At 36.8% G+C, this 72089-nt stretch overlaps 1 protein-coding gene across 7 annotated transcripts; it reads left to right on the top strand.

Annotated features, from left to right (window-relative positions):
* Positions 1 to 19231: 19231 nt before the first annotated feature.
* Positions 19232 to 71096, top strand: TMEM161B (transmembrane protein 161B). 7 transcript variants are annotated; one of them, XR_008441207.1, is made up of 16 exons: positions 19232 to 20175; positions 27726 to 27829; positions 32310 to 32390; positions 36795 to 36892; positions 38572 to 38728; positions 43854 to 44005; positions 44519 to 44579; positions 46322 to 46462; positions 49489 to 49602; positions 50663 to 50837; positions 52910 to 53006; positions 53970 to 54275; positions 65655 to 65794; positions 67084 to 67299; positions 68864 to 68955; positions 70733 to 71096. XR_008441207.1 is itself a non-coding variant. In XM_054002869.1 (13 exons), the coding sequence occupies exons 1-12, from the start codon at positions 20173 to 20175 to the stop codon at positions 54245 to 54247; spliced, it is 1461 nt and encodes a 486-aa protein (XP_053858844.1). In that variant the 5' UTR covers positions 19232 to 20172; the 3' UTR covers positions 54248 to 54275; positions 55328 to 57202. The 7 variants fall into 7 exon arrangements, 5 of the variants coding, with proteins under 5 accessions (XP_053858844.1, XP_053858843.1, XP_053858845.1 ...); XR_008441206.1 differs by lacking the exon at positions 70733 to 71096 and adding an exon at positions 69417 to 69542; XM_054002869.1 differs by lacking the exons at positions 65655 to 65794; positions 67084 to 67299; positions 68864 to 68955; positions 70733 to 71096 and adding an exon at positions 55328 to 57202.
* Positions 71097 to 72089: the final 993 nt, after the last annotated feature.

Genomic DNA, 72089 nt, shown 5'->3' with positions numbered 1-72089 from the left:
GAAGGTACCACCAGAATATTAAAGTCTGAGTCTGGATGTCTTTTACTTGGTCTTTTTTATTATTTACCTATTGCAACATATTCTGGAAATGCAGTTCTTCTATTAGATTTCTTCTCTAGATTTCTTGCTTGTTTTCAGTACCATGGAATCTAACAGACAAATAAGTTAATTTTTTTTTTTTATTTAAGCACATATAGTTCAGAAATAGGCTGTTTACAGTCTGTCAAAATTTTCCAATGGAAATCAACAGGGAAAAACTATGAGTAGGACCTAGGGTATGATTTTGTCTATTTTGTAATGTTTTAAAATAATACCTTAAAAAACAGGTTGTTGCTACGAAATGTGGTTATGTGTATTTCATTCTTTCTAGGTTTCTTAGAGGGAAATCTATCCTCATATTCCCAATTAAACTTCTGCTTTTTCAAAATTTTTTGCTTTCTCACTGTTCCATGTGCTCAGCAGCATATAAAAGAAAAAGTAAAATTCAATGAAAAGAACCTTAAACCAGTTTCAACTCTGTTGAACTTTTATTACTATTTTGCATTCATCTTATAGAGTTTATGTGGGAAATAAAGCACAGAGACCTCCCAAGGCCTCAAACATACAAAGAAAGAGATGGATACAGTGTTTGACCTAGGACCTTGGAGAAGGCTTGAAGCTTTAGAATAGAAGAGTTAAACAGACATGAAGTAAGAATAAAGATAGTAGTTTAAGCAGAAATATGTTTTAAGCAAATAGAAATATGCCTCATGTAAGCGAATAAATATGTTAAGCAAGAGAGTAGAAAATGTTAAAGTCTAGCCGTAGAACTTGTTATAGACTTAGTAAAAAGAAGATCCAGCAACAAGTTTCTGAAGAATTATATTGGATAAAAATAGATGCATTGTGGCAAAATCATATAATACATAGCAATTAATGATTGGTTAATAAAGATGCTAGCGAGCTTTGTGGAAGTAGCTGATTGGATGAGAGATTTATAAAAGACATTGTAACTAGAATTAGAATGGCTTCTGATGTGATGGTATGAATGGATGTAACAACCTTGACGTCTCACCTTTCCATGAGACTGATTTTACAATAAACCATCTTTTAATTGCCTCATCAGTCAACCCCATCTACTCTGTGGCCTGAACAATTGGTGCCCACTGTGTGAGGAAGAAGACTTTTGTCCCAGTTTGGGACCGCCCCAGAGGACGATTAAAAGACTGCTGAAAGGAAGCAGATTTTGCAAAATATGTACACCTGAGATGAGAGTGATTCAAGCTCTAATTTGCTGGTGAGAGGAAGCAGAATAACCGTGCTTGCTGGATCAAGCCCGGCCTGTGCCTGACTTGGATCACCTGTGAAGAGATGTCAGGTGAGCTTTGGGGAAAAGGACAAGAGATGTCCAAAGAAAAGAGAGATGTTTATACCCATTTAAAAACCCTGATAAGATGTAATTCTTGTGCTGTACCTAAGCAAGAACTTAAAGACCTTTTAAACTGGGTAGAGAAAAGTTTTGTAGATGCAGATCCCGAGTCTGTTTTTACTATATCTCTTTGGGATGCTGTTGGAGTTAAACTTTATGACATGATTTCTCATTGAGATTTTACAGCTGCTAAGTTGCTCCCAGCATGTCATGTTCTTATTGAGATATTTAGCAAGCAGTCTAGTCCAGCTGCACCTTTGGTAACTCCCTCAGCTTCACAGAGTCCACAGCCTCTCACTGCTGCTGTGCTGCATCTGTGCCTGCTTGGCCACTGCCCCTGCCTCGGGTGGGCCCTCCCCCTGCTGCTGCTTCTGCTGCCCAGGCAGCAGCTGTGCCTGTGCCTGTTCCAGTTGTGCCTCCTTTAGTTGCTTCTAGTATCACAAAGGAAGGGAAAGATGAGAAGGAGCTTGGAACTTTTAAACCCACTATGGGGGTGCATGAGTCAGAAAATTATTATGCTTCTGAAGAAGAAATTGATCTTCTAGACTCTGGTCCCACAGACCCACATTTAAGATATGACCTTTTCCCTCCTGACCCTAGAGAGCCCCCAGATCCCCCAAAGGACCTTAGAGAGTCCTTTCCAAATCAAAGTATTTTCTAAAAAACAATTTAAAATTGACCAGTTGGGCTGAAATAAGGCACAAATAAGCCTCCCTAAGCTACATGTGCCACCTATGATGTGTGATGGAATGGAAGGCCAGGCTCTATCTCCACAGGAAGAAAACATCCCCTGTGGCAGCTGTAAAGGTGTGTCAATAGACCATGCAAGTACTGGGAAAGTGTAATTACACCAAGAAGTTTGGTTCTTAAACACTTGGTGACAGGGAGAAACTTTTTAATCAACAATGACTCTTTCCCTGAGCTTAATACAAAAATCCATTTTTTACTAAGCTGAGATGTATCTCCTGAGGCTCTTAGGATGTTTGAGGAAGTTCTTCTGTCCAATAATTCCAAGCGTCTACAGGGTTGCGATCCCAATTGCACACACTGCCAGCGCTTTTACCTCTTAAAACACAAATAGTTTTCTCCTTTATTGTCCATGTGTCCCCAGGCAGCCCTACTAAGCAAGTGGAAAATGGATTTTCTGGGGTTGTAGGGGCTAAGCATATGTTGTCTAAGCCTAATGCATTAGCTAAAGTCACCCAAACATTCATTTTGGGTTGATTAACAGTAAAAGTTGCACTACTAAAAGCAAACAAAACAAAAAGACAAGCATAACATTGACTTAGCTCCATGCTTATCCTAATTCATTTAGTGGCAGGGAGCCACTGCTTTGTAGAATATTCCTTCCTTGAGGCTCTCCTTCTTGGACTACTACTCGAGGCCGCTTGTGAGGCCTCCCCCTTGGCCTTTTCCCAGCAGAAAGGTCTGCTGTTGCCCCAGTTAAAACAGTTACTATTTTGCTTGCTTTTAGCCTTCCTTGTGGTTTTTTTCACTGGCTGTGTTTTTACATCATCCTGTGGGACATCAGCTATGTTCCCACTATCCTCCTGTGGCTGATTCTTTGTTCTCCCCCTCTTTTTCTTCCTGCCCTCGGTCAGTGTAGATGAAGTGAGATTCCCTGGCTTTTTGTTGCTTATGTATACACTCTCTATTGTTAGATGGGGTCCCTGTTCTGCTCACATCTGCGTGCTTATTTCTCTGCTTATGGGGTGTTGGCGTGTTTTTGCACATGATATGGCTTTACATTCTTTACTGGAATCCACTTAGGTCCTGTACCTTTGAAACACAAGCATACCCTTTGCCCCAGTTTATTAAAGGAAATAGAGCCTCAATTTGTCTTGTTTCTGGGTTTCTAATTAAAACGAAAAGATTTTCTTTCAACTTTGCCTGTGTGCTATTATAAAAAAGCCAAAAAATTTGTGGGTCTGGTTCTGCAAAAAAGCTGTTTAAAAAATCAAAAACATATAAAGCTTTATTCAATTATGTCTAGGGTGTTGCCTGTGTTACTCTGCCTTTCTGTTTATCTAAAATACGTTTCAAAGTTTGATGTATTCTTTCAATAATAGCTTGACTCATGGGAGAGTAAGGAATACCAAAAGTGTGGCAAACACCCCATTCCATTAAAACTGTGAGGAATTTTTGAGCTGTATATGACCATTGTTTGGTTTTGTTTCTTGAGGTACACCTAAGAAAGTAAATGCTTGCAAAAAATGTTGACAAGCATGATTGGTAGTTTCTCCTGTGTGTAAGGAGTTAAAAATTGCACCTGAAAAAGTCTATACTGACACATGAATGTTTTTAAATTTCCCCAGTAATCACTGGCTGGGGATACTTCTCAGTTTGTTTAGTCTTTTTTGGCAAAAGGCTGGCTTTGAAACTGGGGGAACATTACAGTTGTTTGCCAGTTAGCATGATTTTAAAGTGAGCCTGTGTAGCACTTAACCCTGCCCTCAGCAATCAGGCTTTAGACTTATGAGGCTGTGATTGTAGGAGTTGCTTTATTTCTATTGGTGCATATGAACCAGCTGCTGGAGCACACAGAGCTGCACCTGACACAATCACCAAGTTCAGGATTAGCATAGGGAATCAGGAATTCACTGTGCTACATGGCAATCTCAGCCCTACATTAGAGTCATTCATGCAAAATGACCCAAATTTGCAATAAGCACAATTAGCAATCCAAAGATGCATTTTAATTTAGTAGCTGACATTTGCTTGCATTTCAATAATGATTATGTGCTCCTTGGTATGAAAGGCTGAGGAAGACGAGCTTTTTACTCCCCTGAGAGCCCTACCAAAGTGTCCTAACTGCAATCCTTGATATTTAGGACAGAGAAGAAATTTTGTTTTCTGTAACCTAAAGGGTGGGTTTCTTTATTTTGTTCAGTGTTTACATAAATACAATAGAAAGGGTTTGGGGTTTGTTGATAATTTTTTGCTTTTCTCTCTCTTTAAGCAATCACTTCCAATTTAAAGGACAAAATGTTGCTGCCTTATGTATCTCTCTCCCCACTCACCAAATTGTTCAAAGCATTCCCATACCTAAATCACCTACCATTCCTGTCCTTGGGACCTTTAACTGAAGTTAAACTGCTCGAGCGAGAATCTAGCAAAGTAGTTTCACTCCTGATCGCTCCTGACACCCAAAGAGCTTGAATTCAGAAAAGAAATAAAAATCTGAGTTCTATTTACCTTGCATTCATGTATCTAGGTATTGAAATTTCTGCCTATGATGCAGGGAGAGGGGACAGACAGGAAGTGGACAAAGTATGGATTCGGCGATAATTTGTAGCAAAAAGCATGCAGTTCAAAAGCTAAAGCTCCCACTGGAGAACAGAAAATTTAATGAGGTTCGTAATGGAATACAATGCTCAGTAGTAAATTATTTGTTAATTGACAATGCAATCAGCATGCTGATTAGGGTTGCTTGGTTTTTTACTAAACATTGACTGAATCAAAACAGTTAGTCATTGTTCTGCTTTTGAGTATCTTGTGGAACAAATGGACATTCAGAACAGAGATTGTCAATAACAGTGAGTGCGCTCCAGGTATCATTTAAATCTGGTGATAAAATTCTCCTGATAAATATTTTAAAGTGTTTTAAATCCACAGTGTTTGCCTAGTATATTGTAAACTCTGTTTTAAGAAACAGTAGGCCTACAAAGGCCTTCTGTCAATCCTTGTTTCTTTCTTGGATGGTGGATATTACATTTTATTTGGTAATTTTTTTAGTATTACCTTCAAAATTACTTTTGGACAAAAATAATGACAATAAACAGAATTTGAAGATTTAAACCAGAAGAAGAAATAAAAATTACCTAGAGGAGAAGTTATTATTCCCTGGATATATTAGAAGTGTAATTAGAGTTTTTGTAAATCCACATGAAATATGTATGGATGTAAAATTAGATTTTTTTAAATATCAGATGCTGTTTGATCTTTTTCTTAATGTAATTTCTTTAAAGGGACATCCCTTTACTGTGAAATGAGATTGCTTTTTACTTTAGTGGGCTCAAATAAAAGCAACAAAAACAGAACTCCTTTGGTATTAACAACACAATGGGGAGGGTGACTATTGTTCTTTTATGTACGCTGACTGTAAATATTTAGCCTATTGAATGCTCAGACAAACCTTGGATTGCACAGATCAATTCTCTTATTGATACAATATGCACCTGTTTTAAGACAATTATTATTGTTTTGATTGTCTGTCTGCTTTGGATTGTATAGATTAACAAGAGACAGAAAAGTGAACTAAAAGAAAGAAAAAAAAAAAAAAAAAAAAAACAAAAAAAACCTGGGAGAATTACAGACCAGAAGCTTTACATTTTTTATTAATGAAGTTCCTATTCTGTAAATCCCAATTACATAAATCATCAGATTATTCACTCACGATGATTAGATTCCTTTAAAATCCAATAAATAAGTATCTATGTGTTTCATCTATTCCTGTTTATGACCCAAGAGGTTAAAAGCTTTTGACTGGCATTCGACTTCTGACCTCACATAAATGTTATCTTATCAGTTCCTGCTTGTTAACTTGTATTGAGTGCTTGTCCTTGATGGCTTTTAGATAAAGGGGGTTTTATTATATTTCCTATTGAAGCTGAAACATTTGCTTTGTTCTTCATCTGTAGTCTCAGCCCACTGAGTAACCTTGTAACCTACCGATTTTTGCTGAATAGACTAAAATCCAAACTATTTCGTTTATAAGAAGCCTTAATTTTGTCCACAAAATTGTTGCCGGACTTGATCTAATATTTTGTAAGATTGTTTGGTCTTTTTTTAGCAAGTTTCTGATCCAGTGTTGAATGTTACCTTTATATTTTTTCCATAACTTTTAATAATAGTAGATTTGACCAAGAGCAGAGGACATAATCACTCATACAAAGTTATATTTTCTACACGAATTTGGGAAGCCTCCCTAAAGATCTTTTTAACACATTATATATATGAATCATATATATATATATATATATTATGTCATTGTTGGATAAATATGTGTTAATTTTGCCTATCATATTGAAGGGATTTATTTTATATTATTCATCTCTGAAGGGATTTCTTTTATGTTATTCATATTCATGTCTTTATATCCTTCTCATGCATCCAAACTTGTCGATGTCAGTGTGATGACTCATGTGCAGATGTTCCTCCAGACAAACCTATATGATGTTCTGCTGTGTGCATATAAGCTTGAATATGTTTAGAATGTTTTGTTACTCTTTGAAAGGATGTTAGGAGAATGCAATTGTAGTTCCTCTAGGAGATTTGTTAATGGACATTTTTCATTAAGTTTCTTATAGAAATTGGTCTATAATCATAGACAAAGAATGAAAAGGCATTGTGAAATGGAAAATATTAGCAACTGCAGAAGCTTGATGTATTGCTGCAAACATTTTTTGCTTTTTCTTTTTAGATTAAAAGGAACAAACTTGTTTTAAATCACAGCACTCCTCCTCTGCATGTTTTGTCTAAGGCGTGCCCACGTTATTTAGAGTGACAAACCCAAATGTGTCATAACTGATGATTGCATGAGAGGGCAAAAACTTAATTTGTAAAAATGCTGCCATTGACTTTGGTCTTTAATCAGGTCTGTGGATGGAGTCTCTTGTCTAAACTGCCACTTAGGAGCTGTGTAACCTGCAGAGTTTCTCAAGGAGACTTTTGCTGGTTTATTTGCTTTTACCTTGTTTGACCATGAAGATAGTACTTGATATAAAAAAAAAAAAATTACTGTCTAGTGGTCACAAAGAAATGACATCTAATAATTCTTGCATTCTGTGGCCCTTTGTGGAAATGTATTCGCACAAAGCAAATATGTAAGCAAAATATTATTATTGTGACCAAGATCAATTTGCCTGCAAATCAATGTGCAGGTATGCCATTCAGGAATGCTAAAACAGGAAATCTCCTGGATGGACGCTTCCCTAAATTAACTTTGTTCTGGCTAATATTTATTGAAAAAAAACTGATTACTGTTTTAAATGTTCACACTGTCACTGTGGAAAGTGTAAGGGATTTGATCCTTGTTAATGTTGCTTATATTTCAACAAAATAAATATTTAATACAATTTTTATCTTTGTACTTAAAATATTGTGTAGTTTGTGTAGTTTAAAGATGTAGGCTCAAAAATAAAATGTCACACCCCCCAAAAAATCTGCTTATTGTAATTTAGTAATTTCATAAATGAGTATTATGATGTTCCTACCTGGTTAGAATTTTTTAAAGGAAAGCTAAAATTTGAATATTCACAACTTGGCCATCAGAAACCTGAAAATAAGGGTGTAAAGCAATTTGTCAATGAAATAAATGCCATCAACAACACTGTCATTAACATGCATACTGTTCAGTTCAGCATTAGCAGCTCCAGATGTAATTGATTAAGCTAGTATTGGAAATTTATTAGCCAACTTTTAGTAGTAGTGTGAATGTAGTCAGTTTTAATTATTTTGAAAACCTGCTGAAAAATAGAAAACTTGTCCCTTCCAAAAGGAAAAGGAGGAAAAAAAAAGGAAAAGAAAAGGCCTGAAATGTAAAATAAAACCAAAACACTAATTAGTCTTAGGGTTTCGTTTCATCAAAGAGGAAAGGAAAGGAAAGTTCAGGGAAGGGAAGTGGAAGTGGAAGTGGAAGGGGAGGGGGAAGGGGGAAGGGGAAGGGGAAGGGGGAAGGGAAGGGACTCATTTTTATCTTCTTGCAAACAGCACAAATCCAAGATTTGTTTCTCCTATTTTTGGAGAATGTTTAGAAAATCTTGAGAATAAATTAAGAATAAATGGCGAGATCGATTTTTAATAGGGAAAAAAATTGTTGATTAGGAGGAAAAAAATTATCACATCTTTCCCCCATAACCCACAGAAGAAGGCACTGTCCAGTTGGTATCAGTACAAGGAGACATCAAAAGGTCTCCTCATTGCAGGGTGTGTGGATCAGAGGGGCTCAAACCTGCCAGTAGCACCTGCAACTCCCCCTTCAGCTGACCTTAAGCCCCAAAAACCTCCATATTCCCACGTCTTCCTTGTCTGTGGATGTTTGCTGGCTGGGGGATGCAGACCCCTCCTTGCTTTCCCTGATACAGGAGTGGAGATGGGACTCAAGCATTCTTATTTCCAGTGTAAGCAAACCTATGCCATTTTTTATTATAACTATTATCACTATTGCTGTGATGAGGAGGGGGTCTCCCCTCATCTTGAAGCCTCCACTACATTTTGTGCACCTGCCAGACCCCCATTGGTGCTCTCACAGAGGAGGCTTCCCTGTCCTCCTTGGATACAAGCAGATCACATCCTCTAATAGATTGATTTCCTCATGTATAAAGATAATTAACTGATTGCTCTCCTTTTCATGGCATTAGCACTGATGTCCTACAGCATGGTGTGTTTCTCTTTGTACACAAATCTTAGATCCTTCCCAGACCTCACCTACTGTTTGGGTGCAGCCACCTCCTCACCTTTCCTGATGACCTAAATCACACCTAATGCAGGGGACAGGTAGCTTTGGAACAGTAAATCTTGTTCTGGGTTTTTTTTCATAATGAAGTGGGGGATGAAGTTTTGGCTCTCACAGCTCCCAGTTTATCACCACTTGTTAATACACCCCACCCATCTTGGGTCCCAGCTTGCTGTATTTGGGAACATCTCTCCCACCCACCCCTAACACCTCTGCACAGGGAAAGACAAATTTGGAGAAATACTGATATTTTCTTTTGTAGTGAAAAAACAAGATGTATTTGGGCTATTATAGCAGGGCAACTTCCTTGGAAAGATTATTTTAAATACAAAGGCATGCATTTAGGGCTCATGATGCTGAGAGAAAAGGACTCTACTATAAATTAATAGCCTGTCCTGGTATTTGGAGAACAAGAGTGACAACTTGTTGGAAGTTCACAAGGAATCATTTATATTTCACACTCCAGTAGGCAGCTGATTTGAGCATGTCTGTTAGCATAACAAAAGCTCTGAGCCTGTGAACTTCAGAAACCTTTCGACCTCTTAGCTGCTGGCATGAATAGCCCCCAGCTCTTACTATAGAGATCTCCCAAAGCTCCCCTGTTCGTGGCTAAATTGTTAATCAGGGTAATTTAATATAGTTTTCAATATGCCCCATCTCTTATTGAGTATGGTATTCACGGATCTTTCCCCCTCCAGAAAGAAAAGTTCCTCTTTATTCAAGTGTGAGAGGGGCAGCTGCAGAGCCCCTGAGCCCCCTCAACCTTCTCATCCTCCAGCACAGAGGATGAAGGGAGTGAGGCAAACCAGGAAGCGCACCCTTATCCCTCCTTTACTCCCCAGAACCCCCAAACCAGACAGTCTCATGCCCTTGCAATCCCTCCTTCAGCAGGTCTGATGACTTCAATATTAAATCTAGATTTAAATTATTTAATTATTTGTTTTCATATTTATATTTTTCCTCCCATCCCTCCTTTTCATCAGTGGGCAGTAATCTGGGTATGAGCTGCAGCTCAGCCAACTCCTTCAGGGCACTTCTGGGCAGAGATAAGGGGATTTATTTCCCGTCCTGTTACTTGGTGTTTCCTCTTCTTTCTCTCACTTATCCTGCAAAAAGTTTCTGGGACCAAAATTTCTATAGAGGAAATTTAGCAAGTGAGACACACCTATGTTTTGGGGGAAGGAGTGGGTCTTTTGTTTGCAGCATAGCCTGGTATTTGAGTTCTTGGCATGCTTAAAACTTCTGGCTACAATTTGCCAGAATTGGTAAATGATGGGGAAGAAATCTGTGCTGTTTGCAATGTGAGGTGCATGGTCAAGAATACAGTCCACTGCATGGTGTGGGGCAGTATCATTTTTCCATGGTCTCTGCCTGAATTGTGTGAGTGGATTCTCTATATGTCATGTAAATAACTACTGAAGAGCATGGAGAGGAACACTTTCTAAAATAAAACTAATCAGGGGGATGTTTCTTTAAAATGTCTAAAATCACACCTGAGTTGTGTTATATGCAAAGATCTTAGAATAATTTGGTCTTGAAACAAAAGAACAAAACTGAATTTAGAACATGTACTTGTGTAGACAGACAAATCAGAAACACATTTTCTGTATTTTATTTTCCTGAAGCGGAGGATATATGTCTTTGCATTTTGTTTGTTTGACTTTAACTATTGTGTTTGTGGACATAAGTCACATAGTTCTTAATCCAATTTTTTTCCCTTTTTGAAGCTCCATATTTATGCTTGATTTCCCTGATAAATTTTTCATAGACTTCAGAATTTTTACAGCATTTTCTGAAATATGTAGAAGAAGTCTTAATCAAGATAAACTTATGGTTCTAATATTTGTCAAATGTCTTTTGAACAATCAAAAAAATCCAAATAAATAAGATACTCACTTCACAGAAATGAAAGAAATAGCCATCAGTTTCCTTTAAGAAGATAAAATTACAGGTTTTTTATATTACTTCTTGTTCATTAGGGTTTTTAAAAATAAGATTTTAACTTTGTTACAACCTATGATTCATACCTACCATTTCACATTTAAATATCTAAATTTCTGTTTAATTTTCTTTGATAATATTAATAATTGTGCAGGAGAAGATGCCTTTGCTTTGTGCCGATACAGAAATATATTTTTGTATTTTTCAAAAAAAAGTTTTAGATTCTTAATTAAAATAATTTTATTTTGACTGAAAGTCAAGTTAATTTAATTCTGATTTAAAATTGTATAGGATTTTTTTTGTTTGGTTGTGGCTTTTTGGTTTTGATTTGTTTTTTTCCTTCTAGCAAATAAATAACTGGTTTTCTGCATATTAGGAGATATTTACTTAGGTGCTTATTTCTGAGCTGCTTCCATTTAATAATACAGTTTGGGCCTATAGGACTATTGTATTGGAAAAATATATATATATTTGGGATTATGTTTGACATGGGAAATTAATGCAGACACCAGAACAATTACATTACAATCCCATTGGGAGCACTAGCACCAAATATAGCCAGACTGATGGGATACTGTCTAGACGGTCCCTTTATGTATCAGCTGTTTTTTCCCTACTTTATTGTCCAGCTTGAATATATAGATGGAACCTGCATATGGAGCCCAAATGTAACCATTCTTGCATTCATATTTTGCTGTAAAAAATGAACAAAATTCCCAAAACTGGATGCATCCAGCAACCATGTCCTGGTAGGAATAGTTACAGAACACAAAAGCAAACAAACTTTGCTTTTAATAACAAAGATGTAGCTGTGTGCCTACATAGGCACAGATATGCTTGCACATAAATGTTATATAATTAAAAATGCAAATCAGTAGAATTATCACTTGAGACCACATGTGCATGCATAGAAAATCCTGGCTGTGACTCTGCTTTCTGTGGGGAGGAAGCTGAGGATGTTTTTGGGGGAGCACTGTAGACATGTAGATCTGTGTTTTAATGTGCTCCATCTATTCCCAAAATAAGATAAAAAATAAATAAAACAAGCAGGTATTGTGAAGAGGCAATTAGGAGCCACCATATATGTAAATTACAGCCTTTCATTTTTGAAAAGGGCAAAGGATAAAAAGAAAGAATATTTTTTAAATGTTTACACTGTAATTAGTAGTGCAGACTCACATTTTCACTTGCTGAAGCTCATACTGGAGCTGGTATTAGGCCTTTACTAAAGATGTGTAGTACCATTTTGGGCTTTTTTAAGGAGGAAACATCAGAAACCCTTGAGAAAGAAATTGCTGCAGAACTCATTTTTATAAATTAATATGCATCTTGTTACTATGCCACAAGGGAATTTTTTTTTTGCCATTAGTACTGAATGCCGTTTTAGCCAGAAAGAGCCATGGACTGCTGGATGGCAGGCAGGCGGGCAGGCAGGAAGGAAGGAAGGAAAGAGGGAGGGAGGGAGGGAGGGAAGGAAGGAGGGAAGGAAGGAGGGAGGGAAGGAGGGAAGGAACCCCCAGCTATATCAAGATACTGTGCTGAACAAATTTTAGAAATGACACAAAGTCTGGGGAAAATATGGACATCCTATGCCTGCACCTTTATTATCTGAAAATGGCACTCTGTGGGTAGTTACTCTCTGAGATGATTTTGTTTTGCCTTGGCAAGATGCCTGCTGCCTGCATCTTGAACAATAGGCTGAACAATAATGGCTCATTTTTTCACTGATCTTATCCATCTGTGCCCTTTTTTAAATTGCTTTTGTTTTAATTTGAAACACATTGGAAAAATATTTGGACTATTCTTGATATTTTTTTACTTCTAACTGGAAGTAAATTTTACTTCAATACCAAGGTATTGATAATAATGGATTTCTTGATAACATGTTAATTGCAAACTTCACTCTCTTCCTGCCAGGGATAGTTTTGCTGCGGTCCTTCTGTACTGACTTAGATCTCCTTTAGATTCAATTAATCACTTGCAAACTTCTGATTGAAAACATGCTATTTTAATTTATTATTTCTACTTCTAAAATATTATGGGAAGTCATCAGTGATTGGTTTACAATCAGGAATTCTGTGCTCCTCTGTGGAGCATTGTGTGCAGTGTGGAAAGCCTGGTAATCATCAGTGCTGCACACACACAGACCAAATGTGGAATCACTTTGTTGTTTCTTGACCTGGCATGAAGTGGAGGGAAGGGGCAGAAACTTCACAGCAGCATCTTTTGTCCCTGGAGTGTAGTTGTTTACCATGCACCATTTCTTACATAGTGTGCCTGCAGGTATCCATAAAACAGTTTTGACAAGGGCCTTGCAGGATTCAGGAGCTGCATTGGATGGCACATAAACAGGTATATAGGATGGGTGAGGCTTCTCACGAAATAAATAGCTGTGAAGGGAAGCAGAGGTCTGATAAGTTCTGATTGAAAAATAAAGCTTTGACTTGCAATGGAATGCCACTGGATTAAAATAATCCTATTATTTGAAATTAACCTGTGAGGCTTTGAGTAAAACCTAATAACCACCATCCTGTAATCTTTCCTCTTACCATCACTGTGACCCTGAAAGTATTTGTACTGTTCCTGTAAAGCACACAAATCCATCTCTCCTGCTTCCTCTTTTTGCCTCCTTCTTTTCTTTCCACTTCTCCCACCTGGCTGTAAAGATGATGCCTCTGAAGTTGAAAAATTTAAGAAAGCGCCTATCTCTAAGCTCTGTGCACAGTTCTTGGCCTGTGGATAAACATAATCTCTGGTTTTCCAAGTTCTGATACCCCAACTCTCCCTTGCTCCCTCATGATTTATCATAATGTCTCCTGCAGTGGGCAAATAAGGTTATGATCTCAAAAAAAGTTCAAAAATAGGGGTTTTATTCTAGGTTTTGGGGAACAATGAAAGTTACACAAACCTGCAAAATTACTTACTATTTATTCTTGGCATATGAGGCAAGTTAAATTGTTCAGGAATTATGACTGCAATTACAGAGCTTGATGGCTGGAAAGAAAAATGTGCCAGTTCAGGGTAACCATCACAGCAGATACCAGAATGAGCACTGCTGTACTGCTGTATGAAATGAATGGGCCAGGAGACCTGCTCCTTTTTAATGCCTTTATTATAAAATCAGCTATGGGTGGGGGCCCGAGGGGTTGTGCGCACTGCCTCTGCTCCCTTCAGCGACGTGGAGGAGGAGGATGTCAGCTTTGCTGTATAGCAGAGCTGGGGCTTCCATCCTCATGGGCGTGCCTAGGAAGATGTCTGTCAGTTCAAGTTTTGATAGTCTTTATACTCCTCTTGGCCCACTCTGGTTAGGGTGATGAGGGTGAAAAATTCTGACCAGGGTCCCGATGTTGTCCCATGCCCTCTTCGGTCAGAGGTGTTTGTTTATTTCTTTATTTGTAGGGTGGCTAGTTGTCTTAAGGGTTCTTTGTAGGTAATCCTTGTTACCAGGTCTTATGGGAGTTTCATATTTGCTTATTAGGTGATGTAATCTTCTTCTTGTATAGTCTGACATTTTAGTAGGAGCAGCGGGGGTAATACCTGATGGTAAGGGGATTTAATTAACAATAGAATTATTGAACAAATACTTTGTAACTGACATTGGAACTTCACATAATGATAGAGTATCTAACAAGCCATTAACATTGAAACTTTATATCAACTTCCTTAACAATATATTATGTATTCTCTACACTGTACACACAAAGTGCAGAGCCAGGACCAACATGATAAAGGGCTCATGGAGGAAAAGTTGTTTTGGGCCACAGCAGCTGCTGGTAGGAAGGACATGAGGAGACTGAATGCTTGGTACATGCAGTTAGTGATAAGTTTTGTCTAGGTGTTACAAACTTCAAACACAGAAGAGCATGGAAAACTACGTCTCTGTGAATAAAACTGATTGAACCCAGGAATGTTCAAAATACACTCCAAAATTTGATTAAAACCAAATGAGATTAGATGCTGGTGCAAAAAAAGATTATATAAATAATTTAATAGTAAAAGAGGCAAAAAGAAAGACAGAGAGACAGAGAAAGAGGGAAAAGGCAAGGGCAAAAACAAGGGAAAAGGAAAGAGAAAGGCAAAGGGAAAGGGAAGAGAAATTCTGTGAAGGGAAGTTCCGGGAAGGGAAAGGAAGTTCTAGGAAGGGAAGTTCTGGGAAGGGAAGTTCCGGGAAGGGAAGTTCTGGGAAAGGAAGGGAATTGAAAACATTCAGTTTTTTTCAATATGACCCAAAATTAAAGGATTCTGGCATTCAAAACTGTGTAACCCCTGTTAACACCAAAACACTGATTGTTTCAGGATCATTTATCCAAAGCCAGTTTATAAAATTAATTGATCTCTCTTTTGCATACCAGAGGACTAATGCTAACTCTGCCTTACAGAAGAATGCAACACTTCACATTACAGAAGAATGGAAGAGTTCTTGACATTATTACCACAGAGCGATGCTGGAATCACAATAAGACACACGAAGACACACTTGTAAAACACTCAACAGATGCATTATTCTGTTGCACTTTTAAATCTGAGCCTTACGTCTTGACAAAATTTATTTTGGGCATTTTTGACCTGGATTTATCGTGTTTTAAAAAAAATGGATTTACATTGAGGATTAATTTGGCCCGTTACACTATCATCCCTATGTTTTCATACTAAGCCTGTATCATGATGTTTTTAAGCTTTTTTTTTAAACTAATTGAAGAATTGCTTTTTGTCCTGGTTCAAGGTAAATTTGGGAGTCAACCTAGGACACTCCTATAAATACCATTCTGATAGGAAGCACAGAGAAAAGCAAGAAAAAAAAGGAGAGAGAAGTAAGTACAGGCAACAAAACTCCTTGATAGCTTTTATTCTATGATCACAGAGCACCACTTCCAGTTAATACTACTGAAGCAACACAATACTTCATTATTGGATATAAACAACACATAATAAGCATCTATGGGACACTAGGTAACACCCATTAGTGAAGGAAGATCTTCATAACTCACATGTTGGTTTACCATTTCATTTTATTAACTCTCAATTATTAGAGAGCAGTAGCGCTTTGCACTACAACAACAGCTAACTTCTTCAGGGCTCACTATGTGATAGATTTCCCAATGCTAGTCTTTTGGGGATTTTCTGAAAAAAGGATTGCACATATGATTTGTTTATGTGTTGAAAGGTAGACAGAGACAACGGATAAAAACGAGGGGCTGCTTGGTTTTCTGTGCATACAGCCCTCTATACAAAGCTGACTAAGCCTGACCTGTTCTCTTCCCTGAAAACATAGGAAAGTAAAAAATTCATCACTGACCTTGATGAATAGCAGAGGGACTGGGGGTGGGGGGAGGCACAGAACTTGAGAACTTGCATCCTGACCCTCATCTCCCCTTTGACAGCATGGGACTAGAATAATTAATAACCTGATCACCACTCACTCATGGTCAGTGTATTTGGGGCCCCTGCTATGGTTTAGATCTCTACAAATCATCATTCTTTTGAGGAATGGAGAAGCATGTGATCAGAGCATCAAGAGGAGCTGGAGAATTCCTAGTCCTGAGACTTACAAATGCTGCTGTTATATTCTGATGTGTAGAAGGAGAATATTTTTCTTGTCAGTGTTTCGTTTGGTTGGTTGTTTTTTTTAACAGATGTTTGTAATACTTACAAGTACTTAGGATATACTTCCTAATGCCCAAGGAACTGAGACACTGAGTAACAGCTTGTGTCACCATACCCAAGTATTTAAAGCATGTTCCTGACATTCCAAGCCTCCAAACACACCAGAGTTACTCTGCCCATTACACTGCTTCTCTAAGAAGCAGAAGATTCATTTTAAAATTCTGGTTCTGACCTACAAGACCTTCACTGGTCCAGCTCCTGCACACAAGCACAAGATTTTTTCCTCAACTGCACTGCAGATTCCAGTCCAATGATCATCATCTACTATTGGCTCTAATAGCAACATACCAAAGAACTTGCCCTTTTTTTGCATTACATATCTGGAACGCTTTGCCAATTTGTAGCCCATTGACTCAGGACAAGATTTTTATACACAAATGCCACTCTGGGACACTGCAGCATGTACTAGCCCATTGCTGATATAGTTATGTTCTGATGATGCTGTTATGACTTTGTTTTTCAGATGCTTTACTGTATATTACAACAATGTACATGAAGTGTCAAGATACAGTACAGAAAAAAAAGCATCAAAACCACTCTGTGCTTTTTAAAAGGAAATACTACTGTGAGAGACATGTATTTTTAAATTCTTTTAACACATAGTGGTTAAATCTAATCACAACACACCACTGGCCTTTTTAGCACTTCTGAACTGCTCAGCCAGAAGGCACTTGATCAGTAGCTTGATTTTTTAGGGGGGAAAAGAGTGCTATCAGAAAGCATATTTCAAGTTAACTGAAAAGAACAGTAATGACTTCAGAAATGTCACACAGTAGATAAAATGAGAAGTGCCTAGTTTTAGCAGTGATATATTTGATTTGTCTGTTTTATGTTGTGTTCCATTTGAAACAGCACATTTAGACAGCATAAGTTTTCTATGCATATAGAGGTATATGCATACATGAATATTGTGTGCTGGCTTAGCTGTGTGAACCAATGTATTAAAAATATGTACCTTCATACATTCTGAATAATGAGGCATATACATCCAACTTAAGACTGCTTTGTATTCAGCTGGAACAGGCAGTAAAAATATGTCTGCTCTAATGCATTTCTTAAAACTTACTCACTGTTTGAGACAAGAGGGCTCAAGAGAGCAACTTCACAGGTTAGGTGGTGTTTGTACCAGTAGTGGTGTTTGGCAGTAATGCACGGAGCAGTTTTCTTTACCTTGCTGCTGCAAAGGCTCCACTCAGCCCATATAAATCCATTCAAAAATCCATTTCCCCATAGTGATTAGAACAATTTTGGTCTTGTCTTTGTGTGAAATACAAATTTAAACAACACTAGAATTAAAATACTAGAGCTCTGAAATTGTGATTGCTAGAGTTCAAGCTGACCAATTCTTGTTTCAGTTAATTAAACAGTCCAGCTCACTTCCAATTTTGAATATATTTCATAAAATGCCACCAACTTGTATCAGTGATGAAATCTTATGCCAAAGAGTTCCACAAGTAAGTAATTTGTTTAAAACACTTTTGAGACTCTTACCTCCACAAGTAAACATGCCTCAAATCAGTTGGTCTCCAAATGCATCTCATCTCTTAGCATCTCTACAATAAGACTGATACCTTTTTGTTGTAACTTTGCCATTTAAAGGGCTTATTAATTTTCTTTAGTATTCTGTCTGCAAGAAACACATGGAGTAGAACAAATGCCTTTAGAATTTGTTATTTTCTGGACATGCAACATTTGCCATAAATGTGACCGAATTAGCATTAATAAATTGGAAGGCCAAAGACCTACTTGTTGACTAAAATTAAATGGTTTGAATATGTCAGAATAATCTTGTCTTTCGTACTATAATCTCTGGTATCTGAGAGGATTTCCTTTGAAATCTATTTCTTCTACTTCTACATTTTTAGAAATGTAATTTTGAGTGGGTTTTGTTTATTTTTTTTTTTTTTTTTTAGCTGAGACACATTTCAAATGAACAATTAAAAATGTCAGAATGACAGAGTTTATAACTCTTTCTGTTGAGAGTTCACTAAATTAGCTTTTCCTAGGGATTTGTGTGTGGAACAAGATTCAGATTCACTGTGAACAGCCCTGCAGAGAAGGATTTCAAGGTTCTGGTGGATGAAAAGCTGGATGTGAGCCTACCAGATACGTGTGGAGCACAGAAAGACAACTGTGTCCCAAGCTGCATCCTAACCAGCCTGATCAGCAGATCAAAGGAGGAGGAGGATTGAAGGATCAAGGAGGTCTGTTCTGACCTCTTGAGACCTTCACCTGGAGTTTTGTTTTCAGCTCTGGGGTCCTCAGCACAAGAAAGGCACGGACCTCCTGGAGTGAGTCTAGATGAAGTCTGCAAAGGAGATCACAGGACTGGAGCACCTGTGCAAAGGAGACAGTTGGCAATCATCAATCTAGAGAAGAGAAAGCTCCTGGGAGACCTCAAGAGCCCCTTTACCTAAAGATGGACTTACAAGAGCAAGAATGAATTTTTACACAGGCAGATAGTGACAGGAGCAGGACAAGCAGTTTTAAACTAAAAGTGGAGAGATTTAGATTAGATGTTAGGGAGAAGTTCCTTACTGTGAGGGTAGTGAGATAGTGACACAGGTTGCCTAGGGAAACTGGATGGACGCTCCATCCCTGGAAGGCCAGGTTGGCCAGGGCACTAAGCAATCTGCTCTGACGAAAGGTGTCGCTGACGTGGTACGGGCTTGAAATATTATCCATACAGTTCCTTCCAACTCAATCCTGTGATTGCCCTCCTGGTTTTCTCAGGAGGCAGATAAAGCATTACAAAATACAAGCAGATGCTAAGTATTTTCTACAGAAATATTACTTATCTATTCAAGCAGAATGCTCCTATTTGTTTCCAGCTCACATATAAGGGACCACAGCGACGCATTTAAAACCGCACGATTTACGACAAAACTGTTGAGCAACGCGACTATTTCCCAGTGCTCATTTGGGACGGACTATCCAGGTGTATCCCTTTCGGACAGATCCAGGTGGTGCGCAGTACTGTGTATTCTGCAAGGAGGACACCTATTTCCCTCGGGCCAAGCGACTCCACCGCGTTCCTCCGAGAGCCGCCCCTGGGTACCGCTAACAGCGGCCACGACCGGGAACAAGACCAGCCACCCTTCTGCCCTCAGTCCGCACAGCTGGGCATGCGCAGCGCCTGCACGGGGGAGCGCGATGTGACCTCGGCGCATGCGCGTGCCCCGCTTCTCCCCGCTTCTGCAGGGAGCTGCGTTCGCGCTGCCGCCGGGTCGGGCCCCTCCGCACTCCCCCTGCTCCTCTCCCGGTGCTCCGGCGGTGCCGTGCCTCACGCGGGGATCGGGAGTTGGGGAAACCTCTCGCGTCGGGGCGACCTCTCGCGTCACGTGGTTGGGGTCGCGGCGGCGCCCTGCCCGGGACAGGCTGGCCGCGCGACGCCTGACAGGGCTGTCTCCAGGGGGCCCGCGGGCCGTGCGCCGCGGCAGGCGCTTCTACCTTCTTCGCTTGTCACTAGCCGGCGAGGGTAGAGCGGTGAGGCCGGGGCTGTCCGTCGCGGCGCCATCTCAGCGCTCCGAGGCCCCGCCCGCTCAGGCGGCTGGTCGGACAGCTCTGGCGGGCCTTGTTCACGGCGGGATCCCGACGTGACCTCGGGGTGCACTGGTCGGGAGCGGCGAGCGGGCGGATTTATGTGCCGGGAGTGGGGCCGAGCTGGACGGCAGCGGCGGTTGGCGGGGCCGACGCGGGCACCATGGTGAGCGGGGCGGCCGGGTCCGCTCGCCTCCCTTGGCTCGGGGCTGAGCTGTTGAAGGCTCCGGTCCCTGGCTGTGGGGACAGCTGGGGGGTTTGGGCGCGTCGGGGCCAAGGAGGCAGCGGAGTGACACCAACGAGCTCTATAATTGGCGCTTGTGAATGGAACATTGCGGCGTCTGCTGCCTTCCGCGATCTTACACGGTTCCGCTGCCCAGTGGTTGTTTCCCTCTCTGCTGCTTTTCCGCTGGGAAGTAGAATGAGCCACTGGACTTAGTGCTCTGTAACTGGGTTAGGATGTCTCTTTATAAATGCACAAGATTCTTCTCTCTCTCTATAACTACATGACAGGAGGTCGTAGTGGGGTGGGGGCTGGTCTCTTCTACCGTGCCTGCAGTGAGATTTAGGGAAACGGCCTCAAGCTAAGACATTGGAAATACAAATTAGATACTAGGAAAAAGAAAATCTACTGTTTGGGTCGTCAGGCATTAGAATAAGTTGCCCAGCGAGATGGTGGAGTCACAATCCCTGTAAGTGTTTTAGAAACGTTTGGACCTGGTGATGTGTTTTAGAGGTTCAGGGATTACAGTGGCAGTGCTGGGTTGAGATTTGGTTTTGATGATCCTAAGTGCTTTTCCAGCATTGATTCTATGAGTATAACTGCCTTGTCGGGTCACCTTAAATCCTCTGTAAACGGAGCGTGTATGTGATCTTGGATATATTCAGAAACCTTTGCCAAATGCTTTGTTGTTCATTGCCACAAGTTTGCTGTTGGTGCTCTCGGTCATGTCACAGCTGCTGTGTGTGCTGTGGCAGCACGTGAGTGTTGTAGAATCACGGAGCAGTTGGGACGGGAGAGGATATAATGAAAAAAAGTCCCACCTCAAATTGCTTTTCACAGCAAGTATTTCAGCACAGCTACAATTTATTGGGCTAAATGTAGTGTACAGTTAGTGACTTTGTAACACGGTGGAACAAAGTTTGGTGTAATTCCTACTAACAATGTAACCTTGTTGGATATATGTTGCTTCAATAGAGCAGGCTAAGTATTTAATAAATATTAAATTTATGAAGATATATATCTCTACAGAGATATGCTGAATTTTGTATTTAGATCTTAGCATTTAAAGCACTGGAATTGATTGGCTTAGCCTTGAATGTACTTATAGATACAAGGAACAGGGTCTACAGGTATAAAAACGTATTTCGTATGTGCCATTAATATATTCCACTTTCATGTGACTATATGAATGTAAGTGTCAATATGTCATTTTAGCTATGGCACCAATGTTTGTTCATTGATCTAAGTGTTAAGAAATGCACTTTACAAGTATATCTTTGATAAAATCTGCCTTTTAACTGTTCTCCTACTTAGGAGTTTAATCATGTTGTTCCACTAAAGTAGTTTTTATAGTGTAAATTCTTGCTTATGAAAGGAATTATATTTTTTTCTCATTAAGCCTTTTTCTTTTTTCTTTTTTTTTTTTCTTTTCCACAGGGGTTAGAATATTTATTCAAAAGGCCTTGAGATGCTCCTCTCATTTGTAGGAGTCCGTGAGTGCTGTGGTCTAGTATGGGAAACCACATTTGGAAAATTGCAAACAAATAAGTTTTTCCTTTCAGTGTAGGTTCTTATTTAAATTAATTGAGTGCTTGCTTGTGTTGCCTAATGGGGTTGAAAGATCAGGTCCAGTTTCCTTTACTGGGTGCTGGCAGTCTGTGATTCCGTGACATTAGCAAAGGCAAAAGATGGTAGTCTACTTTTGTGCTATCTGGAAGCTGTATTTTCCAGTTCCAAAGCAACAGGAGAATGAAATATTGATCAGTTTCTTTTGTACCAAGTGGCTTAGGAATCAGGCTATAAACATCAACACCTGCCAGGCTGGGACTGTCAGGATTCCTCTGTGCTGTTGCAGTGCCAGTTAGGCCATGACTTTAAGCTCTGCACAAGTGTCTTAATACTGTGTAAGACCATGGTGTTTTAGACTGTTCAACAGAGGTTTGAAAGTCTTCTTACTTTTTATACTTGGAATGATACCTGTAATGGCAGAGCCTGTTCTTTAAAAAGCAAATCTTCTAGAGAGTGGGAACTTCTGTAGTTCCTACTTGTCTTATTTGTGGAAATACTGAGCAAACTAAATTTTGAAAATCTTGGAAAAGTAATAATGGAGTATAACCTTCTTTTCCCTGTGTAGTACATAATTTCTCTGAACTAGTTTTACTTATAATTTAATAATATATTCCATATATATTGGTGTTCACTGCAACAGGTATTCTGTATTGCCTCTTCAGTAATAATGATAAATTTGCATTTTTATAAATGCTCTTGTTCCGTCCATGAGATTTCTGTAGCAATAATGTGATTTGCCTAATGACCATTAGTTCTGTAATCTTTGTACTTAGAGAGCCTCAGTGGTAAATGAAGCAGGACTGTCAGATAAAATGCTATTCACTGGCTAAAGCTGTTTGGTTTCAAACAAATCACCTTGTTTCAAAGGGAGTCATGCACATCTGAACTCTGTCCATGCAGCAGTTTATGGCTCTTCTTTGACTCTGCGGAAAGACGCTGGTCAAGAGAGAAGTGACCTTTGGGTGCAAAAGACTCTGTGAGGGTGAGCAGTTAGGTGATATTATTTAACACCTTGTATATTCTTCATGCCACTTTAAGCATCTTCTTTTGTAAACAATGGTAGGTGCATGAAAATTCTAATTCAGGGAAGCCTTGGTCATGAGACTAGAACAAAAGTGAAAATCTGATTTTTTTTTAAAGAGTTCTCTTGGCATAGATTTCTTTTCCAAAATTAGCTGTATGAATGTCTGATTTCTACAAACCATAGGATTTGAACTGCCTCAGATTGCTGATTATCATAATGACTATAAGTATTCTGTGAAAGTAATCCTTTTCACAGGAAGCATTCACTTTAAGATGTTGCACAGCAAGCTCACTTTTCTTTGGCTGTCCTATATAATATTTTCTACTGTTTAGGAAACAATTTTGAATTGCATTTATGTTTCAGGAGAACACTATTTTGCTTTTGGGAGCTGGAGCTTTAGCATGGACATAAACATAAGGAGAAAAATTTGCATATGAAGAAAAATTTATATGGGGAAAAGTCTCATTTACAGCAAAAGCAATAACATGTCAGCTATCAAATGACATTTCAAAGTGGATTTATCTTCCAGACTTCACAAATACCATTTCACTTTTAAAATTGCGGGAGATACGAGTATTTGTTATATTCTCTTACAAATATTGGTGGCCACTACTGTTCCAATACCTTTTCAGTTTCTTACTTGAAAAATCATCAGCCATGTTAGTGTGTTTGTGTGCTACCATTGAAAGATATTGTTATGCCCTGTATTAACATCTGTAGAATACTCAAGTACAGTTGTGTTAAAATCTTATTTTTACAAGGCTTGCCACTTCAGAAAGTAAGCAGTGGGCATTAAATTTCTGAAGGTGCAGTTGTGAATGGGATTCTACCAGCTGTTTTTCAGTCATGCAGCTGTATCCCTGACCTGGTGCATATAGCAGTTGGCTTCAGCTCAAGGCCCTCGTCTTGTAATGGGGGAGATGGTTACTATATGAGAACAAGTAGTTTCAGAGTCCTGTGTAAAGCTGGGTATTTGAATTATTTGTAATAGGTAGATAGGTGGTAAAGGGAAGAAAAGACGGAAACGCGTGCCCTTTTACTACAGGTAAGGAGGAATAACCTTGGGCAAGGTCAAAATAAGGAGACTGGAGTGGTGTCTTTGCATAATATAATCAGCCTTGTCTATCTTTGTACTTCATGTTCTATAAATTATTTTATGATGAAAAGAAAAATGTTCTTTAGGTAGAAGTACTTTTAAAAATTTGTTGTTTTTTTTTTTTTTGTTACTGTGAGATAGCCATTGGTGTTTTATAAGTACACTTACTGTGTAGATAAAAGTATTGTAACTTTATCTTAATTGCTTATTCTTAGATTTTGTCCTTCTACTAATCAGCAACTCTGTCTCCAGGTATGTACTATAAAAGACAGTGAAAGCCAAAGTCCAGGTTATACTTTGTTCAACCTTACACTTATGCATTTTTGGCCTGCCATTTCTTTCCTACCAATTTTAAGAAATCTCTCAATCTTCACTTTAGTGTAACTGCTGAAAGTATTCTTGTGGACCACTTATTGTGTTCTTGTTATGTTTTATTTAAAACTTTTATGTAAAGTATGTTCAGTTATTCAAGTAAAGGTAGGAATGCCATGGTTGCTGGAGGATCAGGAAGTGAACACAGTTCTCAAGATGTCTAAGACATCTCTCATCAAAGATCTTCCTCTGTGGCAGAAACACAGCCGCACTGCAGTTTATTAGACTGTGTTGTTGCTGCATGGCTGTACCATTTCAGTCTTGTTTTTGAGCAGGAGGTTGCTTGCCAGCCTGTGTTTTGCAGAAAAACTGATTTACATAGTCAACTTTAGTCCCCATGCTTCCCAGTATTAGAGAGATTGACAGAAATGTCTTTGATCAGCAGAATACAGACCTCTATCTTGTGTCTTGAACTTGGTTTCAAGTTTCAAGCTGCAAAGCCTGAAGCATGATAGGGACATGGATGTATGTGGAATCAGTGTTGAAAACGTTATGAAATGGTTTCAATTCCACAAACTATTCTCTAACTGCAGATGCTTCATTTAATCTGTGCAGCAGTTCCTCATCTCTTAACAGTGAGTAGTGCTTCTCTTAGTTTTGAGTCAACGCAATCACTGATTGTGTGCTCATTACTTCAACACAGATCAGGTGGTGGGTTCCCGAGTTTGTTTACCAGAGGTCCTCAAAACCCCCTGTGGTGTCAGCTTTGCCATTGAACATCTTCTTCCTCAAACACATACCATTCTATTTCTCATACTCTAGATTTTTAAAGTTGTAGATTTCTGACTAAGATCTGACTCCTGTGTTCTCTAATTCAGAGTATGCAAGTAGAGGATGTAAGATATTGGTAGAAACCAGCACCCAATCTTCATTTATGGTTCTGAGATGAGTTGTTTTGAATTTAAACTGATACTAGTGTAAAGTGAAGATTCAGAAGTGTGGGGAAGACTGGATCTAGACAGAGCCTGAATTGAACCCTGTATTTGGGGATGGAGGGAAAATGTGTTCTAGTGTTGTAATATGGGGTGGTTTGGGGTGTTGTAGATTTTCTGGAGTGTGTTAGTAAATCTACAAGAGTGTAAACACATCCAGGCAAAAAGGTAGAGTTGGCAAAAAGTCTTGCTGTGCACATAGCATGTTATTTTAACTCACTGTATCATCTAACATGTTCCTGTGACTAGTGTTCTTGGTAGATTGCAGGAAGATTAATGCAGTGGATTTTTAAAAAATTTCTTGTGACAGCTTTTCTCTATTAGTATATTGCTTGTGATTGATTACTAACCTTCAGGAATTGAGAAAAATGCCCACATATGGCATGTATGTGTATATATAGATGTATATACATTTTAAATTGCTTAAAGTGTAGAAAAATACCAGAACGTTATTAGGATATTTCCTCCACCAAATCAAAATTAAGTTTAGAGATACAATTGGGGTTTTAGATTTGGTTGGTTTTTTTTTTGTTTTTTTTTTTTGTATTTTTGTTTTTTTGTTTTTGGTTTTTTTTTAGGGGCTTAAAACTTGCTTATTTTTATTTGTACACTGAAAGGTTTGTAGGTATTTCTGGTTTTATCAAATACATCAGTAACTTTATGGGAATGAGCACTATAAATTTAGGCTAGAAAGGGGTATATAGGGTGCAGAAAGACATTCAGTGGCTAAGAGAAATTGTTCCTAATGGGTTCTGTTCCAATGTGCAGCCTTTCTTTGAGTAAGGAAATTAGTTTATGTTGGTAAACTTTTAAGTAGTCTCTTGAATTGTGAGTATTTTAACTCAGCTAGTAGACCTGCTGCCCTATATAAAAATAACTGCCTCGATTTGCATCTTCTTCCCTTCTCTTGCCTTGAGTTAAGGCAATTTCTTTCACTTACAGATAGGAAGCTCTATAGGAGTAAATGAAGAGACATATGGCATCTGGTTAGGCTGTGCTTCTAATAAATATGTTACTCTAGAGAAGTATTAATTAAGTTCACCCTGAGAGAGTGAATTCCGAGAGTAATGGCTTAGTAGAGAGGCTAGATGAAGGGACAGTGATTTCTCTCTTATATTGGGTGGAAGTGGTTATAGGGCTTAGTGTGAGATGGTCAGAAGAAGCATTTGATTTTTAAATGGTTTATTTTAAATGGTACCCAAAGAATATATACTTCCTTAGCAAATTAGTAATGTAAGTATAGCATATATATTACGCATGCAGCTGGTAACACTTTTTCATTAAGACTGCACTTCCCTTAGCTAGAGAGCTGGTGGGAGTTGGTTTGAGTAATGTATGTGCAGAACTATGCACAAGCCTGATATCAGTGATATAGAACATAAACAAAAGTGAGGTTTTACTTTTTGAGGTACCTCAAGGAGTTGATGGCACCAAAGTGTAGAAGCAGTAGAAATTCCAAGGAGACAGAAGGTGAAGAGACTCTAGAGCACCAAAGAAACTTGATGGTATCTGACGCCCTCCAAAGGTGTTACTTCACAGTATAAAAAAGTAGCACCTCCTTTTATTGATACATGGCACTTTTTTACGAGACATATGATAACATATTGAAAGTGTTTATAAATACTTAAATGATAATTTGTGCTGTCTCTGTCTCCCTCAATCATGTTGAATTACGGATAATGATGTATATCCAAAAACATTTCATCTGCCTATGTTTTTTAATAAAAGCAGTATCTGCACAATTTGTGTTTTACTGAAGGAGAAAGCACTGAAGGAAGAAAAGAATGCATGCACTTTTCTTAGTGCATTATTTAGGATGAAAGATTATACTGCTCATAGGGAGGGAGAAGGTTGATGTAGAGTTGTAGGTTACCAGCTCATTGCATAGCAGGTATCGATAGCAGGGATTTGGCTTATGTGACCATGGGACTCTCTCTTGAGGTGCAAGGACTGCTAAGACGGAGCAGTATCCACCTGACCAAGTGGGACAAGAGCATCTTTGCCAGTAGTCTGGCCAAACTGGTGTTTAGACTAGGACTTCTCTAAGTCTCTAAGGAAAGAGGTGATGACCCTCAAATCAAGAGGAAAAGGTGGTGCACTGAGCTGCTAAAGTAAGGATGAGGATGATGGGGAGAGGAGTCCTTGAAAATGACTAATCAGAGAAGATAGAAACCCACACATGTAGGTAAACAAAGAGGAAATATCTGTACATATATAATGAAGCCAGCATTATGAGGGGGAGGATCTTAGACCTCTTCAGGGAGATTAGCTTTGGTGACCTGAGAATGCCTTTTCCCTCTGATGAAGTTTTTAAGTGATTGTAGCAAGTTCTAGAGAATTCGGTTTTAAGTGCTTCAATATTCTGCCTCCTCACTCCCCCCATTCCTCCCCAGTGTATCATGCCTGTTATGCAGACTGTTACTAAATTTTTTTTTTTTAAAGATACTTCACCACTTTTCTAAAACACATACTGACTTGTTATTAACTTACTTCTCTACAGGGTGTGATAGGTGTACAGTTGGTGGTTACCATGGTAATGGCTAGTGTCATACAGAAGATCATACCTCACTATTCTCTTGCTCGTTGGCTTCTCTGTAGTGGCAGGTAAGATAAGTGTGAATATGGTAATGCAATTATGCATCAGAGTAGTAACAGTAAAACATACTGATTTTGTGTAGAGATTTTTTAAGTAATTGACTTTTATTAAATTTATTACCATAGCATTGTTACACTTGATTTGTGGGCTCAAGGCAAAATGACAGTGTTGCTGCAAAAGAGCATACATGTTTGTTGCTATTAATTGTATCAGTCATAAAGTTAATTGTTGTTCAGCTCTTACATTTAAGGTACAAGGTGCATCTTTTAATATTAAAAACCTGAATTGAATACAATACACTCAAGAATAAAAGGATTTTCTTTTCCTCTTTGTTGTCTCTGTGTTGTTGATAACCTACCTCCTGATTAGCCTTGCATATGAAGAGTGCTTAGGTATTTATTCAAAATTCTATTCCTTTTTAATATGTCAAATGACAGGATTAGTATAAATTTCAGTACGCTACTTCCTTGTAACAATAGATCAAACAGACATAATGAGTTGCAAGGGGAGCATTCCCTGTGTGGCTGTATCCATAATAACAATGAAAAACAGCAGCTGTTTTGAATATAAATCAGTATGTTAAATATTAAAAGAAATCACAGATACTGTGTTTTTTCATTTGGTAAGAAGACCACTTTGTATGATTAGCAGGTAGTGTGCTGTCTTTTGTAATTGTTAAAATTTTGAGAATATCAGATCCTTACTGCCTGCTTTCTGAAGGGCTATCGTTGAATAATAGTGTATTCCATAGGACTATTAACAAGTCGTTGCATTGACTTTTTCCTCTGCTTCTCATAATTATCAACTTGTTCCTTTTTAGTATTCCAGATTTCATCACCCATCAAGTTGCTAATTAAAAGTGACTGTAAATGTTGTTTAGGTATATGTTAGATATAATAGAAAACAGTAATTGTCAGGTGGACAGCACAAACAGGAATCATCCTCTTAATTGTTGTGTGAAGTTTGACTGTTAACCATATTGGCAGGGTGTTGATCACCTTTCTTGTGCTCTAAAAAGAACATGACACTAATGAATATGAAACTGCCTACCATTTATTTTTAAGATGTGTCACTATGAGAGTCTATTTTATCTGCAATTATCCAAATTGCATATTGTACCTTTTATGTCTAAGATTGATGTAAACTTTTATTTGAAAATTTAAATATCTAATTGCTTTTTCAAAATAATTTGTCACTATAATGCCCATGTTCCTCATTCTTGTGAAGTTTTCACTCATTGTATCCTTGTTTTAAGGCATGCCATGTGCCAGTGATAGGGAGAAGTTTGCTATTCAAATATTTTTCAAATCCATTTCTCCATTTATCTTTGTGCATCTGCAGATTGATAAATGCTTCAAGCAGGATTTCAGCACTTGTGCTTAGGTAATTCTGCTCTTACTGAAGTCAGTGGGAATTTTATTATTGCCTTCCATGTTAGTAGCCTATTACTGCTTTTCAATTTTCTTTTATTTATCTGGTCGCTATTTTAGTGCATTGTCATTTCAGGCACTCTGAATAATTCCCTGAATACAGGAATTGTATAAATAGTTAGGAATAATCCTGTGTTCTAGAAATAAAAATAAGTCGGAAGATTCACTGCAACAAGAATCTGAATTTTAATGGCAGAAAGAAAAGCAGTTATTTTCTTAGTTAATGTGATAAACTATCTTTTATCTTTAACCTGTTTCTCCATAGTGGTGTCTTTTTGCCAGCGATATTTGACAGACCTGTGTGGGTGGTGGTAGAGGGTTTTATACACGTAAGTGTGCAGGTACAGGCACACTCCTAAAGCAGTCCAGCTGTCTAAGGAAAAATTACCACCTTCTCTGTCTTACATTTGTTAGTAAACATCAACTAGTCTTTGGTATCCAACAGTGGTTTTTAAGTGACTTTGTTTGAATATCCTGCTTCCAAAGGATTGGCAGGCAAGATGGATCTGAAATGTCTGTAGATATTCCTTGCTAAATGGGAGGGAGGATAAACATGTTATCAGACAAGACAGAAACATTAAGTGACTAGTTTGTTTAAAGATGGTTGTTTGTGTTTATGGCAAGCCCGTTAAAAGGAAACAAAGACTTCTCAAAATCTAAAAGAATTGTTAGGACAGACAGACTTCAGGTAGTTACTTGTTAATGGAATAAATAGCTATCATTGACTCTTGAAAAGCAACTTAAACAAATTTGTTAAGAAATACAAACTTTTTCAATCAGTGCTATTTTCAGAGCTTGAATACAACTAAATAGCTTTATTGAAATATTTGGCAGCCTAAATATCTGCATAGGCCTTGCATCATTTTTAACTAATAAAATATTCTCTACCAAAACATTGCTTTTAAGTCACTCAGCTATTTCAGCTACTATGTTTTCAGGCCATGTCAGGATCCAGGAGAAAATGGACGTTTTGTTGTAGATTCGTTAATGATCTTTATTCAAATTAACTAGGGCATATCTGTGTGTCTGTTGCTATTCAGACTGATTTGGATATGTCAAAGCACAAGGTAATCAGTTCTGGGATTTCAGTTTTAAGCTTATGTAAGCTAAAACAGATATATACTACTTTTTATTATCTTTGTGAAAATGTTTGTTCAAGTCTTTTGGTTTTGAGATTTTAAATGCAAGGTATGTAGGGTTTATCAACTGAAAAATAACGAAACTCTTTATATTATTAGTTGTAATTAGATATCACTTGCATTGTTGTTTTGTAGTATAATTAGGAGCAAATTGTGGTATAATTTGTGGCTTGATTTGTGTTGGCATGCTACACAGAAGAAGAATTTTGTCTGTTCTACTGCATTAGGTACCATTTCTCTGTCTGTGCAGGAAACATTTTGAAAAATTTCTTTACCTCATAGGTGGCTTTCATCATTAGCATCCCAAGTGCAGATAAGGGTGATGTGGTAAATGACAAAACAGGAGAATATATCTGTGATTTTTCGCAGTTGCTTTGGGTCATGTGAAGGATAGAAGTTAACATCTCCAGAGAAGTTGAACTTCTTGGATTAAAAGCTTGTTTCTCTGGTTTATTTGTGTCTCAGTCTTAAAATCTCTTTTGCTGCAAAGTTTGCAAATCACAGATTCCTCAACTGTACTACACATAATAAAAATAAATTAATGAAATAACTTTCACTATTACTTATACAAAATTCAGTTCCTTTTTTCCCCATCCAAAACTGTGTTCATTCCAAATTTGTAATATTTGCTGTTTTCAGTTTTGGAACTGGCAGTGAATTCCTTCAATGGAAATTTGCAGTTGGAATAGTTTGATGTACTGTTGGCTGATTCTAGCATTCTTTTCTCTTGAAGAGTTCCCAAGATGAAGGAAGCCTTTCTAAAACAAAGCTGGGAATCAAGTATTATTAAATGGTTTGAGACTGTTTGAGTTTTGATGCCTTCCAAATTTGCCTTTGCTAACTTTTTGAAATTGGATCTGACATCATCTCTAATTCACCAACATGGATGTGAATGGTCCTACTTGGTGAAGTTTTCTTTATGTGTGGTGGTAGTTGTGGATTCCTTTATCATGTATTGACCTGTGTCACCATGGGTGACAATTAGCGGCTTACTACTTCCACACATACTTCTCAAGTCTGTCCATGTTAATACTTGGTCTCCTTTACCCCGCAGCATTTCAGAGTAGAGATCATAGTGACATGTGGAGATCATAGTGACTTCCTGTATTTGGACAGTAACCTTCCTGTGTTTAATGTGGAAAAGGCTTGTTTCAGCTACTAAGGTTTTTGCCATACTTAGAAATTTAGGTAAAATATACCATCTGAGACACTTAACCATCTCCGTTTGTCCTCTTCAAAATTTCCGTGCCATTTCTTGCCTTTTAAATGAATGAGCAATGAATGCTGCATTGATCTGTGAAAGTGGAAAGACTTACAGGTCAACTATGTGTAAGTTAGTGATTTTTTTAATAGCACTTTTTCTAGTAGAAGTTGAAGATATCATTGAGAAGGTGTTTAAGGAGAGGAATGTTGATGTTATGATTTCATCTGTTTAAGAGAAAACATTTGTAATGATTGTTAGATAATAGATATTTCAGATTCTGGAAAACTACTGGGTTTGGCAGGGATATAATATACTTTATTAAGTTGTTTAGAATATGGTTCTAATGAGTAATTGTAATGGTATAATTATTCTAGTGAACTTTTGCACCTTATATGACTGTGTTTGCTGTATTTGATATCTTTAAAAGTTGGTGTTTAGAGACCTGAAGGGTTTTCATGTGAATGACAAAGTGGCAAAGCTTTTAAATTATGTATAAATGCTTCATTTGCTCTAGAGAACCGAACTCTAGATGTTGTTCAGTTCAGGCAGGTTTTTTGTGTGCCATTACTGGCACACAAAGGTGTCTTGCTTAGGAGTGATAAATGACACGTGTCTTAGTAAGTATAGAAATCTTGTGTTGTGATACAGTTTTTTTGAAAGCCATGCTCTAAATTGCTAATAATGGTATTGTTTTACTTGTTTTACTTATCTTTAGCTTGCGGTGGTATCAACATCCCACTGAAGAAGAACTGCGGATTCTTGCAGGGAAGCAAAGAGGGAAAAGTAAAAAAGATAGGTAAATACTTGTTTTAAGCTTGTCTTCCCCCACCTTTTGGGTTTTTTTCAGTATGATATGGTTCATCTAATAACTTTGCCAGCCTTACTTTTGTCTTAGCATGAGTTAAAAACTGCTAGTTGCAAATGACTGCCCTGCTTGCATTAGTTGTCACAGTTCTTTATCAAAACATGTTTTTTCAGTTTAACAGAGCTGGATATTCCCAAATTGTGCAGAACTGGTTCATTTCTGTCCACAAAACGGTCTGTGAAATGCTAATTTGATGACAAGTTTTTTTAATGAATGTATGCATTTAGATAAAAATTGTGGAAACAAATCTTAGGATTGTAGCTTTTCATCTTGAAGTGAGAGAAGAAAGATTTGAGTATATTAGTTCAAAATAGGATTACGATAAGCCACTGTTCTTAACACAGCTGCAAAAAAGGTAAATGGGCTCCTAGGATGTATTATATGAAATGTTTCTTGTGAAGAGAGAGGGAAATATTAATTGTCTTGAACAAAACACCAACGTAGAACTTTCTCTGGATTACTGTGTACAGTTCTGATCGCTTCTGTTCAAGAAAAATTAATTTTGTACGTGAACAGGTGAAGAGAGCTTCTAGGATCATCCAGGAAACAAAATCTGTCTTACTCAAGGGGGCTAAAAGAGCTGGGCTTGCTGAATCTATCAAAAGACAACTGAGGGCATGGAATAGCTGTCTATCAGCTTAAGCTGGAAATAGATTTCTGGTATTCAGACATGAAGTTCTAAACAGCCATACCAGAAGTACAGCTGCATCAAGAACTGGGACATCTTGAGGTGGTGGAGCTGGCCATGTTGATGAAATATGTCTAAATTGGCTTTGTTTAGAACCAAGCAACTCACTCTGGTTTTCTTTTTGGCAGCACAGGAGGTTTTTTCTAGTTCTGTTTCTTTTATTCCAGTATGAACTCTCTTATAAATCTTAAGATGTGAATAAATTTCTGCACTGCTCATATAATCTCTTAATTGTAATCTAATTTTTCTTCCTGTTTCTTAGCTCTTAAGTGGCATGGTTAGCAATCATATTTGCCTCATTTAGGTTAGAAAAGACCTCTGACATCAACCTTTGATCACATGTCAATTGTGGCCCTAAGGGCCACATCCAGTCATTTCTTGAAAACCTCCAGGGATGATGACTCCACCACATACTGCCCAAGAAGGGCAGCCCATTCCAATTCCATGACAAAATTCCTCTTGAGTTCCATCCTGAATCTCCCCTGGCACAGCTTGAAGCTTGGTCCTCTTACTCTGTTAGTAGTTAACCTTAAGAAGAGCCCATCCCCCACTCAGCTATCACCTTCCCTCAGGCAGTTGTAGAGAACAAGAACGTTCCCTGTGAGCCTCCTTTTCTCCAGGCTGAGTGCCCCCAGCTCCTTCAGCTTCTCCTCATCTAACTTGTACTCCAGACCCTTCCCTAGTTCCATGGCCATGGACTTGCTCTAGCACCTCAATGTCTTTCTGGTTGTGAAGGGCCCAAAACTGAAAACAGGATTCTAGGTGTGACCTCAGCAATGCTGACTACAGAATACAGTCGCTGCCCTGGTCCTGCTGACCACATTATGTCTGACGCAAGCCAGGATGTCTTCTTGGCCCTCTAGGGCTGTGCTGGTTTATGTTCAGTCACTGTTAACCAGCAGCCCTAGATCTTTTTCTGCTGGGCAGTTCTCAATGACTGCCCCATCCTGTAGCATGGCATGGGGTTGTTGTGACTCAAGTGTAGGACCCAGCACTTCGACTTGTTGAACCTCATGCCATTGGTGTCAGTCCATCGATCCAGTCTATTCAGGTCCCTCCCCAGAGCCTTCCTGCCCTTCAGGAGATCAACATTCCCATCCAGCTTAGTGTTTGGAAATTTACTGAGGGTGCCCTCCATCCCCTTGTCCAGATGATCTATAAAGATCTTGAACAGGATGGGGCCCAGTACTGAGCCTTGTGGAACACTGTTAGTGACCAGATGCCAACTGGATGCAGCATCATTCACTCTCATTCTCTGGGTTAAGTTGTTCCTTGTAAAGTAGTAATTTTTTTTTGCAACATTCCTTAAAATTAAGAATCTCTTTTTATCTTAACAGTTTTCTGTGACAAAAATGAGGCAAAATAATGAATAATAGTGAATAAGAGCATAATTTATAATTATCCATGTAACCAGTGATAATTATTCATATGTGAAATAACTTCAATTATGTAATTGTAAGTTTAAGTCCACCAGTAGGAGTCTTAAACTGAAAAACTGAAACTTAAACTGAGACTTAAACTGAAAAACAATTGCACTGCCACATAATAATTGTGCCTTTGCTCTTACTGCCTTTACTCAGCCTTGCCAGTCCTTTGCAATAGTAGTAGTAGTGGTTGTACTAGGGTGAATGTTAACCAAAAGGGAATATAAAACTTCAAAGAAACTAAAACAGTAATGTGGAGGCTTAAATTATGTTTGCTTTGCTTGTTTAACAGCTGAATGAATAATAAATTAATTTTTAATGAATGAATGTGCCTCTGTGTCCTTGAAAGAAGTAACTCTTGTTCGTTACACATAGTTAAGTGGGAATTTTCCTGTTGAGTTGGTTTGGATTTACTGATTTAGGTTGCACAAAATGGAAAGTACATCTTCCAAGTCATCGCAACAAGGAGATGTGAAACAGATAGTGTGGGAGAAATAAGGATGTATCTGTTTGATACTCCCCATGATAAAGAATACTTTGCAAGATAAAGAATCTGCTTTGTCAAGACCATAGTCTTGCAAAGTGTAATACTTGCTCCTTAAATACACTCTCAGCCTGAATTAATTTAAAGAGAAATGATTAAAGGAGATACAAGGAGCTTGCTTGAAAATTTGCCTTAAAAACAGCTGTAGTGTGAAATTTTAGTTAATTTTATTCAGTGCATGTTACTCTTCAGTGTATTATACTGTAGACTTTAGGAGCACAGCAGTATTAGTCAGGTTTCCTGCTTCTGAATAGTTTGTATTATATGAAATTGTTAGGCTAATGAAAAGGTCCATAGATACTGTGAATTACTTTGAACTACAGCATTCAATGGTACTGCGTATGTTCTGTCTGTACCTCTTGGATTGTGGGGCCCTGGGATAATTAAAGTGTAAGAGCACCAAGTTCTGTTGATCTGAAATGGCTTCAGTGGTAAAAATGCTCATCTCACTCAAGATGGTAGTACTCCTGGATATAGGCAGTAGGAAAATAATCAGGAGTACAGCTGCAGGCATGGAGGTACACAGGAGCTTGCAGGTAGTCTAGTCCTTGGGCAGTGTTTGGGACTTCTTGTGTAGATTCGCACAACTGAATTTTTTGAGTAATGCTTTAGATTCCTTCCTATAGTTTGTCCATTAAAATTCTTGTGCTTCTGCTTATACTAAGCATTAATATAACCTGAGAATTGTTATTAATGTTTTCTGCTTGTATTTTCCTCTCACATATGAGCTAAGATGAAAGCATTCCTGAAAACTAAGTTCATGATTGATTTGATTTCATTTTAATGCTTATATCACAATATTTTGTTTTCCTATGGAAAATCTACCTCTCCTTTCCTAATTTAAGAGGTAGTATTCTAAAATGTGGCTGTTTATTGTTTTCTTCTAGCCTTTTAGAGGTTTTAAGTTTTAGGTATGAATTTTTTTTAATCTAACAAAACATTTTCTGATCTCCTTTAATGATTTTTTTTTAATAGTGTGAGAAGGAAGTTTTACATTAGTTACTAATGCTGGTCTACCAGATCAAATTCTTTAACTTTGTTCATGTTCTTTTAAGAGTCTGATGGGTTTTTTAATTTGAAGTCTTTTAGTGTGACTTAATTTCAGGGAAGTGAAAATCGTGATATTGGTATAGTTCGAGAGCTCCAGATGAAAAGCACCTTTTGTTCTAGATACACATCTTTTTAGATTAGAAAGATACCTTAAATTGGCTTCATTTGATGGCTAGTAGGTTGGACCATTCAAGGATCTAGGTTAGTTTAGCTCATGTGATATACCTGCTTGTTGTGACAAGAAGGACTAATGCAAGTTTTTTTTTTCTTTTTTTGACCTTGGGAGCACCCTGTAGCTCTGAATAGAGAAAATCAGTGGGCTGAAATAAATACTGTCCCCTGGATCTTGACCCAATATGTGCTCAGATTGAAGCATCTGGAAGCCATTTAAATCCATACTACAGCAGTATGTCAGAGTTTGTCAAGTTATAGCTGGGATCCATTGACGTACCTGGTTGTTTTCAAAGATTTGAACTTTAAGTACTACTTTTAGTTAGAAATATAAAAATATTTCTATTTGGAAAAAAGAAATCTGCATTTTTCTAAAATTTGAAATGTCATTCTGTATTGAAAAAAATTATTTTGTCATACCCATGCTTGTACTATCTATTTCTTTATTTATTTTACAGAAAATATAATGGTCATATTGAAAACAAACCCTTAACCATTCCAAAAGATATTGATCTTCATTTGGAAACAAAATCTGTAACAGAAAGAGACACTATTGGTAAGAATATGCAAACAATAATACATTATTTCCAATATATCCCGATTCTTTCTATCGAGTGTTTATTTGTAATTAATGCTGAAATATCTTTTTTGCAGACAATGAATTAATAGAAGCAAAACTGGTCATAAATGAGAAAGCAGGTAGTAGGGCTAAGTCTCTTTTCATGTTCTAAGTGACATTTAATAGCAGTGTTGTGGAAAAGGATGAGTAGATGAAATCCAGCATAAAGCACAACTATTGTATCAGGTGTCCATAGCAATATGAGACAGCATTGAAAGAAATACATAATTGTCTATTCAAAATAGAGTTTTTTAGCTTTGTACAAGAAAATAACAATTGGCAGATGTCAAGTCATACTTTCTACTCATCTAAAATAGTGTATGTGCTGTAGCATTGGAGCCTAAGCCCTTTCAGCCATACATCTCAAGCATTCAGGTAAAATGCTTAAAAATGGCAAGTGACAGTAGAGAAATATGCAGCATTAAGTGTTTTGGAAGGTACTATTATTTTTTAGATGGTAATTTTTTATTATTAAATCATAATCAGTCATTCTGTTACAGAAAGGTCATATATGAGTATGTACGTGATACGTATTTTCTTTCTACCTACATTTCTATATTTATGTGTACTATGGATGCATATAGAAAGAAGGGATGTATATTCTTATGCAGGAGACTTCTCAGCCTAAATTGTAGGCGATGGCATTTGCGTAACTGAAATGAAGTTTTTGAAGTAAATAAAGAAAGCAGTTACAAGTTTCAATTAGTATTACTTTCCTGAAATTATGTCATGTAATTATCAACCTGAGTGATACAGGATAGGGTTTGACTGTGTTTAAAAAGTAATATATACAATTTGTTTGTAAATCTAACCAGATTGTTATTTCAAAATAAGTGTAGGACTTGGAAGTACTTAAGTTTGCCCAATTTCATATCTTTGCCAACAGGTAGCTGTAGTCAAGTCAATTAAGTTCAGTAATGTTTTCTTGCTTTCAGATTGTGTACATGTAGGGAAGGTGTTTGAGGGAGACAATTTATGTTCTTACAAATGGTTCTTTGCAGTTTCCATCACCTGTGGGAACTCTTGCCATAACATCCAACCTGTATGCAACACAGTATGATCCCTGGAATTTTTACAGTGAAGTTTACACAACGATTATTGCTTTATAGGATGTATTAACAAAATCTCAATGAGCAAACCATCAGTATCTTAGATGGTGGGGTTTGTAAAATAAAAAGAACTGTTTAATATAACAAATGATAGCCAGTGAGATCTCAATCTTTAACAAAGGGTCAAAACAAGCCCTCTTACCTGGAATTGCAGCCAGACTCAACTGGAAAACTGTTCACTCTCTGTGTTGTGAAATCAAAATTAAGTATGCTTTTTGGATTTAGGTTGTTAATGTATAAAAGCTGAGGTGATAAAATAGTAAAACCTCATAGCCTTATGAATTTGAGTAGTTAAGTATTGGATAACATAAGTAAAGAATGAAGTTCACATTGTTGAGTAACTTTTTTCATTGTTTCATTTCACTTGGTTGATCTTGGTCTACCTAAATTTCACTTTAATACACTTAATACGCAACTGAAAACCTCTTTTACTTGCTGCTTCATTCTATGTACATCAGCAACTGCCTTAAAACATGCCTCTAACATTCACAAACTTATATTTTTCAGCATTGCATTACTTTCCGGAATATCAGTGGTTGGTGGATTTCACTGTTGCAGCTACAGTTGTGTATGTGGTGACGGAAGCCTATTACAGCATTATGAAGCCCTCACAAGAAATGAATATCAGCATAGTGTGGTGTCTGCTTGTCTTGGCTTTTGCAGTGTATCCTTTTCTGGTTTGTTGAATCCCCCTCTACCTATTCCAAATAGTTTACACCATTCTGCAATTCATACAAATCTTCATGCCACTGATAGGTGGGATACAAAAATATTTGGCATTTGGAAAAAGGATCCTGTAAACTAATGTCATTGTTGAATAATGTATATGCTGTACACGCTCTTTGCAAATGCTGGTATCATTAGCTTCCTAATAATAATACCAGACCATTTAGGAGAAAAATATATGTATGCAAATATAGTAAGTGCTCATCTGTAGTATGTAGTGGTTCTAAACTAACTTGATTTTGCTCAGTTTGGGAATCAGAAATAGTTACATGTACAAAAAGTACAGCTTTTGAAGAAGTTTGGAAATGTAGTGTGCTTTTTTTTTTCCAATATGTTTAATCTGATGCTTTCTGATCAGAATAGCACAGTGATGTGTATACTAGTTTATTGCAAAAATACATGAGTGAATTCATAATTTTAAAATACATTCAAGGTATTCTTACAGAAAATCAAGTATGTAGACAGTTACAGGAACTGAGCTCTGTGAAAAGTTAAACTCACCTCTGAAACTGAGGGAAACAGAAGTGGAGTATTTAGGAAACAGGTATTATCAAACCATAAAGTGTTTGTTTTGTTATGGAGAAGGCAGTTAATTTAAAATTTTTTTTTACTGGAGAAAGCAGTATCAGACATAGTTGCTTGCATGGTAATTAACCACATACAAATCCAGACACACACTTTAGGGAGGAAAGTTGCAGTTTAAAGATATAATTGGAGATAAAGCAGTGGAATGGAATAAGGGCTTTTAAGAGAGCAGATTATAGATAGGTGAACTGGAAAGTGAATTGCTACATCTCCTCTGCTCCTTCAGCAGCTGAGAAGAGATAAAGTGCTAAGTTACTCTTGAATATTCAAAATTGTTTCCTCTATATAAATGCTAGCTTTAGAGATTCTTAATGTGTTGTGGTTTGTTCAGCTGGTTTGTAATATCAGCAGTAGCTGGTGGTGTTATGTAAAACCTCGAACTCTAATGTTTGGTTACATTTGGCTAAGAGTTCTGACTATGCTTCATGCTTGCCTGTCCTTGTCCTCCACACAGTTATCAAAATGTGTCCTGCCTTTATAGTATGGACAGGAGTGCTTTTCGAAGTAGACTGAAGCATAAATCATAGAATTTCTCAAGAATTTTTTCCTTGTAATGTATAAAAACTTGTTAGACGAGAAAAGTCAACTCACATTTGGAAAAAAGAATGTCAGAAGCATGCTTCCAGATCAGGTATTTCCCCTTAGACATGTCAGTGAACAGATCCATGGTCCAAAAGGTAGTTTTTCTAGTCTACTGTGAGAAGAAAATCAGTGTCTGGCTCTTGGCCACCTTTTAATTGTATTAAAGATATAGTATAGGTAATATATAATTGTTACTGCACATCCTTAGTTTTATTTTTTTGGTGTGACGTTGGGAATTTTAGTTTAGTCTTTGCAGAAGGAAGGAGAAAGAGGTGGCTACTGTTTGAAAAATCAGAAGCCGACATATTTCACAATGTTTTTAAGGATGAGGGGGAATTTAATAGAAATAATGGAAAAAAATCTTCTTATACAAAAGCCACAATGTACTCTTAGATTTATTGGTGACAATGTGCTTCATCTCTCATATCTCAGTAATAGTCAATTTAAACAACACTATAGTAATTGCAATTCTAGGTGAAACAGAGCTGTGAATTATATATTGTAGGAAAATCTACTGCAGTAACACTTTCTTACCATGGTTTTGTACCCTGTTCTATCACTGCTTTCATTTGGTCATCAATTCAGATGACCAAATATTCAAAAATTTTTAAGTTGCCTGTCAGTGTAAGACTTTTGTTTCAGTAGTGTGAGTGTGCAATTAGCTGTTAGTCTGTGCTTAATACCTGTATGAGGAGTTAGTAGCAATGTAGAAGGATGCAGTACCAGGAAGCACAGTCTAAACCTTATATTAGCCTTAACATTTCCATAAATATGATAACATTCAAGACATTACAGCTTTTTAGGTGAAGGAGGTACAATACAGAGGGTATTGGTAACAATTCCTGTGGTCACTGGAACCTTTATTTAAACTAGATGAGGTTTCAGAAGAGGTTCATTCCTTTGTTGTGACATCAGGCTTTTGGGATGCAGAGAATACTTAAAACTTACTCAACTACTCACTTACTCAATAATGTCAAGACCAGAAATGATTCCATGATAATGGAAGATCCAGAAAAATTTGGTTGCCTACATATTTTTGATGGAAAGCAGTCAACATGATATGTCAAATATAGAGCAATTTTGTGTTTTGTTGACAAGTGTTCCTTCTGTTTCATGCCAGTGTGTTGAGAGGTGAAAAGTTGTACTAAGGATACAAAGCAAGTTTGCAGATGATGAAAACTGGAGGAGCTGTTGACTCCCTTGAAGGCAGGATGGCCCTGCAGAGCAACCTTGACAAATTCAAACCCAAAGAGATACGGGCAATCACCAACTATTCTAAGTTCAACGAGGGAAAGTGCTGGATTCTGCACCTGGGATGGGGCAACCCCGGTTGTATGGGCAGACCAGGGAACAGGAGTCTAGGAAGTAGTGCCATGGAAAAGGACCTTGTGCTGCTGGTTGACAGAAAGTTGAGTATGAGTCTGCAGTGCCCTGGTAGCCAGGAGGGCAAACTGGCCCAGCATGGCCAGCCAGGCAAGGAAGGGTATTGTCCTGCTCTAAGACATTCAGCTATTAGAGAGTGTCTCAATAAGCCACGAGGATGATGAAGGAGGGGAAGCTGTATGAGGAGTGGCTGAGGTCACTTGGCCTGTTCAGCTTGGAGGAGATTCATTGCAGTCTACAGCTTCCTTATGAGGGAAGAGGAGGGGCAGACACTGATCTCTTCTCTGTGGTGCCCAGTGACAGGACTCGAATAAATGGCCTGAAGTTAAGACAGGGGAGGCTTAGATTGAATATTAGGAAAAAAGTTTTCACACGGAGGGTGGTTGGTCACTGTAACAGGCTCCCTAGGGGAGTGCTTACAGCACCAAGCCTGACAGAGTTCAAGAAGCATTTGGACAGTGGTGTAAGGCACATGGCGTGATTCTTGGGGATGGTGCTGTGCAGCCCCAGGATTTGTATGATCCTATGGGTCCCGTCCAACTCAGAATGGTCTCTGCTTCTGTGAATTCACAGTTTTCATGTGTTTTAGTAGGAACAGAAGAGGGATCTTTTTCACTTCAACATATGAACTATAAAATTCAAGAATTCCATAATCACAACAGTTTAAAAAACATAACTATTTTTGTGAAAGGGTATACCATAAATTCTACAATGCCTGCAACTATATACAGTATGGAAAGTATACAATTCTATAATGCTTCTTGTGGCCAAAAAAAAACTGAATGAAAGGCGAAAAAGGTGCAGTCATTCTATTAACTTAGCACTAAATACTCCCAAATTATTATTTCAGTAGATCCTGAATATTAGGTCTTGCAATGGAAGGAAGTGATGAAGCAAGCCATAATGCTCCAATCTTCTCCAACCCAAAAATAGAAGCAGTGGTAATTATTTAGCTAACAGAGGGTTTTGGTCATGTGTAGTTTGCATAATCATGGATCTATTTATTGAGTTCTGAATCTGCGCTATAATTCTAATGTATTGTTCGTGTGCTTTCTTTTTCCTCCTTGAATTTTCAAAATCCTTCAGGCACAATCCATACTTGAAGGCTTGAAGTATCTAGGGGGTCATAAATCTGATGATAGATTATATTAGGTTTGTTGATCACAAACTTATTAAGTCCTTTGTATAACTTGAGGATGTTTTTAATTTGTGATTAATGTCCCTAGCTGTAAAAGGAGCCTTGGCTTAAGCATGTGTTATTAGAGAAACAAAGTCTGGAACACAGTCTGTATGATCTATTATGTACTTCTTGGGGTGAGTTAAGTCTTCCTTTTGATGTATCATTTCTTTCTGTAAAGTATAGAGGGGTCTGAAGATGATTACTATATGAGATTAGAATTACTAGATGCTGTCCTTAGACCACATTGTGCATATTAGAATCTCTACATATACATGAAATTCATCAGTGTGTATGTTAAATGTGTGCTGCCTGTGGAAGCATAATCATAATTTCTTGAGAGATTAATGAATGTTCAAATGTTTTACTGAATAGGTACCTCCAAAAATGTTTTCATGTACTCTGCATATTGAAATTCTTTCAGTATTAGAAATAGGCAAATACAACTGCATTATTGCATAGAGGAAGAAAAAAGTGGTACAGATTACACTTAAATATTTTTTTCCTTTTTGTCTGTATTTTTTTTCAAATCAGGTAATGCCTGGAGTTATCTCCAAATACTTCTTTTAAATCTCGACTGGATATTGCCTACCATTTAAATTATAATGAGCTGCAGTTCATAGTAATAAGAGTTGTTGACTGTGTATAATGAAAAGTTTACCCTAATCTGTTGCACTTTAGAACTGATTTAGAAATGTGTAAAAAAAAGAAAACTTAATAAATATTTTTAAAACACCCTGATAACAGAGCAGGTGATGTCTTAAATGTTTCTCTTTGTGGCAGTGGAGCTAGATAAAAGGATTTGATATATCATATGAGATCATAGAGGGGTTTTAAGACTGACTTTGTTTTTCCAAGGTGAACATGGGATAGATTTTTCTTTCCTAGATATGACTCAGTGTGCTGTTGTCTTAACGCTCTTTGAGCTAAAAGTCTCAAATGTCTGCATAGTTGAAGTGCTTGAGGAAATGGTTTAGTGGTGAACTTGTTGGTGTTAGGTTGATGGTTGGACTTGATCTTAAAAGTATTTTCCAAACAAAATGATTCTGTCTGAAAGGAGAGAAATACAAGTTAATCTTTTCATGTGTCTTCTTTCTTACCATAAGTAAGCCTAGATCAAAACTCTACTCCAGAGTATTCCTGGCTATGCATTATGTGATTATTATGCTTTAATGTGTTCTGTAATTTAACCTGAAATCGGCTGAACACATACTACCTTCAAAAGAAATAAATGCACATTATAGAACAGCCCTGTAGATGACCAAAATACAAGATTATAATTTTTAGTTATAGTTATTTTGCAAACTTAATTTTCCTTGACTTTTTTATTACATAGTAAAGTACTGTTTTCATTGACTACCCACTATTTCAAAGTTGAGGATGGAGGTGAAAGATCAGTCTGTGTCACCTTTGGATTTTTCTTCTTTGTGAAAGCAATGGCAATTCTCATTGTGACAGAAAACTATCTAGAGTTTGGATTGGAATCAGGTAACTCCTTTCTTTAGTGTTTGAAACAGCTGTAGTGATTGCATGATCTGAAAAAATCATTTCCAGAGTTTTTGAGAAAATCTGTGTTAAAATGAATGGTGTAAGTTATATCCTTCTAAGAAAAATTGCTTTGGAATGAAGATTTTGAATAATATCCTGTACATTTTCCTGCTGTTCTCTTAAATAGTCTAATTTTTGCCTACCTTGTTTGTTTTGTTAATTGTATTTGCCTTCCAGTTACAGATTTAGCCCTTTTTGACTTTCATAGTAAAGTGTAGCTCCCTTACTGGAAAAGAATTTAGAAAGTTATCTTTTTTCATCTTCCCAAAGTGTCCAAATATTACAGATGTTGTTAATCAAGTTTTACTGTATTGTGGCCAACTAATTACCACACGAAAGAGCTCTGCTAGACATATGAAAAATTGTTTAAAAGATTACTTGTTACCCAGCATTTTATTTCACAAAAGGAATTCATCATTTGTACTGTAATAAAATAAATATGTGTCCCTGCAGGATTCTCGAATTTCTCAGAAAGTGCTATGCAGTTTCTTGAAAAACAAGGTTTGGAATCCCAGTAAGTTTCTGGAAATACACTTGTCTGTTTATATGTGAATTTATGAACCATTTGGATTTTCTTAGCAAGCCTTTGTCTTGCACGTTTTGCTTTTGTACATGGTTATAATCCCTACAACAGTTTAAAGAGTTTAATGAAAAAATCTGAAAGTACCCACAAGCAACTGAAGTTGCATTAAAGTTTTCATTTTAATATGGAGATAATTTCTGACATTTTGATTGTAGTTCAAAAAATATAGTTCAAAACTGTAAACACTTTTTTCACAGTATTTCCCTTTAGCAAGGATTGTTTAAATAGAGAAGTATTTTTTTTTTTCATTCCTGTGGCATGCAAAAGAATGAGTGTGCAAAAGCTACAAGATGGAGTTTGTGTTAAATTTTACTTTAGGAATAAATTGTGTTGGTCAGTCCTGTTTTCAGGTTGTAGCTGTGTTACTATCATGCAAAAATATCTGCTTGCTACAGGATATCCAAGCCTCATATAGACTGTTGAAGGAGCATGCCATAGCTTGTGATGTTACATAAATACACAAACACTGTCATGGGCAGCCTTTGTATATTGTGAAATGGATTCCTTATACATGCGTGCTAAAATTAAGGGACCATTTAATCACAACAAATTTAAGGGACCATTAAGCACAACATTGAATTTCTTGCTTGATACGTCTCAATTATCATGCAGAAGTCATGGCATATCTTTATTTTTAAGGAAGAGAAGTTTCCTCAAACTAGATTATTGTAATTTATGAATAAACTCATGGGAAACTGTTAACTGAATCCCATGTGTTTCTTAGCCTTTCTTTAATCTGCTTTTCTAAGCTATTGCAAAGTCACTACCTTCTGTATTCATTTTCATGTTAAGTGTTCATTTATAAACACTTTATAAACTATAAACTATTATAAACTATTGTTTATAAACTATTGCAGTGCTTTGCCTTTTTTAGCAGCAGTTAGTGTCTCTTGATAGTTTAGGTGACATAGATTAAGAAAGAATCTGAAACTCATTTGAATCACTAGATTTGATTTATTCCGCTTTGATCTGTTAGTTACATTTCACTGTAAACCGTGATATTTTTGTTGTTTGTTAGAAGGTTTTGTTTTGTTCTCTTTTTTTCTTAGTGTAAACCTTCATTTGTTAATTATGTAATTAATTCTGTGATTTGTGGATACTTTTCCCATAGCTTTTCTTAAGTACAATATTAATCACTTGGAAGAGACGTGTTAATGACCAGATGTACATTTCAGATAAGTCTTTGAAAAGCTGCAGTAATAACAGTTTGATAAGAGATTTTTAATGGATAATGGTAGAATAAAGTATCCATTTTGTCTTTGAGCAGTTAAACTTATGAGACATCTGTTCCTCTTAAAAACACAATCTTTAAATTCATTCTATTTTAGCTATTTCTGTTTCCTGTTATGTAATTTGTTGCTAATTACAATATAAAATTATTCTTTTTTTTTTTTCTTCTCTACTAACAAATTAACATCTCACAGTCAGTAAATCAGATTTTCTGTTTTTCTATGAAATAAATAGAGGACTTGGTTTGGTTTTGAAAGTATTTTTTAAATTTTTAATTTCTGTTTGGTTTTTAATAATGCTAGTATTTTGGAGGAAGCCTATAGAATACTGTTGGCTTCTTTTATTAAATGTTAGATACTGTTGGGTTGAAAGTATTCTCTGATACTCCCTGCTCCCCCAACTTACTCCCCAAGAAAATGCTTATTTCCTTTCTTTTCTTTTAGGGGTCCTGTGTCTAAACTAACCTTCAAATTGTTCCTGGCTGTTCTGTGTTCACTTATTGGTGCTTTTTTGACATTCCCTGGCTTGCGACTGGCTCAAATGCATCTGGATGCTCTGAATTTAGCAACAGAAAAAATAACACAGTAAGACAAATATATGCAAATAGCTGTATGCTACTCAGTCTTAAATCTTTTATGTCTAAAAATAAACTAAGCAAACTATTTGAACAGGAAGGTAGTGACTTAAGACTTCTGTTGCTGCCTGCTTTTCATATCTTGAGCAGATTTGCCCCCTGCCACTTTCTGCTCAACCTGTGCTCTGCCAGTCTGTTACACTCTTTGCTTTGTAAATAAGAGTCCCAATTAAAGGAGCTTTCCTTTCCTCCTGCAAGAGCTCCACCATGAATGTCTCTGTGTCCAGCTTTCTTTCCCCCGTCATGTCTTTACAGAAGTTAAGATAACCTTGAGGAAGTACAAATATGACCACAGACTTTTTTTTTTGTACCTGCACATACAGCTGGGCATTATTCCTTTAATAAATTTAGCATAGGATAAAATTCAAAAATGACCCAAAATATTTAATTAGGGTCATATGTTAATACCAATTTTCAGCCATCCTTCCATTTGGTAGTAAAATGTTCTGTCCAATTTAACTATTTCTCTTGAGCATTCTCTGGTTGAGAAGGTGAAACTCCAAGTGGCTTTCAGAGATCTTTACTGTTGATGTTTAATACATGATAATGAAAGATTCTGCAGCATAGGGCAGTGTAGGTACTCAGTCTGGTAAATTTCCCAAGAGAAACACTATGTTTTCCAGTAGGAAAATAACTTTTGTTCAAACTGCATTTTTTTTCTTTCCCTTCAGGAATGCTCAGCTTAAAAATTAATCTGTTTAAAGTGAGTCTGTCAGTCTTGGTAAATTTATAAGCAAGTACACTTGCACTCAGTGTAGTTGTCTATGTAGCAGCCAGCTACTGGATTTTTAAAACTGGAGTTTTATCTGCTGTTACAGAAGTCTGTGTGTAGACTGTGACTGAGTCACTTCCTAATCTATTCTTTCCAGACAGATAAACTACTTAGTTCTTAATTGCTATGGCTCTCAATATTTTAAAATTCTTTGTGTCTTTTCTGTAAGTATTCCAGCATCTTCCTTGATCAATAGACATGACATCCTAGGGAGAAATATAAACTCTTTGAAACAAAAATCCATTAATCAAGATGTAAAGGGCAGTTAATATCCACTGAAGTGTGGTTATGAAAATTAAAACTTCTCTAGCTTCTTTAGACAATATTGGAACTGGTTGTTGAAGATAACTTTGTTCAACACCACCACATTATTTTTGAAAGTCTACCAATACTTTGACTATTCAACTGGAACAATGTGAAATTTGCATTAAATGGATTAAAACTTGATACGGTATCTATATAATTAGGTAAAGCCATTATAAAGAATATTTGTCAAGTGATAGGTTCTAAGAAACCTGAAGAACATAACTTGTCCTTGCTGATGCATTTTTGCCAATGTTATTGACTACACTTGTTTGACAGTGACTAAAGGGGAGATTGTAAATGAGGATGACTTGTCACTGATAGAAAGTTGGGTGCTAAAACAATGTCTATCTCTGCAGTCAAATACATACTCAAAAAACCCCACCCAAAACAACTACAAAGAAAAAGCCCACCGACTAAACAAAATACAAAACCAACAAAAACCAAAGAAAAAACCATAATCAAACCAAAAGCCCCCACATCCCTTAAGCTGCCTAAAAAAGGCACAAATCTCCCTTAAAACCCAACAAAAGAACCAAAACTAAACAACCCAAAAAAGCCCAACACAAAATCTATTCCTTAATGGAATGGAACACTTAACTTGCAGGGAACGCTGACAAAAAAAAAAAAAAAGCCCCACAACTTAAAGATTAATGATCAAGTGTCATTCTTTTATGAGTGTAGGGAGTAAGTTAATTGTTTTTGGGTAAACAATAAAAATCACCTAGTGGCCCTTTCGGTTTTGAGAAATGGTTTGATTTTTTTCCTTTGGCAGTATTATCCTTCCCTGCATATATTTGGAGGTTTCTTAGCAAAGTTGTACAATTTTCATACACATTTCCTCCTTTGCCAGAGCCCGCATCAAGAGTATTTTGGCCTTCCTGCCTGTTCCATAAAAAAACAAAACAAAACAAACAAACAAACAAAAAAAAACTACAAAAAAATAGAGATTCCCACCACCCTTTGGCACATTCCAGTCCATCACTCCAGTCCATTAACTCAGTAGGATCTCCTAAACAAGCAGAAGCTCAGGTAAAAGGCTTTCACAGTCTAATTAAGTGCTTTGGACTGATCCTCAGTGCTGGTGCATTCCCTAGCACCACTTAATAGCTAGCAGGGCTTATTTCTTCATCTGAAACCAAAGATTTAAATTTGTGTATGATGACAGCTTCTGTAATGTGCAAACATTTTAGTGGTTTTAGGAAGCTTGACAATTTGCAATCAAGAACGTCTCGTGTACCTTTAGAACAATTCTTGATTACATCATTTTTTCTATAGTGTAAAAGCACTGTAGTGAAGGTGTAGACAAATCTGATTCTATTAGTGAAGAAATACTGCGCTAAGGAAACAACCCAATCCCCCCGTTCTCACTTCTTTTTAGTAATGAAAAATTATTGGGAAAATGGGTTTAGAAATAGAGAAGAAAATTTAGAAGTCTAGAAATAAAGAAGGATATTAATTTCAGGGAGAACTCCAAAAACTATATCCCCTTTTTAAATTCTGCTGGTTTGAACTCAAAGTTTACTAAAGAGTACTACTTTTATTTTTGTTGTGCAGTTTCATGCAGTATTTTTTTTAGTCTTAGTATCTTTAATTTAATAGAAGTACCAAGTTTAATTTAATCAGGGTTTCTAAATAAAATGCTTCATTAAACTGTGTAATCTGACCTCTGACAACTGTTCTTCCTGTTCTTTTTAAAGCCAAAATCCAGTGTGATTTCACAATATATAATGTTACTGTTTTGTTGAAATGTAAGCCATACCTGTAAAATAGGGAAGGAATTTTCTTATTTTTCTCCCAACTATTTTAAAAAAATATTTCTCCTTTTGAATCTGTATATACTTTCAACACTGTAGTCATTGCTTTTGTTTACTAAGTTCCCTGTTTTTTTCTTTTTTCAGAACATTGCTACATATAAACTTCTTGGCACCTTTATTTATGGTTCTACTCTGGGTAAAACCAATCACTAAGGACTACATTATGAGCCCACCTTTGGGCAAAGAGAGCATTCCTTTGTAAGATTTCCTTTAAAAGTTCTTTCTGGAGTATTGAGAAAAAAACATTGTCTTAGAGCTCTTTGAAAGTTGAAGAAACATGAAAGACTTTAATAGCATCTGCTGTCAGTAGTATTGTGGAAGGTGCAGCTGAATTATAAGGCGCTTCTGTTATTTCAAAAGAATGAGTTGCAGAATATTGAGTGTTAAAGTGGTGGTTCCCAAAAATCTGCTGTCTCTTGACATCTCCATGGCAGTAATGCATTGTTTTTTGTGGGGGTGGAATACCACCTCACTACCTGCTGGAACCTTGTGTCTTGCATATTGGTGTAGGAGAGAAATGGTTTCTGTGAAAACAGTCAAGATATGTTGGCATGAGAACCAACCTAGGAGGTTTGTCTTAATACTTACATACTGATTAAGTGGTATTGAATTGATAGGTAAAACATTTAAAATATAAAAAGGGAAGGAGTTTTCAGGAAGAGTGGTATCTGAAATAATGTGTAAGTATAGTTGATTGTCATTGTCACAATTAGTCTTGCTAATTCAAAATAGACTTCAAACAGATATGATGGGCTAATACATTTCTTGTTTTTTAGAGGTGAGATAAGCTTCTAAAGTGATCCTGTAACCATTGAGCTATTCGATAAAACACAACAGATATATATGTTTTGTATATCTTCTGTTCCTCAGTTCATCTTAAAATGAGGATTGAGCTATTACTGGGTATTTCAGGACTATCTAGTCCCATGTGTCTGAAAACCTGTAATTATCTGAGCGACCTTCGTTTTCAGTGTCCTGCCTTCATTCCTCAGAATTTAGGCATTTAAGAAATGCTCTTGTTTACGGACAAATGAATACTAATTTGGATCTATGCTGTAGGGCTACTGAGAAGTAGTAGGAAAGAGAAATAAAAGGCAAAAGCAAATACTACTTGCATGTGAACTTCATAACTGTAGTTTGTGTGTTAACTACTTTTGACAATTTGCCTCAAGATTACTTTACAGATGATACAAACAAATAATTGTGGCAGTAAATGGTCTTTGGAAAACAGCATTACCCATTTTTTTATTATCTGCAGAATGTCAGAAGATACATTTGATACCGTCAGATTGTGGATTATAATCCTGTTGTGTGTTTTACGATTGGCTATGATGCGTCATCATTTACAGGCCTATCTGAATTTAGCCCAGAAAAGTGTGGATCAGATGAAAAAGGAAGCTGGTAGAATAAGTATGGTTGATTTACAGAAAATGGTAAGTGTGGTGGCACTGAGATTATATATTTGTAGTATTTTGACTGTGCAAATTATTTTTTTTCCAATTTGTTGTCTCCTGTGGCAGCAGAGCTCAAATCTGAATGAAGCTTTCTAGACTATATTTCCTATAAAAATAGCATCATTACAGAGAAATTCTGCAAGCTAAAATATGGAGAGATGTATCATCTGTGTTATGCAGATAGTTTGTCCTTGGTTATTTGGAAGTTGTTATAAAAGATACCTTCCAATGAGTTCTGATCTGTAACTACAACATGGGAAAGAAAATACTGAATTTTGACAGAAGGGTAATATACTGTTACCAACTATGATTTTTAAATTGAGGGAAAATTTATGACATTTTGGAATAAAATGACAGATGTTTAATTCTGTCAGACCACTTAGAAGTGCACCAGCCTAGTTAAAAAATTGCCTGTCATATTGTGGACAAGGTGAAATTTCTGAGGATTCATTTTTTTAAAGAAAAGTGGTAAAGCATACCTTGAACAAATTGTTGAGGTAGAATGGCTGTTGGATGAGGTAGAATGGCTGTTGTGTGTTGTCTGCAAAATAAACTTAAATTTCTAGTGTTTTATGATAGTGCTGTCTAATGATCCTGCTGAATTAGGGTCTGTTGCAGGAGGAATATTTGAAGCATGCCATAAGACAAAGACTCCTCTTCTAGGATTGTCATTACTATGTGTAGTTACACTAAGTGTCTGAAGGTCATAAGAGAACTGTGCAGTACTTATTTACAAACAAAGTGGCTAGGAATTTGCTCCAGAAAATAAATTAGGAAATACATGTAGTAGCAGCTGGTTAGGATGGTACTGTGCCAGTTGCTGTAAATGTGCAATTTTAATACTGGGAATTTTATTCCTATCTGTAAAACACTAATGTCTTTTCCATGTGGCATTTCTTATATCCATTTCTCCAGTATCCTCATATATTCTCTTTGAGAAGGTCATAGTCGCTATATGTGGTCTTGTCTTGTTTTACTAATCATATCTGCTTTACCATTTTTAGGAACTTCTGCCAGTGAATTCTTTCCTGTCTGTCATTCTACATTGCTCATTCCTTTTTAATTTGTTATTTTTGTCATATTCCATCAATTTTTTGACAATTTTTTTGTCTCATGCTTTTTTTTTCTGTCAGTGTCTTACTACTTTTCTTTCTCATGTTAGTTTTTTGATGCGTGCTCATTAAGAAGCCTTTTGAGGCTTGAGAGGGATTCCAAAAAGTGTCATGTCTACCTTCATCATTTTTGTCAACCTGAATTCTGTTCTTTTATAAAACCCGGGTAGTTTTATTTTACTGCTTGCTTGCTATTGATTTTATCACTTTTTTCCGTCTTTATTTGGTTTAATCTTTTAGGTCAATAGCTTATAAAAATATGTAATGTTACAATCTTGAGAAAAATGGAACCTATTAGAGAGCAGGGGATATATCTAAATGGACTTCGAAGAACCATAGTGTCTGACTGAAATAAAGACCATTTAAATGCTATTATTGATCTAATGAAAACTCAGCTTATCATTGTTTTTAAAATACAGATGCTTTCCAGTTGGAAATCTTAAGAATATCTCACTTTTGAAAAAGGGCAATATTAACCAATTTTTCATTTACTTTTTATGGGGCTTTGGACTGTAACTACTACTTCATTTTTGAAATAGGATTTAGTTTGTAAATGACTGTGAACTTGAACAATTAAACATATACATTTATTTTTGTTTCTGGTGTATTAAAGTAGGAGTCATTGAATGATGGCATACAGTTTGCAGAAGGAAAATTGGTTCTGTTTTTTTTTAACAGAATTGATGCCTTTAATTATTTTCTTTCAGCCCTTCCTCACAGATTTGTAAATGTCCTGAAACTAGAATTCATGATGGGAATTTCTTCATTAGGTCTTTTGAGGACAATATGTCACATGCCAAGAGTTACTAGAAGATTCTTAAAACAGCTCTAATGCATAAGTACTGGGGTTTTTAAATAAATTGTTTCTTCTAGACATATTCATAAGGGTCTGCTTTGATCAACCAGGAATCATGAACTTACACTCTTTTACTTTTCTAGGTGGCTCGGGTATTCTATTATCTCTGTGTAATTGCACTGCAGTATGTTGCACCATTGGTAATGCTTCTTCACACAACTCTGCTCTTGAAAACACTAGGTAGGCAAAATTAAATCAACAGTAGTTTATTCTGTTCTACATAGGGCTTTTTTATTTTAACCTCTCTAAAGAGAATTAGAATTCATGGGTACTTACAATACAAAAACACTTTGTAGTTTCCTGTACTTTAAAACATTCATATGTGGCTTTTAAGTAGTTATTTCTCTTGCTGCTTTTGATATCTTCCAATTACATGCTGATTTGTTTTACTTATTTCTGAGAAATTGTGTAATGCAACCAATTAAACTATTTACTTCTGTTGAAATATTTCTCTTTTTAGAAATATTTTAAAAGTGAACTGTATAAAGTATGATTGATTTAACTTCATGCACCTCTCATAAATGAATTTTTTCAGCTTTTTTATCATTAGTAGGCTTTTAGAATGGAAATTGTGAGATAGGGGGTTTGTACAGTTACTGGGAGATCTGAAGTAGCTCTGGTTTGGGGTTTCTTTCTTTCCTTTTTTTTATTTCCTTCTTTCATTCCTTCTTTCGTTCCTTCTTTCGTTCCTTCTTTCGTTCCTTCTTTCGTTCCTTCTTTTGTTCCTTTCTTTCCTTTCTTTCTTGTGAGACAAGTGTTTCATAGCCTGCCATGCAGTTGTGTCATTCTCTTTGCAAAAAGGCAATAGATAGAGATAGACTTTAGTAGGTTGTGATTTATCCTGCCTTGGAATAGACATCTCTGTCTGGTAAGATGAATCATACCCAGGACATACAGAGGTCTCAAGGCAGCTATATCACATGCAGATGCTGGGATGTCAAAATACAAGATGAATCCTACCCCAGTAGCTTACTGGTATGACCAGGAAGTCATGCAGATGAGTATAGTTTGTATTTACTAAGTTATAAAAATGTAACATTTTGCGTGTGTGTATTAAAAATATATCAAAGACTGTAGAGTGATTGAATTAACAGAACTTAAATCTAATTCTACAAAAATCTGTTGCTTGTTTATTTTTAACAGGTAATTATTCTTGGGGCATCTACCCAGGATTGAATTCTGACACTCCAGTAGAAAACAGTCTGCTTCCCAATTCTGTTTATTCTGAGTCTCCACCTGCTGATGGAAAGATGAAAGTAACTGTAGTACAAATAACAATGGCTCTGGGAAGCCTAAAGAATATTTTTACTCCTCTCCTGTTCCGGGGACTCCTGTCTTTCCTCACTTGGTGGATTGCTGCTTGCCTTTTTTCTACAAGCCTTTTTGGGCTCTTCTATCACCAGTACCTGACTGTGGCATGAACAAGTGAAGTGACAGAACAAGTGTGAGGTCAGAGTCTAGATGAAGAGAAAACAAAACTATATATGTGAAGAGAAAACATACCACAATTATTTTTAAACACTTCCTTGGTGTTCTCAGGGTGAATAATCTTAAAATGTTTAAAATTGCAACTGGGTTTGTTATTTTTGTTACCCAAGTGGTAGGTAACTAATTCAGTTATAGTCCTGGGACTGACTGACATTATTGTGTTGTAGATGGTGGTAAGCATGCTGAAAAGATGTGACCTCTGAGTATCTTCGTTTCCATAAACAACAAGCCAAACTCAAAAATTTGTTTTTTAAGCTTCAACAGTCACTGACTGAACTGCATTCAAAAAGTACTGGACATAGTGATGGTGGCTGCCTATCAATTAAGTCTTGAAACTGAGCCATACAAGTGAAAGGAGAGAGAGAGGGGATTAAAAAAAAATTCTGTTGGATAGCTATGGATCACTTTTCTCCTTGGAAAATCAAAAAATCCAACAGGACAAAAGAGATACTGTATATTACAGTAAGGAATGTTGTATAAAATATAAATTAACAGTAGATGTATGTACCTGACAGGTATTGCTGCCTACATATTTTGCAGGAGTGCTTGTGCAGTAAGAAGAGAGTTATAACAAATATATTATTTCAGTCCCTGCAGTCATTTTGAAGTAATGGCCATCTATTGGTGCTAGTATTGATCCACACATTGTGTCTGGATCTTTTAAATTTCTTCTTTTGAGGTAGTAGATAAATTCCATTGAATTTACAAAAGAATAGAAAATAATTAGTGGCACCAGTCAAAGATTTCAAAACAAAACAGTTTAATCCTGCTGACTGATAGTGTATGTATATGTGTAATGTACATATATATTATATATCAAATATATAATATATATGAAGGTATGAAGTATGGAATCTTTATTTTAAATTCCTGAATGTATCTTACAGTTCTGTGGGAGAGGGGTGTATGTGTATCTAGTAATTTCAAGATTCCCTTTTGAAATTAAACTTTTAAATTTTTCTTTTTTTTTCTTTCTTTCTTTCTTTTTTTTCCTTTTTTTTTTTTTGGTTCAGTTGAAAGGGCTGTTTGGTTTTTGTGCCTCTTTAGAGGTACTTAGCTATACTAAAGAACTTACACTGTCTTGGAAGAAAATATTTACTTATACTGTTAATCTTAAAATTTCTGCTCTGTCAAATCATCATCTTCTGCCACTTTAATTTGTGCTAACTTGGCCATATAATGGTAATTAATATATCTTGGCTTCAGAAATAGATTTTCTGTATAATAAAACAGCTGTGTTATAAGAAAAAGAGCAAAGTATTAACTTTACAGTTTTTGCTTAACTGGATAGATTCCAGTCATAAAATTATTTACAGTTTTTCAGATGTTTTGTGTATTTGCAAAACAAGAATGGGGATTTATATGCAGTAGCTTTTTTAAACAGTTAATATTATACTTCACAAAGGTCAGTGGGTTTTTTAGCTAATACTAGCTCTTTTTATGTTACTGTTCTTTTTCTCTTGAATTTGTGTACAGCTTTGGCATATGATAAGCATTTATAAATGGAAAAGCTTAACTAAATTTTTAATATGTAGCAAACCTATCATATGGGAGAACAAACTTAATTAATTCAGAAAATCAAGATTTTAAGCTGGTGATAAACTATCTTGCTGTGTTGAAAGCCTTTTAAGTTATTTATTTGTTTATTAAGTTGCATTTATTGGAGAAAGATTTGTGTACACCAGCCTAGTACCTACTGCATGTGTTTGGGATGTCTGAGCACACCTTGCATGATGCTACTGGTTTCATTGCAGTATTTCAGTTTGCAAGCTTTGTTGTTTTCACACCACCTTTTTGTAACTAATAGGGACAAAGGCTTAACTGTGAATTAGCCTAAAGAATAATATTTGACCTCGTAGTTTGAAATTTCAAGCATATCTAGGAAGTATCTTTCAGATGAATAATGGACAAAATATGACAGGTCCAACAATACTGGACCCACTTTAATATTAGTTCAAGATACGTCATTACTACAAGATACGTCTTTACTAATAGAATTACTAAGGCCAGCTTTTAGGTTAGAGTTAGGTGTTCAATGCCAATCTTGTGTTCAGAAAAATTAAACAATGCAGAACAGTTTGATTCTGATAGTGAACTTGCCTGATGAAGCTCACTATATAGGAGATGTAACCTGTTGTTGAAATCTGAAGGAGTAAATTTTGGATACTTGAGAATACTTCAAAATAATGTTAAGCAACAGTTTTTGCTGACATAGTGAGTCTGAAAGCTTATAAGCAAAAGTGTACTATAGTTATATAATAATGCATTCAGCAAAAGTAATAAGGATCATGTAGCTGAACTTCACAAAGCTTTTGCTAAGAGCTCATGCTGACTTACTATTCAGACATCACACAGATCACAGTGAAAAATAGGCACCTGGTATTACAAACATGAAGATCAGTGCTTGTAGCCACTGTGCTATTCTATTGTTCTACAGACCATTGTTCTGCAGAATTGAATGGTTGACCTTCTGGTCAGCAGTGAGTGGGAGATGGTCTTTCTTTGGATCCATTTAATCCTGACATGAGTCCAGAAGGCTTATGAAAAACTAAAATATGGTAATAAAAGCCTTTGAAACATGTGACAGTGAAACCAGAGGGACTGTATTGCTAAGGTTGTGGAGCAGTGCTTCTGACAAGTATGTGATACAATCAAAATGTGCTTTTAAAATAAAGTAGCAACCCTGATACTCCTGACTTCCATATATATTGTGTAAGGTTCAAAGGAATATCTGCTCACTTTTGTAGTAAGTTCCTTTGAAACAGCAGCTGGCAAATGGTTTTTTTGTTTGTTTCATGGAGACCTTTATCAGCACCTGGCAATGGGGGGAAAGCACCTTGCAGAAATGGAAAAGCAATAAAATATGACTGAAAGGTTGGTAGGTATTACTCAGGTTTCATAAACATTTTTTCTTGCTTTTTGCCCACTGCTTAATAAAAAAATTGTAGAATGATTTGGGCTGGATTGGATCTGGAATGGACCACTTTTCACCAGACCAAGTTGCTCCAAGCCCCATCAAACATGACCTTGAACATCTCCAGAGATGGGCAGCCACAGCTTCTCTGGGTAACCTTAACTTGTGCCTCACCACCTTCACAGGCAAGAGTCTTCATCCAACACCTAATCTAAATCTCTCCTCTTCTAGTTTGGAAGTGTTCCCCCCGTCCTATCACTCCCTGCTTCTGCAAAAAGTCATTCTCCCTCTTTTTTATAAACCCCCTTTAAGTACTGGGAGGCCAGAGTGAGATCTCCCTTAGTTTCTGAGAGATTTTAGAAGGAAATGTTCCTTTGGCAAAGCAACATTTCTGTTTCTTTCTTCTTAAATTCAGATCTCCCTTCCTCTCTTACTGATGTGACTTCCATTGCCGATCTATAGCGCTGTCCCTGTGTTCCCTTCTCAGAACCAAGTAGGCTAAATTAGTTCAAGATTATATTTTGACTTCCGTTTAGTTTATCTATTTTTGAAGGATTAGTTCCTTTAAATAGTTCAAATAACTTAAAATTCCATCTGAAACAAGAATAAACTTGTTAACATTTGTTCAAACTCTGCACATTTATTATGTGGGTCCCTTCAAAGGGTTAAGACTGCGAAAAATTCAAGTCTTCCAGCAAGTTCAGGGAGGTCCAAACATAACACTTGGGCTACTTCTGAGCTAAGAGAAGTTGATTAAGATCAGGAGAAGAGATTATAGAAAACCTATTCTTACATTTTGTAGGTGACATTTTCAGGCTGCACTTGTCCTCTTATAATTTCTTCTCAAGCTAATAGGTTATGCCAGGCTTTGAGGTTTTGTTAGCTGCGCAGTCTTTCCCTCTTCCAGAATTCGCTTGCATAAAGGATCCACAGATTAATTTTCTGTAGGTATCTTCTGTGCAAGAGAACATCCTTGTACAGAAGATACTTACAGAAAATTAATTTCTGTTACAGTTGTTCTTCTCCACATTTGGATCACAAGTACTGCAAGGTGTTTAAACAGAGATATGTTCTTCCCTGGACTGTAAAGTCAAATTTGTCTTAAGAACAAAAATGCTACCAAGACATCAACACAACATTTAGGCAGCATAACCTCACCCTATATAGTGGTTAGCAAGTACAGAAATTTCAGCTAACTTCCAAGGAACAATTCAGTGCTGGGCTTCATTAGAGTAACTACACCTAAGTGATAATAGGCATTTTGGATATCTCAAATAAAAAACTGAACACATCTGATCTTAAAGCTGTTGGAAGGTTCTCCAAGGTAAAAGGCTTTATGTCTCTTTATTCTCAAACAGCTGTGCTTTTCACAAAGATAATTTTGATCAGTTTTTAAATACTATGCTTCATGATTTTTCTCATTACACATTTTTCACATTAATTTGTTCAACACAGCCCCTCTACACCCAGACTTAACCCCGCAGTTAATTTTGTCACTATAAAGTTCCTAGATACTTTTATTTAAAATTTAAGAATTGGGTGCCCAGAAAAATTGGAGGCATTGAACAAGAATAAGGCCAAAGAAAACTGTGTTCTTTGGAGAAATCCATTACGCCTGAGGAAAATCTTAAGGGAGGAAGGCAACAGCAGGTTACTTGTATCTTAAATCAAATATTAAATGTGAATTATGAGTAAGACTGTTATTTTTAGCATCTGCAGCCTAAATCCCAAATGGTAAATAAAGAGCAATATTTTGACCTCGCTCTAAAGAGCATCTAGGCAACAGATGCTTAGAAGCCAGATGTCTGATCTCACTAAGCAGGCTGATGCAGATTGGTCTGTCTGTGCTTCAGAGTGATTTTTGGCAACTCCTTCTTTAGGAAGGCTTGCCATGCTTTGTGACCTGTGCAGCAGCACACAGTGAAGTAGATGGCATGTCTCATTTGCACTCCTGAGTACTAGACTGAAAGGTCGTCCTCCTCCAGGTGAGATCATTGAGCCAACATGTCATTACCAGGCTGCTTTTACTGACATCTGTATATGCTGCACTTAACTTTTTCCAGTCTCTCACCGTGGGCTGCCAGGAGGGTAGTGTTGCACTGGATGTTGTTTTGCATGCCAGTGTATATGTATTTTTATACTTTTGATTTCAATGATGTTTTTAATGGAAATTATTTTTAATCCTAATACTATGGATCATATTTTCATTTTTTTTAAATTAATATCAATGCCTGCAACTAGAAATCAAAAACTTCTACACTTTTTTTTTTTTAAGCTTGATGTTTAGGCTGAAGTATTAACAGGTATGCAGTTTTATAGCAAAGTCCAAAATCCACCTGTAAATACCACATTTTTTCCATTTAATTACACATCAGTCAAGAGCCCTTAAAATTTGTACTTGCAGCATTTTTTCTCAACAACATACTATCCATATGACTCTGCTATCTATAAAATACACATCTCAAAAGAGCTTTGAATAGCTTTTTACAAACTCCTTAGCAGTAAGTCATTATTCTTTTATTGTGCTGCAATATATTTTTTAAAACCTGGCTTAAAATTCCTGTGCTTAAAGTCAGACTTATTCTCTCTTCCTGTGTTCATAGTAACTCTGCCTCCCGTATGTGTTCTAAGCTTCCAGAATACATATTCACAGTATTTTTCATAAAAACAGGATGAAGAAAAAGGCACCAAAACTTGTATTTCATAACTGCAGTTCATACCCATGTCATGATGTGCCAACAGTTTTTATTTTTCCTATCTTTGGTCATTCCTTTGCTCCATTCTTAACAGTATGTAAGGTTTTCTAGGAGTAATATATGTGGAAAAAAATTCTGTAATAGAAGTTACAGAAAGCTGTCTAATGTTTCAGTCTTCCCATTTATGTGAGCAAATATTAATGCAAAGATGCTATTAAATAATTTCAGCCTAAAATTTCTCATAAGGTAGACATGTTACAAATTACATGGGGAATATCTTCCAAGTTGTAAATATTTTACTTTAAATCTTCTACTTGTCTCATTGTTGCTGGGAACACACAAATTCAGTGTTGTTCTTGAGTTAATAGTCTTTTTTATTTTTGTCTTTAAGTGAAAAGCGCATAATACTTTCAATCTAGAATAAAGACCTAAGACATAAAGGTTCCCCTCCCTTCATTTCAGAATTTGCCAAATGGAAAAGACTCTGGTGTTATATATGTAAATTTTAGCTTCCTCTTACTGCTACAATACTGTTAAAATACGATTTTTATAATTACAGCTTTGCAAGTACTAAGACTGTCATGCTTCACAGTGAGGATGGTGTCAAGTGCTGTTTGTATTATATGGATCTCATGTTGCATTACCTGCTGTTTAAAAACAAATTGGCTCCTATGCTTTTAAATGTTCATCAGGATCTGTGATGATCAGAAGAGCACAACACAGGTTGAAAAAACTCACTTCAGGGTGTTTTTTTGGTTGTTTTGGGTTTTTTTTTTTAGTGGTGTGGATAATACTTGGGTACAACTACTACAGCTAACAGACAACTTCCAGTAATATTCTTTTAAATATTCTGTAAAGTGCCTAATCGTGGGTGATTCTGGTAGCCCTTAAAATAAGGTTTGCTATGAAATTATTTTTTTCATATAGTTTTTGGCTTATGTAATGTCCATGTGTGGTTTTGTGCTATTACATATTGGAAACGAATAAGATTTTGAAGAAATCTTTTCCATTCCTCTTACTTAAATGGTAATCTAACTATTTTGTCCATATCTGACTGATAATTGAACACCACTAATTTAAATTAACACCCCTCCCTCTGCCACCTGCTACCTGCCACCTCTACACTGCTTTCTTTATGACCGAGGGCAGGTGTTTACAAGATTTGGAATGGTTTGACTCACAAAGTTTTGTAGCGACACCTGGGTGTTAATTATACCCCAGGCACATGGGTGATTTCAGCCAGGTAAGTAGTTCTGCTTGGGCTCAGAAAGACAACACTGAAGGTCACTGAATCCTTATGGATTTGGAGCACAAAGACTACCAATCGTGATACCGCTGACAGACACCAAGCTTCCAAAAGTTACACCTTGTCGAATTTTGTAGAATTCTGTTAGAATATTCAATAGTGAAACTACCCTTACTTTAAAACTACTTGTCCACCTTCAGGAATGCAGGAGCTGAAGGTTGAACCTGACTGGTTCAGCAAGGAGGTTAAAAAGTGAGGAAACAACAAACCCCTGCTCCTGAGTTAATTATACATTCTGCATGTGAAGTGCTTGTAAGTTGAGATGGTGTTGCTGATTCAAATCTACCAAAGGAAGCCTTCTTCTGAGGAAGGCTTGTCACAGCATGTTGAGCTTTTAGCTCTAAAAAGTGGGTATAGGAATCCGTACTGTATATGGTACACTCTTTGGGAAAACCTGGTACAGTAAGCTTGCTAAATATTTCCTTACACTATTTGTAAGGAGTTACATTGCATTTTTTACCGTCGAGCATTTAAGAAGCTAGTTTTGCCTTGCTCATTTTATATTAATGTGAAAATAATAAGAATTTGTTTGTCATTTAAATGCCTAAATTTCTTTAACAGTAAATTTTACAAAACTGAACCAAGGTTATACTTTCTTATTCCCTATTAATTTTGTTGAAATGTTACAGTCTAACTCCACTTTTATAATGCACACATTATTGAAATCAAATTTATGTCTATTAGTTGCTCATGGTAATACCACAGCAAATCTAAGAGAAACTGATATCTGCTGTTTATCAAGTGGCTCCATCAACTTGCTTGCCTTTGTAAAGCGTTAACCCATGTTGGACATAAAATGTCTACTGCAGTAATGTTCCTATAGTATTTTAGCATCCGTACATGTACTCTGCATGCCTTGCACTTGTACACTGTAAAGAACTAAAAAAATCTTCCATTATTTTATATAGTATTTCCCATATCCAAAATAAGTCAATTTCTAAAACCAAAGATCAATAAATGTTTATTGTCTACCACTGTGCTTTTTTTCCTACTTTTTGTGATATATACTACTCTTTATCAGCTCGCAAAATCTCCAAAGAGCATGTAATAACCAGGCTTCTTATCAATTTTTCTACTAGTCTTAAATTGTTTATTTCTTTTAGAAATAATAGAGTAGGCAATTTATTCCCTCCATTTGGGTGCAGCAGAATAAATACTTTTTGAGTCTAAATGCAGGTAGTGTCTTATTCATGTGAACAGCAGTTTAATCACAACCATTTGAGATTTCATCTGAGTGTTTTCATTTTTGCGTATTTCACTATTTAAAGTATTGAACCATTTCTAGAGAAAGATTGGTTGTACACCGTGGTAAGTGAAGGAAATTCTGGGTTTTGCACTCAAAGGATTTGTCACCCTTCTTGACTGTCGCCCTTCCTAGTAGAAAATCATTTTAGAAAGGGGTTGTGTTTGCTTCTTATAAAAAGAAACGTATTTAAAAGCATTACATGGTCTCTCCTATTTGTTTCATCTTTGCAGCACTAAGAAAGAGTACACTTAACATCTCTTAACCATCTTGACTTTGATTTTTGGAGTATCAGATTTGGTTATGCATGTATTTTCTTTCCATGTGTGCAGCAGATGCAGGTGAATGATGCCAGAATTGCTCAAATAGTTCCATAGCTGTAAAAAAAAAAAAAAAAAAAAAAAAAAAAAATCCTTGAGAAAACATCCTTCTTTAGCCTAAACCCAAAGTGCTACCAAAGACCCCTTCAGCAATACCCATCAGTTGTGTTGCAGAAGCAAAGTGTGATCTGGTGCTGAGAAGAGCCATTGTTGACATTTGGTATGGAGATTTGAAAGTCTACAAGGCATTTGAGCTGTGGAACCCCTTCCTGAAAGTGTAACAATGGTGAGGTTTAAAGTGATAGTTAAGAGGAAAGAACAGAACTGTAGTGGGAGATCTGCTTATGTCTCAGAAGGCATCTTAGCCTTCTGCTTTCTCCATCCAGCCTGAAGCTTCAGGCTGCCTTTAGAATCCACAGTCCCTTGGACTTTGCAGTAGAATGGTTTAGCCCAAAATACAACAGTGAAAGCCTTGGCAGTATGCTTCTGGAATGAAAGCAAGCCTTGGATTTCAAGGATCACATGAAATTTTGCTTTCAAATCCACCAGGTCCACACTGTGTAACTCAAAGGACTTAAAAGGTCTTCAGCTGACCTCTACTGTCATGTGCAAACATTCATGATTCAGTGCAGTTCCATAGGGAGTACTCAATTTTTTGATATGTTTACTTTAGCTGAGCATATGCAGTGGGAGAGGAAAGCCTGGAAGTATCCTCCAGACAAAAGGGTAAGCATCTTGTCCTGTGCTATCTGGTCTAGGTAGGGCTGAGAAAATGTTGAAGATGTTGCTGGTTTGATTTGGATTTTATGACAAATTTTCAAAGAATATGTAACACAATTATTCTTGCTTGCATCCTTAATAGGCTATTACCTGGTGGACTGTGAAATGCACCGGAAAATCCCTCTCTTAGAGGAATATTCATGTTCCATCTAAATCCGTATTAAAAGAAAGTGGGTTTTTTAATACTTATTTCTGGAGTTGAGATTAGAGTTTTGCTTTCCAGGGGGTGCAGTCTGATGAGTCTGAGAGAAAATCAGCTTTTCAGTTCATGAAATGGGAGCATGATATGTCTCTCTTTAAAGCAGACAGGAAAATAAAGATTTTTTTTTCCCTCTGAATTATGAGCTTTACAAGCTACTTTCAGTGGTTCTGGATAACCAACCTCTCACATTCCTCTCAACTGTCAGATTTTAAAGCAGCTTTTCAACAAGTATAAAATTTGCATGATTTCCCAAAGTCGTCATTTCTATAGCTATATAGAAATACACTGTGTAGAATTTGTGCATTGTCACAAACTAAAAGAATCCAGGCTCTTAGTTGGAGTTAGGTTGGTCTTCAAGCATCAGCTATGCCCATTTGCTTCCCATTCATTTGGGTTGTATTGTGCATAGGACAAACCGTCAAGATTTGGTTATATAATCTGTTTTTTTCTTTGAGTGAAATCTTGGTATCGGCCTGACAAGAAGAGTGAAATACAAAAATCTTCAGCCCTAACATCTGTATCTTTTCTGGATTGCCATTTCCTCTTTTTTCATGGAGTGGGGTTAAGCTGTTGCTGCCATTTCACAGACAGCATGAGTTCACAGAACTGGGAAAAGGGACATGGGGAGGGATATCAGCTGAATTATATATCAAGGAATTTGGGCTGCAATTTACAAAATGAAAACAGTTATTCTGGACAGGGAATTGTTTTCCACAGGAAAATATGATGTGGTTATCTGTCATTTCAATGCATACTGCTAGAGATCATCCTCCATATGAGGAATGAGTGTTACTAAAAAACACAAGGGGCAAGCTGGAGATGATATTGTGTACTGCAGAACAAGTAGGACTAATGCTGTAAAACTGCAGGATGGGGTGGTATGTATTAATTTTCATGTGAAAACCTGGGAAAACTAGGGCACCAGGGACCAACAAATAAAACACTTATTTAATCAATTTCTATTCTTAGGATTGGAATTTTGGAACTTTTGGATTGGCAGAACTGTGGCTGGTTTGCCACACTAAAGGCACAAATCTAATTTCTTTAACAGACTATGCGTCATTGTTTTTTTATACTGCATTGCTTTTAATGCTTTCAAAAAGTTTTAGTGGTAAAATATCTTAAAATTTTTCTGGCATCTAGTAAAAAGGTAATATAAATTTGAAAATAAATTTAAAGTAAGGTAATACAAAAGTTTTGCTGTGTAAAGACCATGATATCTTAAAAGGCAAACTTTCTATGAAAATTCATTTTCTAAATGCTGCTGAATTCAACAACACTGGGCACAGTTTTTAGCTGAGGTGTAGTGTTTTCAGTGGAGCAACCTCCAAAGGTGCCAGGTGTGTCCCCCCACAGACATAGTGGGCCAGGCAGCCCAGGCACATGCTTACCATTTATCTTTGCATCCCGTACCTTTGTCATCCTCTCCCACAAAGGGTCCATCCGGCACAAATGCTCCTACATTAATCTATAATTACAGATTCACAAAACTATTACTTACCCTGTGTATACTACAAAATAGTACTGTGTTCATAGTCTTTTCATGCCACCCCTTATGCTACCCCCCAAGATAATAACCTCTCAACTGCTAATTAGGCAGCCTCATTAATGCAATTCACAATTAACTTTACTTGTTTTGCAACAACTTTACAGCTTTGATTCTTACCTGGATATTTGATAATTCTCAGCTCCTTTTAGGCTGTACTATTTGCAAAACAATTGTTTTCCCTTTTTTTGTATGTATGTGTTTTCATTTTTATTAAATGTAGTACTTAGCACTTTGTTGTGTTGCTTTTTAAAGAAATACTAATTTTAGACCATTTCTCCAATACATCAAAGTTACTTCAAACTAATTTTAACTTGTTGTTGTTTTCTACAGAAACATACTAGGATCTTACAGTCATAGAATAGTTTGGGCAAAATGGGCCTTTAAAGGTCATCTAGTCTGGTCCCCAAGATCTTAAGGAAAACACTGAAATGTGTTGCCATCGCAGAAGTGCATGCACACATGCATTATATGTAAGTTTACATATATGTCTTTTGAGATACAACCACCAACTCCATGGTACCCAGTGACTTTCCTCAAGCATTCCTGATTATGTCTATACATTTAATTTGTCTTAATATTCCCTAGTCTTTTTTCCTATATGCTAGCCTGCCATTTTGAAAATCAAACACGAGTATTCCAGCTAATGCCTCTTCCTGGTCTGAAAAATTGAAAGCCAGACATGGTTAAGGAATAAGGGGTTTTAATAATGATCTTTATAGTGCACCATTTCACCAAGGTGGGATGTGCTGCAAAGCACATACATGATAGACCACATGTACAATTTATAGACCTTACAAATTAGCATATCTAACAAAGCTACCCCAATGGAAGGCCTGGATGAATGGCATGATACTCCCCTATTTGAGGAATACCCCCCTGGATGGGCCAAATGTCTAGTTTACAGGATATGTGCTAGAGGGGCCTCAGTTTCTCAAGCTAGTGTAGGGTTTTTTGGCTTCCTTCTATAAGGCCTTTAGAATGTTCTCCTGGCATAACAAAATACTAGGACTATGCTATTATCAGACTTCAGGAATTACAAGTATACATATAAGAATACTGAGGATTCATGAAAGTTATATAAAAGGTATATAAAAACAAAGGCAAAAAATCATCCTGGCATCACAACAGCTTATTTGTTTTATTTCCATTTAAATGACAGCTATAAATTTTCCTTCTTATTTCTGTTGTCCCTTAGATATTCTCAGCTTTCTTGGCTTTTTCCCTGTCTTCATGTGGTAGATTCTTTTTATGATTCCTCTTAATTGTATGCTGTTTGTCTGCTTTTGTTTTGATTTTGGTTATGAAAGAAATGCAGCTTTCTTCTTGCACTGATTTTTTTCCTTCCATGTTACTACTTCTTGTATCCACTGTTATTTATCACCTCTCTTCACTCTGACTAGAAAAGTCACTTTTCTTAGACATTTTAGACAAAGAGCTGTTGGAAGATTTAAAACATACCTAAGTCACCCCACAGCATGAATTTACCATTTTGGAAAACTGTATTAAGTCCAGGCTTGCTGCCTTTTGTAAAAACCTCTGATCTCTGGCAGCTCTGTAAGTTCTTGATGATTGCATGTATACAAAACACAATTATTCTAAACTCACAGAAAAAGAATTTTTGTTGCAAAATTAATAGTTACTTTCAGTCATGCTTTACCATTATTTTTCCAGATTTTGATTAACACAGTGCTTTCAGTCTGTGTTCTCTTAACTTGCTAATCAACACAAAAAGCTTGAAGGTGTTTTCTCTCCATTGCAGAGCTGTACCAAGGAAGGCAGCATTTGCCAAGAAGGCAGTATCTGTGATGCACATTAGATAGAGATAAATGTGACCAGAGGTCAGCTGCTGATGCCTGCAATGCTGAGCTATGCTAAATAGAGCAGCTCTTCAGCATGACAGAAGAAGTACCCTGAAAGTTGGTTTCTTTGCTCAAATGGATTTAGTAGTATTTCTGCTTTTTAACAAATAAATTAGGTATGTAAACATCAACCTGAAATACTGAAGAATAAGTTTTGAAGTGGGCAGGATATGCTGCTTGAATAAAATGTATTTCCTCAATTTGCATTCAGTCTCTACAATTCTGTTTTTCCTTCTATCTTCTGTACCTTTTGATTCAACTACATAGAAGAGTAAAGGGTTTATTTTTGGCAAAGTCTTTATTGGGAGACATATATACACATCTGAGAAAATGACAATGTACAATATATATCTATATATATAGTATTTATATATACATGTATATGTATGTATATTTATAGATATAGATGTATATAGTGTACGATATATATCTTATATCTGAGAAAATGAAAACATAGAAGTGCCTCGTAGACTTAAAAAATAAAATTAGCTTTTAAAATGTGTTTTAAAGTTACTTGACTATATTTCGTGGTTGTTGTGTCTCTTTAACCTGTCTGCTACTGGATGTAAAAATTAAATGTAAGGTGGGAAGGAAGAGGTGGAATCTGAATGCTGAAAAAAGCCACTGGTCTTGCATGTGAAAAATGATCACTATGCAAATGACCTTTCTTTTCAGAAATTTTAAAATCATGAGATCACTTTAATATACTTCCTAGCAGGTCACTCAATTAAAAGGTTTTTACACTGAGTTTCCTGAACAAGCAATATTGCAATGAATCTGAACTAGCAATGTGTGGGAAATGCAAGCACAGAGACCTCCCAAGGCCTCAAACATACAAGCTCAGAGATAGAGCTGGATACAGTGTTTGACCTAGGACCCTAGAGAAGGCTTGAAGCTTTAAAATAGAATAGTGAAACAAGCACAAAATAAGAATAAAGATTTGTAGTTTAAGCAGAAATGTTTTAAGCAAGTAGAAATATACCTCATGTAAGCAAATAAATTTGTTAAGCAAAATAATAGCTTTCAAGTCTAACAATAGAACTTGTTATAGAGTTGGTAAAAAGTAGAAGATACAGCAATAAGTTTCGGTAGAGTTACATGATAGGATAGAAAAATATGCATTGCAGCAAATTGTGTAAAATGTAGCAATTAGCAATTGATTTATGAAGATGCTAGCGAGCTTTGTGGAAGTAGCTGATTGGATAACAAATTTACAAACAACTTTGTAGCTAGAATTAAAACAGCTTCTGATGCGATGGTTTTGGATGTAACAACCTTACAGTCTCACCCTTCCATGAGACTGATTTTGCAATACACCTTCTTTTAATCACCTCATCAGTTGACCACATCTTCCTGTATCCTGAACAACTGGTGCCCACCATGTGAGGAACAAGACTAATTAGTTTATTTAGTTGGGTAAATGTTAGACCATTACATGGTTAGAAACATGGAGAGAGAGTTTTGCAGGGTGAAGTGTTCAAGCCTTTCCACCTCAGAGTGAGTTCTTAAATGTTTGTGGATGCCCTGGTCTTGTTTTGCTAAGACATTTCTACTTGGGCATGTGTCCAACTGGTCTTCTGTTGGTTAAGTAGAAGCACATTGATACTGGATTTAGATGTAACAGTGTTTAGCCTATTGCAAATCACAATTGAATTCTCCTTTATTTTCCCCCATGAACAGTCACCCTTTACGTGAGGGCTGGATATTGCCCCACGGATGAGGAACAATCTAGGAGGCACCAAGTTCCCCTTCAATGCTCTGGACAAAGATGGGTATGAGATCCATCACTACATGAGAGTTACTTTAGTTGTTTCATGTAGCATATGCGGTTCCTTTTCACAGAACTGGTTTTGTACTCTTGAGGAATGTCATGTAGTTTACTTTTGCTAGCATTTTCTTTTTGTATGCAACCTTCTGCAAGATTCCTGTTCTGGTCTTCCTTTATCCCATGGTTTTTTACTCTTTAAGAGAATTGTCATATTTTGATAGCAGTGGGTTTTTTTTGTTTGTTTGGGTTTTTTTTGCTGGTTTTATTTTGTTTTTGTTGTTGTTGTTGTTTGGTTTTTTTGTTGTTTTTGTTTTTGTTTTTTTTTTACTTGTGTTTCAGTGATAAATATACATGTTTTACAGACTACATGTGTGGAAAGTTTTTAAGGGAATCTGGGCACAGATGTTGGGGTTTTAGGAATTCTCCTTTTGGATTTTTCCTCTTAAGGAATTTTCTGCCATACAGGTCGTCGCTGGGAGACATTAACGACTGGATACTAATAGATACAAAAGAAGTTGTACTACTCAGAAGCTGGCTACTCACTCTTTACCTGAGGTTTCCAGTGTAGGGCTAGCTTACACACTCTCTCGTGCTCTCTCTCTCTCTCTCTCTCGGAGGAGAAGGAGGAGGAGGAGGAGGGTCGGAGCTGCTACCTGTGGGAGAGAATTCGTTGCCGCTTGAACCCAGCCCTGTACTGGGGAGAACTTCTGCTCGTGAGAGCAGCCAGTGAACTGGGACCTTATGAACATCTGTCTCACTAAAAAAGGGACTTTTCATCGTCTGCTGGGGTGCCCGGGATCCTGAGCCCGCTTTTCCCTGCCCTGCTTGCTGCTCCGCCCCCGCCACTTCTTTGCCACTGCTCAGAGCTTTGCTGCCCTGTAGCCCCGCACCCCTTGCCTGCTGAGACGCCCCGCGGTTCCAGCTATAGCTGCGGAGCTTCTCATAAATCTCGTCCATCACCCCGGGAGTTGTGCTCATTCCTGCTGGCTGTGATCATAACTACAACAAAGGGGAAAGTGCCTGTGGCCAAGAAGGCTGTTACTGGGTTTCTGGTTCTGGTTTTTGTCACTGCCATTGTTGTTGTTTTTTTACCTTGTTTTACATACTAGTAAATAACTGTTACTCCTTTTCCCATGTCTTTGCTTGAGAGCCCCTTAATCTCAAAATTACAGTAATTCAGAGGGAAGGGGTTCACATTTTCCATTCCAAGGGAGGCTCCTGCCTTCCTTAGCTGACACCTGTCTTTCAAACCAAGACAGATGCTCTCTTAGTCTCTGCTGAATCAAAAGGGATGGTTTTTGATTAATTTGAAAAAGACAAGAAACTTAATTTGAAGTTTTTTGCAGTTTAGTGACTGGTTTATTATGTTGTTTGATTCAAAATATATTCCAGAAATTATTGTTAAATATGTGGTTTTAAACTCCCTTGTAAAAAGCAAGAGTAAGCATATTTAAAAATTGGTTAGAGCTGCATGAACCTGTTCCCTAGGAATTTGAACTCTGGGGCATATGCCCTTCACAGCTAACAGCTACCTCACTTGTTGCTGTTTTACCCATTTAGTTTGCAGCTGGGTCACCTTGTTGATTTGTGCTGACCTAGATTTTGTGATTTATTAAGTTGGTGGGAGGGGAGGGGAGGGAAGAAAGATTAAAAAAAGGGGGGGGGGCGGGGGGGAATAGGGTTGGAAACAAGAAAAAAGAAAGAAGTTTTTTGCATCCAGTTCTGTCAATGCATTCATTTTTCTCCCTTGCAACTTTCTCTGGTTTTTTGCATGTTTTAAGCATGGGATTGCTCATATACCAGACTGTGCTGCTGCATGATAATCGGCTTCAGCAGACATCTCTTCAGGCCTCTTCTTGGGGCAGAGACAGGAGGACTTTTGGAACAACAGTGTGAACAGAAATGTGTTTTCTTGGCATGATAAGTTTATACTTCATCAGTGAGCAGCATTAGAGGAAGTGGTGTTTTCTTAAAATCAAAATCCAAAGGACCACGCTCTTCAAGGAACTAACATATTTTTGAATTAAATTAATAACTGTGGTGAAACCCATATTTTCTAATTATTTTGATTTTTATTAGAGTTTTGGATGTTTTTGTAATTGATTTCTTAATTGAAGTTGAATAAATTTTCCTGTCCTTTTGAGTTATTATGAAATTTTTCTTCCCATACACCAATATTCTTTTGTTTTAGTAGCTAAACTGAGATAACCCTTATTCGGACAACTATCTAGTTAAGAATGTCTGATCTAGACAATTCAGTGCTGCTCTCTGCTGTGTGGTGTAATAGAAGAAAAGTGGTAAGCTTAACATATTTTCTAATATATTTTCAGTTCCCAGCACAACGTGCTTCAAGTGTACATCCCCTGACCATAAAACGCTTTCAATACTAAAGGAAAATCTCTGAAGATTGTCCAACCCTTCAGGTTTTGAGGTTTTTTGTTCAGGAAGTGGATATTAACTGAAGAAAAACAATTCATGATAGCTTAAACAATGTTGCGTAGGATAACTGATCTTTTTTTAATCTAGAAAAGTAATTATTTTTCTTTTTTCTTGCATCCTATAATCCACTTTTTAACTTGGTGAATAGCAAAATTTACAAAAGAAAAATACCAAATCATTTCATTTCACACCTGCGATTGAAAGAGTTGAATTACCATAATTTTGACAATATTCCTTCCATAAATCTGCAATGGTTGAAAGAGATTTTATGGAGTTTGAGTGTTTGGAGCACAAGTGGTACAGAGCAATTCAGAATTATTGAGGAGCTACAGGTTTTGTAAAGTGCTTCAGTTTGTTAGTGACTCCAGCAGTGTTGTAATGAGTTTTGTAGGGCTCTTAGCAAGGTTGTATGAACATCTTATAAATGGTCTTGTAATTTTTTCTTTTTCCCCCATCTGCATGTTGGTGCTATTGTTATAAGTCTCCCTCAGTTTATATAAATATTTCCAGTGAGCAGCAGCATCCTATAGTCTCAGCCAGGCCAGGCAAAAGGGAGGGGGATCAGTGCAGCGCTACCACCGTACCCCAATCATGGTGGTGACAATATTCATGTGAAAGGGGCATCACCCCCTTGCTGTGGAAAAAGAGGGTATATTTTACCCTCACATATCTGACAACTAAACAGTTTGCAAAAATGAG

Source organism: Vidua macroura, chromosome Z (genome assembly GCF_024509145.1).
Source record: "Vidua macroura isolate BioBank_ID:100142 chromosome Z, ASM2450914v1, whole genome shotgun sequence".
NCBI lineage: Eukaryota > Metazoa > Chordata > Aves > Passeriformes > Viduidae > Vidua > Vidua macroura.
Note: the sequence above shows the minus strand (reverse complement) of the source record. Positions and strands in the feature narration are given on the sequence as shown.

What these genes read in the sequence shown, in the direction of transcription:
- TMEM161B (XM_054002870.1), top strand. Translation starts at nt 19,638, where the DNA reads ATGCGCGTGCCCCGCTTCTCCCCGCTTCTGCAGGGAGCTGCGTTCGCG. An exon ending in GGCAAAGAGAGCATTCCTTT is followed by an intron (nt 49,603 to 50,662) that starts GTAAGATTTCCT and finishes TATTATCTGCAG; the next exon opens with AATGTCAGAAGATACATTTG. An exon ending in TGGTTGATTTACAGAAAATG is followed by an intron (nt 50,838 to 52,909) that starts GTAAGTGTGGTG and finishes TTACTTTTCTAG; the next exon opens with GTGGCTCGGGTATTCTATTA.